The sequence below is a fragment of the Canis lupus genome, chromosome 1 (genome assembly GCF_003254725.2).
Source record: "Canis lupus dingo isolate Sandy chromosome 1, ASM325472v2, whole genome shotgun sequence".
NCBI lineage: Eukaryota > Metazoa > Chordata > Mammalia > Carnivora > Canidae > Canis > Canis lupus.
The window spans coordinates 54,910,260-54,982,120 of record NC_064243.1 but is presented as its reverse complement, the minus strand read 5'-3'; the positions used below and the strand labels follow the sequence as shown (position 1 = coordinate 54,982,120).

At 47.3% G+C, this 71,861-nt stretch overlaps 2 protein-coding genes across 4 annotated transcripts; one reads left to right on the top strand and one right to left on the bottom strand.

The window, feature by feature from the left end:
* Positions 1 to 5,238: 5,238 nt before the first annotated feature.
* On the top strand, positions 5,239 to 7,908 carry GPR31 (G protein-coupled receptor 31). The gene has a single exon (XM_025422745.3). It carries the CDS (start codon positions 5,487 to 5,489, stop codon positions 6,435 to 6,437), a length of 951 nt encoding a protein of 316 aa, XP_025278530.1. The 5' UTR covers positions 5,239 to 5,486; the 3' UTR covers positions 6,438 to 7,908.
* Positions 7,909 to 21,941: 14,033 nt separating this feature from the next.
* On the bottom strand, positions 21,942 to 50,134 carry CCR6 (C-C motif chemokine receptor 6). 3 transcript variants are annotated; one of them, XM_025422743.2, is made up of 4 exons: positions 49,897 to 50,134; positions 38,761 to 38,856; positions 24,643 to 24,743; positions 21,942 to 24,544 (listed from the first exon to the last, which is right to left on the bottom strand). In XM_025422743.2, the coding sequence occupies exons 3-4, from the start codon at positions 24,649 to 24,651 to the stop codon at positions 23,423 to 23,425; spliced, it is 1,131 nt and encodes a 376-aa protein (XP_025278528.1). In that variant the 5' UTR covers positions 24,652 to 24,743; positions 38,761 to 38,856; positions 49,897 to 50,134; the 3' UTR covers positions 21,942 to 23,422. The 3 variants fall into 3 exon arrangements, with proteins under 3 accessions (XP_025278528.1, XP_035563955.1, XP_025278529.1); XM_035708062.1 differs by lacking the exon at positions 49,897 to 50,134 and adding an exon at positions 40,789 to 41,300; XM_025422744.2 differs by lacking the exon at positions 49,897 to 50,134 and adding an exon at positions 41,008 to 41,300.
* Positions 50,135 to 71,861: the final 21,727 nt, after the last annotated feature.

The window sequence follows — 71,861 nt, the reverse complement described above, 5'->3', positions numbered from 1 at the left end:
GGTTGTGAGTTTGCATCGTGTTGGGAGAACCAATCCCAATAAGGGAACTAGTCCCGATGTCCACTATGCTCACCCAGACTTCAGAAGCTCTCCTGGGGAGGAGAGGGAGAGGATGTTTGTGTGATTAGAATCTTGCCACTGACTTCCTGAGAACGAGAATTTAAAGATCCATTCCAACAGGTCTTGCAGCTACGGAAATGGCATTGGCCCATTTGAATGTCAGGGGAGTTAGGAGACTCTCAACTCTAGGAAACAAAAAAGGGTTGCAGAAGGGGAGGTGGGTGGGGGATGGGGTAACTGGGTGACAGGCACTAAGGAAGGCATGTGATGTGATGAGCACTGTATATTATACTATTGAGTTTGTCAAATTGAATTTAAATTAAATAAGTTAAAATAAACAAATAATGAATAAATAAATAAAACTAACTTTTAAATCTAAAAAAAAAAAAAGAATGTCAAGGGAAAGAACAGAAAGTAGAGGAAGAACCAGCTGGGGAAGGGGGGTGGGGATGGCCACCAACCCTCCTGGGATCCCCACCCTGATCTGGGAAGTTCTCAGGGTGGGGATAGGGAACAAGCACAAATGATAGGTATGTTTGACACCATTTTTTTTAAGATTTATTTATTTGAGAGAGAGAGAGAGAGAGCATGTGAGCTGTGGCGGGGGGGCGGGCAGAGGGAGAGAGAAAGAATCTCAAGTAGACTCTGTGCTGAGCACTGAGCTCAATGCAGAGCTCAATCCCAGAACCCTGAGATCATTACCTGAGCCAAAACTAGGAGTTGGACGCTTAACTGAATGAGCCACCCAGATACCCCAACACCATTTATATTTAAAAATGCATGTGTGTCCCCACTGGGGATGTCACAGCTCGTGTCTTCCGTTTTCATTGTGCATTTCCATGTTTTCCATTTTTATGCATTGAGAATCTATCAGACATATAATCAAATAACATTCAAAATCATTCTGTAAAGATTCTTCAAGGGTCATAAATGGACTGGACCATGGTCTATGTGCCACAGATTTATTGAATGAACAAACAAATGAATAGCATACTTAAAATCATCAGGTTCACAAAAATCTATTTAAAAATTCCATTTCTTGATATGTTCAATCCATTTCTCCAGCACCAATGAAACAACACTTCTGAAAACCTGGTCCCATTCATCAAGGCTGCTGTCAGTTTTGCTTCCATCCACATCTTCCTCTTGGGCATCCACTTTGGAAGAGTTAGGGGTTTTCCATTATTCTGAACTTGAAACTCTGTTTAATTTTAACATGGGCCAAAGAAAAAGTGGCAGGGTTTTTTTGTTAGTTTGTTTGCTACAAAGCATCTTTCTACACTTGACCGGTGTTAGAGTTTGAGTATAATAAGTCAAAATTTTATTTTTGTAAGACTAACATTTTTCTATAACAGTAACTTGTGTTCGTAGCGATTTCTTATGCCTGAAGTACTGGTTACATTTGTCCTTCACTCCTTTGGTGGTATTCTCATTATAGAGATATTCTGCGATGCTAAAATTCTTTTACGGAAACCCTAAATTCAGATGCGTACTCCAGGATTATCACAGTCACATTCATGTGACTTCCGTGCTCTAAGATTGCACTTCCAGCTCCTTTTTCTAAAACAATACCATTTTTCTAGGAAATGACCATTGGTCCCTTCCCCTAATGAAGGCTCACCCTCCCCAGAGTGGGAGGTGAAAATAAGAGAAGTGAGGAGTCACCAAGTCTTAGACCAGGAGCCATACCCCACTGGGGTAAGGTAGGTATTCTTCAGGAGGAGGGGAAGCAGGGTTGCAGGGACTGGCAATTGGATATGGCAGCAAGAAAAGAAAGCAAGTTGTAGTGAACTTTTGAGAGTCTCTAAGACAGCCAGTGGCCAAGGTTAAGAAAACAACCCTAGCCATGGGCCCCGTGCCCCCCGCCACACTGTCCCTGCCCCAGGCCTCATCCCAGCATCCCTGACTATAATCTTTCTCCTCCTTCCCTGATCCCATTGTCCCCATCCCATTTCAGTTGTACCTACTACTTAATTTCATCATGCATTCCTTACAAATCTGTGTGTATTCCTTGGCCTTCCCTGCAGGATATAAGTCCTTAAAGTTAGGAAATATTATTAACATTATAAATATTTGTATCCCTAGCACAAAAGGAACAACACATGGCACATTCTAAATTTTTTTGAATAAAGAAATGTGTAGTAAAGTGTTTAACTTTGCCCAAAATAGCTGTGACCTTTGGCCTCAGTGGTGGGAGGTAGTCTCTGAGCCCTTGGAAGGTCATGCTGGCTAGAGATGTCTTTTCCTCAAGAGCTCTGGGCCAGCCACATAGTAGTACTGTGATGAGGGGCAGGGACTTTGGGCCACACACATCAGGTGGCCCCCCAGAGGGAAGAGCCTGACATGGGCCTCATGGAAAGTCAGGCACACTGATGTGTCGGACCTCAACAAGGCTGGGGGGTCCCCCAGTTGACAATGTTGGGTGTGTGTTGTCACATATTGATTCTGGGAAAGCCACCCTATCCTGACTCAATGAGGATGACAAAGGAACCTCTCTACACTTATTACTTCCCTGGACCCTGTCCCAAGCACCTGCTCCTTCCCTCGGTGGATCCCAACCTGTGTCCTTTCTCTGTAACAAAATGGACTTTGAGCAGAACAATGGGTCCTTCTAGAGAATTATAAAACCTGGGGGTGGTCTTGGAGGCCCTTGACTTACAGTTGGAGTCTGAGAGGAAGCAGTCTTGGGGGGACTTCCCTGTCACTCTGAACCCTACCACGGGCTAACCTCACAGCAAGTGATAGGAAAATCTAATTCAGAGTAATTATTCAGTCTATAAAGTCTTCCATCTGGTTATCTTCAGACATAAAAGAAAAACTGGAAAGGAAAAATAGAATTAAATATATGTGTTGGTTTGAAGCAGTGATTCAGTTTTCATTTAAATTCAAGAAAAGGCATGTAAATAAAGCATAAAAACTTCTCTGTAAGAACAGAGGAGCTTCCTTAATTGGCAGAGCATTGAAGAAATAGTAAGAGTGATTGAATATAGAGTTTTTCTGGGGATAATAAAATTGAACAAGACAATATCCCTTAGGGAGAAGCTCAAATATTAAAACTTTAAAAGACAAGAAGTAAAGAACAATTCAATCTTCTAGAAAGAAGAAAGATAAGTGCCTACTGAAGAAAAGAAGCAGAATTTTAAATTCTGTTATTTTTATTTCTTATGCTGAAAAAAGAAAATATGTAATTATTAATGTTTCTGTTACCTATTGAGTTAGAATATCTATAATTTAGAAGGTTTTTGGTATAAGCTGAAATCTTCACTTAAGGGGTAACTTTTAAAATCTGTCAAAGTCTTCAGTGTGTTGTGAGAAATATATTTGAGTAATTTGCATTCCTGAAGAGTTAGGTGCTTTTTTTTTTTTAAAGAGTTAGATTTTCTGGGTGTCATTCACAGAGATGGGGCACGTGGCATCTGGGCACCCTTCATCTGGAACTAGCTGTATTGCATTCACTCTTGCTCCCAATGAGCCATTCACAATGGGCATGCTAATGGCCAGTCCTCGTCCATAGAAGGCATCACTATGAAGGTGCCAGCTGGGACCTTCCCACAGTCTGAATGCTTGGAGGCCTCTCCAAATGTACCTTCTTGGGAAACAAAGACACAGGTGAACTTGCATGAAGCAGAGATGGGTGATATGTGGGCTGGTGTTCCAGCTGGAAGGGAAAACTCTGATAAAAAGCAAGGAGTCAAATCACCTGAAACATCAGGTAAATCAATGGCCTTGGTGGGCTTCTAGAAACATGGACTTTTTACAACACAGGAGTGAGCTGCAGCCGTTCGGGAGGCAGCAGAGCAGTGTGGTCAACACCTCGGGCTCTGGTTGTAATCCGGGCTGGGAGGATCCTGGTCCTGCCATTTATTGACCTTGTGACCTTGAAAAATTACCTAACATTTCTGGGCCTCCACTTCTTCATCCATAAAATAGAGCTTAGAATTATACCTACCACACTTCATTATTGCACAGTTCACTGTGATAACATGGTGAGTGCAAACCTTAGTAAATATTATTCCTGAGACATTTCTAGGTCTAAGGTCAGGTCTCAGAAGGGGAGGCATCAGAGCACCCTAGAACTGATGGTCAGCGCAAAGGTGAAGCACCACATTGGGAGCAAGAGGAGCTTTTTTGAAAGTCTAAGCATCACTTGAGGTTAACTATGACAACTGCAAGTGGATCCAGCATCCATGATGCCCTAGGTATGGCATGAAGGGACTCCACCTGTCATAGAACCTCAGACACTGGTCATGACCCTGCAAGGAGGTACTGTCACCTTCACTTCTCACTGTTAAGGATGGTACACAGACATTCTTCTGCTTCCCCCAAATCACACTGCTGCTAAGTGGAGAAACCAGAGTTAGAAGTAAAATATATTTGACTCCAGAGCTCAAACTACACTAAACAGAACTGAGATACATGAGGGTCAACAGTTGGTCAGGACCCAGATGAGTGAAGGTCAATATTGGAGCAGGACTCAGGGGAGTGAAGATCAACAGTGGGTCAGGACCCAAGTGAGTGACGGTCAACAGTGGGTCAGGACTCAGGTGAGTCAGGGTTGAGAATGAGTAAGGACCCAGATGAGTCAAGGACAAGATGGGCCAGAAATAAGGTCAAGCATAGTCCACAATGGGAAGGAATGATTGAATTCATTTACTATCTCATGACCTTTCTGGTGGACTCTATGCATCTTGACCAGCCATCAGTTTCACTCTACTCTCAGGGTCAACAGAGGCCCAAAGGTCTAGATCACATCCAGGTCATGTAGGAGAGAAGGGAAGGTCTCCTCCACAGAAGATAAAATTTGACAAAATAAGAAGACAATTGAAAATGGTCAACCATGAGTGAGATGACTGGGCCACCCGGAGCATCCTCTGTGATGTCAGGGAGCAGATCAGTGCACCCATGTGTGACATGGAGCCCGATGCAGAGGAGTCTCAGCAAGTGTCCTTCCCCTGGAAGAGGAGCACCTCCCACGGGGCATAGTCAAGCTAGAGAACCCTTTGGTTTTCATCGTTATCTTCACTGTATAAAGCCAGAAAGTCCTGGTGCGATGGAGCCTCTCAGGTTCCAGGGCGCCCGCCGCAGAGGCATAACTGTGCTCACCCAGACGGTCAGGACATCATCGTTCCAGCAAAACGCCAGATGATGGGAAGCGAAACGCAATTTCCCCTTTTCAGGGCAAAACAAAACAGAATGAACTGCAAGGGTTTTCCCCTCCCCCACTGATCCTCTTTCCCCAAACAAATTTTAGTTTGCTTTTGACTTGATGCTGATGCTGGTTCAGTACTTTTTCTTATTGAGAAAATGCAGAACTCGTACGTCCTGTGGCAGGAAAACATCTGTTTCTTTCATTTTGTGGGAAGGAGCCCAGCCAGAAGCCCGGGTTCTCTGTGCTTTGCTACGTTCACAACGACTCCGGCGGCAGAATGGGCGACGTGGTCCCCGCCAACTGCTCCGCACGCAGCAGGGCGGTGGAGGTGTCGGTGGCCACGCTGCTGGCGCTGGAGTGCGTCCTGGGCCTTCTGGGCAACGTCGTGGCGCTGTGGACCTTCTTCTTCCGCCTGAAGGTGTGGAAGCCCTACGCCGTCTACCTGCTGCACCTGGTCGTGGCCGACCTCCTGCTGACCTTCTGCTTGCCCTTCCACGCCGCCTTCTATCTGAGACGCAAGACGTGGAGCTTTGGGCACGTGTCTTGCCAGACCCTGCACTTCCTGCAGGTCCTCAGCCGCGGGGTGGGCATCGCCTTCCTCACGGCCGTGGCTTTAGACCGGTACTTCCGAGTGGTCCACCCTCGGCTGAAGGTCAACCTCCTGTCCTGCCGGGCCGCCTGGGGGGTGTCAGGCTTCATCTGGCTGCTGCTGCTCGGCCTCACCCACCAGAGCCTGTTCGTCTCGGAGGCCACCTGCCCCAACCCGGACCCCGGGGTGGACCTCTCCTTCAGCATCGTTTGGCAGGAAGCACTGTTCTTCCTGCAGTTTATCTTTCCCTTCGGGCTCCTCCTGTTCTGCAACGCCAGGATCATCAGGACCCTCCAGAAGCGCCTGCGAGACCCGGACAAACAGCCCAAGCTGCAGAGAGCCCGGGCGCTGGTGACTGTGGTCGTGGTCCTGTTCGCTGTGTGCTTTTTGCCCAGCTTCCTGGCACGGATCTTGATGGCCATCTTCCAGGGGGCCGGCGGCTGCAGGGCCCTGGGGCCGATGGTGCACGTGTCTGACGTGGCCAGCAGCCTCACCTACCTGCAGAGCGTCCTGAACCCGGTGCTATACTGCTTCTCCAACCCTGCGTTCAGACACTCCTACCGCAAGGTCTTCAACACGCTCAGAGGCCGGGGGAGGGACACCGAGGCCCCAGGGGACATCAGAGACTCCTACTCCTGAGGCCTTCGGGGCCCCGGAGCACAGGAAGGGCCGGGAGCTGAGCGCTAGCAAGCGCCCCCGAGGGTCGCGGGGGGAGGACACTCCAGGGCTGCGCCACCCGGATCAGGACCCACACCTGGGCACCCCTGCGGCAAAGATGGTCTGCAGATTTCCTTCAGCTGCTCTATGGGATCGGACAGCAGATGAGATTAGCAACAGAGCCCCCTCCTCACCCACGACCATGCAGGCTGAACGGCTGACCTAGAAGCAGGCAGCTACTGACCCCCCTCACCCCAGAAGGATGGTGACCTCATGGGCCCGTCAGTCCGGGAGGTGAAGGCTGAGAGGGGCACTGCACTGCTCTCGCTGTCTGGTCGTGGTGAGCCGTCTGCTTTCACTCTGCTTCAGCTGGCAAATGCGGAAAGTCTGCTTTCTCACCACCTGCTGCGCAGACTTGTGATCACCAACCTGGGAAAGCGGGCATGGGGGGCTGCAAGGCAGGTTCTGCGGGGGGTGCCTTATTGTGTGCCATGCTCTGCTCTGTCTGCGACACAGTGCTTTCCAGTTTATACAATCCTGCGTCATTTGCATAGATGGTACCTTCCGTCAAAGACAACAGAGTTCTCTAGTTTATTATAAGAAACACATTCCTTCTAAATTTCTCAAAATTGCCTCCAGAATTTCTTCCTCAGGTGTGAATGTCTAAATGCTTTTGAAACTCATTTTGCTTTCCTGCTCTGAGAAGTCACTGTAGTGAATGCCTCGTGGAGAAATGCACCGTGCAAGGCACCAAGCTGCGTGTGAGTCGGTGGTTTCCCCTGACACTGGAGCCTAACTGGGACAGAGGGGCCCCTGGGGACCTGCTCGGCCTGGTGGGCAGAGAGTGGGGGAGCACTCAGAGCCTGTGCGCACCCCGGAGCCCAGCCCCAGCTCCCCTGCATGGTCTTAAATTATGTCCCACATCTGGAGCTCATTATGGTGACAACAGAGTTTGGAAGACCCCTTCCTGATGCCCTTGTCTCATCCTCTGTTCAACGCTGGTGCTATGGTCTCCAAAAGGGACTCCCCAAAATGCTCAATGAGGCACAGGGTCTGCTTTGTGAGGAGGTGCACACCTGTCGCGTTACCCGTAGCTGCACCTGCTGTGCCCACACGGACAGACTACTGCTTTTCCCAGGGCTGCCCCATGCTCTCTGTAATATTTAGGGTTAAAAATGGTGACATTAGGCAACAGGAAATGGCAATACTACCTCCAGGATCTGTTTGCCTAGCAGGTAGGCTCCTTCTGAGAGCCAAATTTAAAATGTGTGTTCCTATTACGATGCTCTGCCTAACAAAGTCCTCTGAGGATCAAAAATGCTCTCAGTGATGGTGTGCTACTTTTTGCAGGGCTTATGTCCTCTCAAGCGAGTGGAATTGCAGGGGCCTGGAAGGGAGATGTGACCAGATGATAATGTGAGAGGTCTGAATAAAATTCTCTGCTGTGAACACATTCTACACCGTGCCTGTTTTCTTGCCCTGGGCTTACTGCATGTGCAATTGTACATGCTGCTTTATAAAAATCTAACGTTTTTCGTATCATGACGAATTCTCTGTAGGCATTCTCTACTTGATCACCCAATAATCTGTCCAGATGTTTCTTACCATTTCTCTCAGGCTAGATATTCCAGCTACCCTCTGCACAGGTAAATCACACTTTGAATTCACACAGCCAAAAAAATAAAATAATAAAATAAAATAAATAAAATAAAATAAAATAAACTCACACAGTCCCCCAACAGACCTGGCTGCGGCTCTGCCCTCAGAGGTGGGCCTACCTGGGCCACTTGAACAGGCTCCCAGCCCAGCACCAGGCTCTGCAAACCTTCCCAGCAGAGCTGTCTCCGGGCTCTTTGCTGGGCGAGCCAGCTTTCTGCAGGAGCTCAGCAGCTGGCTGCACCTTCTACCAATCCCTGCTCATGTGGTTAGCCTGGCGACTGGGGGTCTCATCACAGTGCTACACCGGGGTCCTGGGCAAAGCCCCGGCCCTCCTCTCTGCTCCAGCCTGCACAGCGTCGGGGGTGAGGGGGCAGGGACCAGGATCTTTCAGGAAACCCTGATGCCTTGGCCAACCCTGAAATTCTGACTCGGTCGGTCTGGGGAGTCCCAGGGCACTCTGCTAACGTGCAGCCTGAGCTGGCCGTCCCTGGGTGAGTGGCCACGGTCAGGGCCCTGGGGTCAGCATCCTGCTGTGTCACTTCCTAGCTCTGTGACCTAGGACAAACCACCCCGCTACTCTGAACTTCCCTTGTCTGTGAAATGGGGATGACACAATCCAACCTGTGGGATTATTATACAGTTTAAGGAAAATAACACAAGAACTGTTGAGCACGGAGCCTGACACATGATCCGCATCCCGCAGGTGTTACTCCGCTGTTTGCAAATGATCGGTTTACTCCATTAACTTTATTTACACCCTGAGCAGACTGCGCAGGCTTCGGGGACACAGCTTTTTACCTGTGCGCCCCCAACACGGGGCCTAGAGCAGGACAGGTGTTCAGTGGAGCGGAGGTCACAATATTCTGCTAACTCAAAGGTCTGCTTCGATTCTTTCTTCCCGGTGAATCCTTTCCAGATCTTCTATGAGCATTCTGTAGGCCTCAAGCTTCATTCTGCACACCTGTGCAAAAGGACGACTTTTCTGTACATTGGAAGGTTCTGGAGGGGTCAAGCACCCACCTCCGAAGATGTCTCTCTGGCATCGCGTCCTCTCAGTCCTACCACAGAAGCCCCGCAAATTCTGCACTCAGACGGTTGTCCTCTTTGAAGACGTACCAGAGAGCGAGGTGGTTCTTGTCCTTCTCCAAACTATTTTCTCTGAGTAAGGAAGTGAGTCAGAAGGAAAGTGTCAGTAGGCAGCAAGCGCTAGGCCTCAGAACCACAACAACTTTGCTGTCGGTAGCAAGTTTTACTTTCTTTTCTCTTTTGACTCACTTCTTATAATACAGCAGGTACACGGTCTCATCTGCGAGTCTTGCAAATCTCAGCGTCATCTGGAAGGACGGCCAAGAGCCTGAATTTCAATCTGAGTGATGAATTTCTTTCCCTTTTCAGGGGAGACTGCCAGTGTTTTTTAATACTGCTAATGTTGTCATTTCTTTTTCCAAAATCCAGCAGGCCACTGATGCCTCCTTGGCTAAACATAAGTCCTCTAGGTGCCGGGCATCCTGCACAGATCATTCGAGTCTCTGTCTTATGACTTCCTACCCACCCTTTCTGGTCGAGCCCCTGAGACCCACCCCTTTAATAAAGTCCCCTGACAACACCCCACCTGTACCCCAACACATTCTCCCTGCCGCAGGCCGCCCTCTGGTGCTCACATCTGCTTTCCCCTCTGCGTCCTCTCCCTAAAGCTTCAAAAATGGCCATCTCTGCGTTCCCAGCACTGAGCACAGGGCCTGGCACACACCAGACACGGGCTACGTTTGTGGAATCAATAATAAATACATGAGCAAACTAGCCTGGTTTAAAGTTAATAAATTAACTGTATTGATTACTTAATAGGTTTCTTAAAATCTACTTTGACATTCTGGATCCAGAGGCAAACTTAAAACATCCTAAAGATATTCTAGGAAGACATAAATACAAATGAAAACGCGATCATTTTTCATCTATATTAGAGTAAGCTTTTCCTCTATATTTTCAAGTCACTTCTGCTGCTAATCAAGCCAATGATTTTGATTGACTTAAGGGTCAGGATCTGCCCGCGGGCTGGACCAGGAGCTGTGAAGTGTGTCAGTGACTCTCCGAAGCTTCTGGAACACACCGCTACTGCTCAAGCAATGTCATCCTTGGAAGGTCTCCCTTCTTATTTTATTTTATTTTATTTTATTTTATGATTTTATTTATTTATTCATGAGAGACACAGAGAGAGAGAAAGAGAGAGAGGGGCAGAGACACAGGCAGAGGGAGAAGCAGGCTCCCTGCAGGGAGCCCGACACAGGACTCGATCCCGGGACTCCAGGATCAGGCCCTGGGCTGAAGGCAGTGCTAAACCACTGAGCCACCCTGGCTGCCCAGGTCTCCCTTTTTAAATTGTGGTAAAAGACACATCACATAAAATCTGCCCATTTAACCATTTTCCATATGCACAGTCCAGTGGCAGTAGGTATATTCACACTGTTACGCAGCCATCACTACCATCCATCTCCAGAACTTTCCATCTTCCCAAACTGAAGCTCTGTCCCATCAAACATTAATCCCCACCCTCCTACCCTAACCCTGGTGCCTGCTGATCTCCTTTATGTCTCTGGGGGGTTGGACTGCCTGAGGGACCTCACGCAGGTGGGACTGTCCAGTGTTTGTCTTTCTGTAGCTGGTTTATTCCCACACTCCCACCCCAGTGTCTTCCAGATGCTTCCAGGCTGCAACATGGCCAGAATTTCCTTCCTCCAAGGCCGAATAATACTTCCTACAGTGGATAGACCACGTGTTGTTTATCCATCTATTTGTGGGTAGACACCTGTGTTGCTTCCACATTTTGGCTGCTGCACATCGTGCTGCTGTGAACATGGGTGTGCAGACGCACCTTCAAGATCTTGTTCTCAATCCTTCTGAGTATGCGGGTTCCAGGACTGTTGGGTCGTCCAGAACTGTAGTTTGCATTCCGTGAGGGCTCACCACGCTCTTCTCCACATGCGGGTTCCCCACTGCACGTTCCCACCAGCAGTGCTCAAGGGCCCCAGTACCACTACCTCCTCCCCAACACCTGTGTCTCAGCCAGTTCTGCAGCAGCCACCCTCATGGGTGTGAGGCCAACAAATACCTGCCCCAAGTTTCCTGACACAAGGGCCAGGCCAGCGGGGCGTTTGCTGTGTGGTCCCAGATGTCACACAATTTCCTTTTCACCAGAAGCATCAGCCAGAGGACCAGTGTACCTTCAAATTCTGTCCGAGGAGCCTTTACGTGGCTGGCAAGCCCAGGCCCTTCCGCTCTCAATAGGGCTGCTGAGGGGCCCCGGGCCCACTGCCCCGGCGGACACAGGCCGGAGCCTGTGCCCCCTCCACATGGGGCGTCTGCACCCTGCCCTCCTGGACATTCCCAGGCCAGGCCTCAGGGGTGCCCCCTCCTGGAGGCTGCAGCTGCTCCTGCACAACCCCGGCTGTCCACCTCCCTTCCATCCTCCACGTGAGTAGTGTAAGGATATAGATAGTCTACACTCCACACAGGGCACGCCGTGCTTCCGTAGCATAACGGGTTCCAAAATAGTAAACACACCAATGGAGCCTCAATAATAAGTACTGTCTGTTTGCAAAACCTGTGGGGTAAGCGAAGAAAGTACTATTTCCCCATTTACAGGTGAGCCCACCTCTCTGCAGGCTTAGGAGTGTGGCTGGGACCTCAGGTCGCCAGCTGGCAAGACCACAACAGGAGCCTGGGCCTCTGGGGACCAGTCGGGGGTCTCCCCAGTACATTCTCAGCCTCGTGCCTTTCTCTGTGTGCTTTCACTGCTGACTTACATCTTTATTCTCCTCACGCCCGGGGCATCCCTGTAACTGGCCCTCTGTGACAGAGATGCGGCATCTGCTAAGCACCACGGGGTCCATGCCCACTGTGGCAGGCTCGCCGAGGCCAGCACATCCCGGGCTGAGTCACCAGCGTGGCCCTGCGGTACCCCCTGTGTCCCCTTGCGAGCAGGCACTCTCCCTGAGAACTGCAGTACCCTACGGCCCCCATGGGTCCCCCGCAGGCAGGATGGAGATGCCCTCGGGGCGCACAGAATTCCCCGCAGGTGCGCATAGAGGAAACAGAGGGAGCGCACATGGGGCTGAGCGTGGGAAGACACTGCGCTCCTGCACACCCACTGGTGGTCAGCAAAGCCTGTGTGCACCCTGTGGGAACTGGTAGGAACTGGTGGGAACGTCCTGCAATGGAAGCATTCACTAAAGGCTTCCAAAAGGCGGGCCAGATCCAGGCACCTGGGAGAAAGTTAGTGAGATGCTCTGAGGAATGAGCTTGGTAAGTCCAGAGGCCAAGAGGGATGAGCTTTGGTAAATCCAGAGGCCAAGAGAGATGATCTTGGTAAGTCCAGAGGCCAAGAGGGATGAGATTGGTGAATCCAGAGGCCAAGAGGAATGGGCTTGATAAATCCAGAGGTCAAGAGGGATGAGCTTTGGTAAATCCAGAGGTCAAGAGGGATGAGCTTGGTAAGTACAGAGGCCAAGAGGGATGAGCTTTGGTAAATCCAGAGGCCAAGAGAGATGATCTTGGTAAGTCCAGAGGCCAAGAGGGATGAGCTTTGGTAAATCCAGAGGCCAAGAGAGATGATCTTGGTAAGTCCAGAGGCCAAGAGGGATGAGCTTTGGTAAATCCAGAGGTCAAGAGGGATGAACTTGGTAAGTCCAGAGGCCAAGAGGGATGAGCTTTGGTAAGTCCAGAGGCCAAGAGGGATGAGCTTTGGCAAATCCAGAGGCCAAGAGGGATGATCTTGGTAAATACAGAGGCCAAGAGGGATGAGCTCTGGTAAATCCAGAGGCCAAGCCCCTGGATTTCTAAGAAGGCAAAGGGATGAGCTCTGGCACATGGTGCTCCTCCAGCGGCTGCTCACTGAGGACGTGTCCTGGGCCCCAGGCTGAGCAGCCCCTTCTTCCTGCGCATGCCCAAGGCTGCCAGGTCACAGCTGGTGGGCTCACCCCGCCTTCCTGAGAGGGGTGATGGAGACAGCAGCTGCCTCCGTGGGGGAATTAAGATGATTACAGTTAAATAGTAGAAGAATATTAAGTGAAAAGGAATCTTGCGAGTGCCAGAGATATTAACCAAAAACTGGTGCTGGGCTTCCCTTTTATGTATTTTTTTCAAAAAGGACCATAACAAGGAACAATTTATTTAATATTCTAGTCAAGGATAACAGCAGGAATACTGGGTCCGAACTATAATCTTACTTTCTAAGCTAAACGGACTGAATACCACACAATAGGAATTGGGCTCAGGGCATCACAAGCAGGACGGTTACCAGGTTCCTTCTTTCCGTCCATCTGCCCGTTCCCCTCCCCACACATGCACCCTGGGGGTTCTGGTCTCTCTCCCACCTGCTGGGGAGACCCAGGGGCCCCGCAGGCCCCCCTCTCCAGGAGCACTCCTGGCCGTGGGCTGTGGCAGTAGGGAAAACCCAGCAATCTTCCCTCCAGGCGTCTGTCTGTCTGTCCAGGGAAGGAGCCCAGAATGCTTTCTGCATTTTCATTGGCAAAGGACAGTCGGTCTAATGGGTCACTTTGAATCCAGGGAGCTGAGCCCTGTGACATTCCTGCTATCATTCCTACTGTGCATCTGCAGCAGCTGCTGAGAGGCAGTGTGTTGGGGAGACTGTGGTCCAGGGGATGGTCTGGGGTATGGCTCAGTGTGTCTCAGGGCCAGACAGGCCCAGGGTGGGGGTGGGGGACACAGCCAGCGTGTGCCGAGGTCGGGAGAGGGAGGGGGAGGGAGGGAGAGGATGGGAGAGGATGGGAGAGGTTGAGAGGGGGAGGGAGAGGGAGGGAGGAGGGGAAGAGGGAGGGAGAAGCAGAGGACCCAGACCTGGGGGCCCAGCACAGGCGTCACCGACAGATCCGGCAGCAGAGGGCCCGGAGGGTCTCGGGGTGTGCCTGCTGTGTAGGCTGGTGGAGCCCCACCCTATTAGTAACAGCCCTGCCCCCACAAGGTGCAGCCTCGCCCCTCCCACGTCCACCAATCAGTGTCCTATCCTGACCCCTGAGGGCCTTTACCTTGTAGCCTCCCTTCTATACACTTCCGAGTTTCAAGCACATTTTTCCAGCGCCCCTTCCTCAGTAAGTGCGATGGTTCCACTTCATGTGTCCACTATGGTGGCCAATGGGTCCTGAGATGCTAGTCCAGGTGTCGTGGGAAGGTGCTTTATGGTTGTGATTAACATCTACAGTCATCTACAGTTGTCTGTGAGTAGAGAAGATGGTCCTCGCTACCGTGGTGGGCCTCGTCCAATCAGGTGAGGGCCCTAAGGCCCAAACTCTGAGGGTGCCCCCAGACTGAGACTGGAAACCCTGCCTGGGCTTGCAGCCTGCCCTCTGAGCCTCAGACTTGCTCGCCCCACAGCCACCCGAGCCACGTCCTTTATGTCAATCCCTGTATCTGTGTGTGTAACGCCGTGGGCTCTGAGCAACAGGAGGAAGACGGACTGTATGGCCTGCTGCCCCACGCTCCCATGGAGAAGAGCCCGGACGTCAGCGACACCTGTCAGGGCAGATTTTCAGGTTGTCTCTGCTGTCACCTCCAGCTCCCCACTGACGTCCCCTTCCTGTTCTCCACACCTCCACCTGGGCTCGGTCCCCTCGGCATCCAGCAGCCCCCCGCCCCTGTCCTTGGAGCCTCTCCCTCCCAACACACACAGCACACTGACCCCTAACTCTGCTATTTGGGGGACAGTCCGAAATCCGCAAAGCTCATCACTTGGTTTCTGTTTGTCATCAAGCCAGTGTCCTCCTGTCACGGCCACACCACACGGGGCCGGCACTGCTCACCCAGCACTGCTAAACATGGGGATGCATCACCGGCGCCGGTTTGTCGTCAACCTCTGGACGACTGCTCACTCTGCTCTGTGATCATTACACTTGTGTGACACTTCGGCCAGAAGAAACAGCCCAGCCTCCCCACAACCCATCTGCATCTCACACCTGCCTGGAGTAGCATCACCGATTCTGAGCCAAGTGATTTAGTCAGTTAACACCCAACAAAGACATATTCAATCATCAAAACTATTTCTAAACTTAAAAGACTCAGGCAAAAAAAAAAAGAAAAACAAAACAAAACAAAACTCTAAACCTGAGCAGGAACTGGGGGGTGCAAATGCAGTGCACATTCACATTTTAGAGAAAATACACTTCTGAAAAGTGATTCCTCGACCGCCAAGAGCGCGGCTCAGGTGGAGGCCGTGTGACGTGGGGCTCTGGCTTCTAGCGTGCGTGTCGCTGTCAGGTGGAGGAAACTCCCCAACCCTGTCATGACTCACGGTTCTCATTTTTACTAGAACTTTGGTGTGATCACACTTCTAAGTTTGAAGGCTCCAATCAGTTGCATAACACCCAACCTGTTAGTATGATTAATACGCCTGAAACACTTCTGTGATTCTATTCTTTTACCCACAACACATTAAAAGCAACTAGAGCTTTTATTCTGGTCTAAAACATGGTGTTAAAAAAAATAATAAAACATGGTGTTGCTTTGATTTCAATCACCAGCATAAGACAATATAAGAGCAAGCTGCCTAGAAAAATGCACTGCTTATTTCTTCTGCTAATAGGAAGGTAAACACTCTGAAAATAAAGGAAGGAGACTTATAAAAACGGTGTGATGAAATTCACTGGAAGCCATGGTAACTCAGTAATCACATTACTTGAAAATTAAACTCCCATCCTGATGTCTAAGGGGTTTGGGGCGGGGGTGGGGGCGATGAAAACAAACAGGGTCTTTAGCAGAGAGGGAGCTAGAGTCTGGCATCCTCCATGGGGGAGACGCAGCCCATACAACCAGGGCCCCTCATTCCCATGAGGATGGGAACTTAGCATCTCCTGGTGGGAAGGGGCCTCCCAGGGGCTGATGGTCCTGCCCATGGGCAGATGCTCCCCTCCTGGTGCTGCCCACCTCCCTCCAGATCCCGCTGCCTGGCTGCCCTGGTAACCATGGTAACCGTGAACAGCCTGGAGAAGCCTCAGGTGCTGGCGCTGCCTGCTGAGTGGCTGCTTCTCCCTCAGTTGGCAGGTACTGACCGATTCCTTAACACGCAAGGGTGGGCGCACCGGGTGTGAGCATCCCGGGGAGGGGCAGGAAGCCAAAGCTGTGACTTCCCGGGAGGATCCACATCAAACCTGCAAAGAGGGTTCTGAGTTTGCTTCTCTGTGAAATGTGGCGTTCAAAACAGGTCGACTGTATCCTTTATATCCCACATCTGTGCTCAGCTTATTATTTTTAACCATGGCTTAAAAACCAGGGTGTCAAGACTGTGCTGGACCCACTAGGAGCCACGGCCAGGGGCAGCTATGGGATGCAGAGGAGAGAAGCACTCAGACCAAAATGAACCTACTGCAGACGCCTTTGCCACTTTGTGGAGGATGGTAGGGCTTCCCCTGAAGGCAACCCCCTCGGGTTAGTGCCTGCCAGAGTTGGTGGGGGGGGGGGGGAGGTGGAGGAGAGTGTGGGAGGAAGGTGGAGCCTGCAGGGTGAGATGCATCCTTCGCAGGAGGAGACCCGCCAGGCCCAGGTGATGCCCCGCGTAGACGGGCTCGGCCCTGCGATGGTAACGGTAGAAGGCAGGTGGGCTCAAACATAGCTAATTTCTTGTCCACACTGGAGCCCCGGGGGTGGGCCAGCCAGTGGGAGCTGGCTCCCAGGTCTCCCAGGATGGGGGACACACTGGTACCCAGTAGGTCTGGTTACAACAGAGTCACAGGCTGAAGGCAGTGAGGTGTGCGGTGTCTATGCCGCAGTGAGAGATCACCCGTAGCCAACCGAGGACTTGGATAGGAAGGGACCAACAGCTGAGGACATAGTTCTCAGGGCCACACACATTTCCATAGTTGGGACCCCAGAGCCCCGGCTCCCGGATCCGGTGGTGGTTACTGTGTGACTCGCTCCACGTGACTGAGGGACGCCTCCATTGAGAGGCTCTTCCCAAAGGTGAGGCTACAGTCTTGAGCTCCCCCCTCCGTGGCACTGGCAACCTTTGACAAGGGGTCTCCAGGGAGGACCCCTGTGCACCTCCCGTCACTCCGCACAGACCAGAAGCCGTAATGATTCTCCATGCATGCTGACCCACCCAAATGCCATGCTGCTCCCCTGCAGTCCTAATACTTAGGGGGAAACAAAGCAGATAGACCCAGAATGTAGAAAGCTAAGAAAATGAGTGTTTGATTTTAGAATTAATTTTTGATGAGTAGGAGATTATAACGTCTTCTTTTTAAAAAACATATTCTTGGGACAGCTGGGTGGCTCAGCGGTTGAGCATCTCTGCCTTTGGCTCAGGTCCTGATCCCCAGGTCCTGGGATCGAGCCCCGCATCAGGCTCCCTACAGGGAGCCTGCTTCTCCCTCTGCCTGGGTCTCTGCCTCTCTCTCTCTCTCTCTCTGTCTCTCATAAATAAATAAATAAATAAATAAATAAATAAATAAATAAATAAATAAATAAAATCTTCAAACAAATGTATTCTTATTACTTTAGAACACGCTAAAAACTGTCCTAAAATGTATAAAGTACATGTAGATAGATAGATACTGTATTTTCAAAATCATTTATAAAATATGTGCACATTTATAGACACATGTGTATACTATGACCAAAACAAACAAGCAAACTCCTGAAAACCAAAATAAAAGTAGTCATGTAGCAAAAAAATAAGTAAATAAGAGCCAGTCTACTATTATATGAAATTAAAGACAATTTAGAAAATTGTAGCAATGCTGCAATCTGATTTAAATTTAATAATTATCATGAGGGGTTTTAAGGAATTTATTCATTCATGAGAGACACAGAGGCAGAGACAGGCAGAGGGAGAAGCAACTCCATGCAGGGAGCCCGATGTGGGACTCGATCCCAGGACCCCGGGATCACGCCCTGGGCCAAAGGTAGGCGCTAAACCCCTGAGCCACCCAGATGCCCCACGTGAGAATTTTATACCAATTCTAGAAGTTACAGTAAAAGACTCATTTTGTATATTGTATATTTTGTATGTTGGGTTCTTCCTATAGAATAGATTTATTCACTACAAATAAAATTTCTCCATTAAAAATGCAAAATCTGAAGGCACTTATATTTTTTTATATCTCCAGTTAAAGGGTGAAATGAGACCATCTAGAATCTCCTTTTTTATTATATGCCTCTTTCCCATAAGAATGCTCATTTTAACTCCTAGATTCCTCATTGCCCAATTTGATACTTTTCCTTTCGTTTATTTCCTAAACCAGGAAGTCTATCCCCATGTTTTGCTAACATGCTATCCCATGTTTTCCATCCTTTGACATCCTAAAGCTGGTTTCTTACTTTGGGTGCAGGTTTGGGGGCGAGGGGTGCTTCCAACGTGCATGCGCCGCACAGTCAGGTTCTTTCGCTGGAGAACTTTCTTCGATTCCCACCTTGTTCCAACACCATCTCATCAAAGCGCAAAACAAAATGATCATTCAGCAAATGCTACTATACGTGTGCACCTATGTAACATGCATGAGTCGGACGTCATATACTATTTTGTTATCGTAATGACGTCGAACACAGGGTAGAAATACAAAGTACACCACGCTGAGGTCAGAGGCACCTCGGTGCCTACAGACTTTCAGGCACTTACTGTTTCCCACTTCGTCCGTTTGTGTTTGAGCGTGACCTTGAAGTGCCCCACGCAGGCTCGCTGCACCCCCCGGGAGATGCTGGGAGCAGTCGGAGCCTGCGCGCGCTGCTTGTGGCCACCAGGGGACGGCAGCGCCCCGCCGAGGAGCCGGCCGCAGTCCTGCAGGCCAGGCTCCGGAGAGGGATCCCCGCAGGGTCAGGTTGGACTCAGGAACCCAGTTGTCTCTCAAAAGGCAGCAGAGGAATGAAAATCCCTTATGCAATCTAGTAACCCTCTTTCCAAACACAGTGCCCTGAAAGTGTGGATGGACCAGCACCCACGGTGGGCTCCTGGGTGGGATGCAGGGAGGGAAGCTGCAGCCTGGCCTGCCTCCCTGGCCGGCCTCTGGCCTCAGCTGGGGCCTCAGCTGACATCCAGCCTCTCCCTGAGCCCTGCCTCCTGCCTCCTGGTAAGCATCCAAAGGTCCTCACTCCCCTGAAGTTCCTTTCCCGGCACCCCTGCTCCCTCCTTACCTAGTAACAGAGTTACTGTGCTTCACCGTTTCCACAGGGAGGTGACCCGGACAGCCAGGGAAGGGCTTTTCCCCAGCTTTCTTCCACCTGCTTGTAACCACATGGCTAAGTTAGGGCCAAATGGCTGGAAGAAGGGATTCCCACAACTTTCAGGTTGTCCCATTAACGGCAAGGCCCCCGCCACCTGCTTTCCCCTTCCCCTCTTTCTGTTGGCTGGGATAGAAATGCTATGGGGGGAGCTAGAGCAGCCCCCATGCACCAAGAGGACAGCCTGCAGTTGAGGACAATAGCCTCCTACTGATCATCTTGGATTGTCTACCTGGACTCAAAAAAGAAACCAACCAAGGATTAGGGAGGTACAGCTCTGGCCTCCAGCTACCTTATGGAGTTCCATAAATAAAACATCAGGAAAATTTTTATATTAGCAAATGCAACCAAAGGAAGAACGTAAGAATGCAAGCTGGCAATTTGCAGCAGTGTGACAGGTGTATGTACCGAATTGTGAAATGTGCAAAGTGCGGGTCATTCTGAGCGGGGCATCTGCAGCCTCCCCTGCTGTACAATCTCTGAGCACGAAGACAGGGTCCCTGTAGGGCAAGGAGCGGAGTGTAGACCATGTCACAGCGGTTGGACTTTGTGGGGCAAGACCCTCCAAATATCTAACAGTAAATGTGGAGCACGCTCACTTTTCCCAGCGTCGTGATGGAGGATGTGAGGTCGCCCAGAACTGGGTCACCACAGCAGAGGCCACCCTGAGCGCAGGAACCCTGTTTGTACACACGGGTGGGCAGAATGGGGTCTCACAGGCACCGCCACCGCCGCCTTTTGCTGCCACAACTGCCACCACCACACCAAATGCCCGGAGAAGAGGGAGCAGTGGGTTAGGGCAAACCCACCACACTGCTGCAGAGCCAGAGGCTGGGCTTCAGAAGGCTGGGACCGAGGGCCTCAGACTGGCCTCTAGAGTCGTGGCCTCCAGAATCATGGTGCTGAGACTTCCTCAGAGGCAGGGCTGCCCCTGGTGGGTGGGGGAGTGGGGGGGTGGGTACTGGGGCTCAGCCACTGTACAGGTTCAGCAGAGGGTGGGGTCTGACCCCAGACAGCTGCAGTCTTTTCCCAGCTTCACTCCATGGGGATGTGCATCCAAGAACCTGAGAAACTGGAATGGGAGTGGATATTTGGAATATATCTCCTTAGAAAAGAGGAAATTGCCTGGAAAATTTAACATGAAAACTTGCTCTACCTGCAGAAAACGTGGTTATGGGCTGGACTGTGTCCTCCAGATTCACATGTTGGCGTCCTGGCCTTCAGTTCCTTAGACTGAGATTGCATTTGGAGAGAAGGCCTTTACAGGGGAAAGGGAAATGAGGTCATGTGGGTGTCCTTATAAGACAAGGTGTCCTTGTAAGACTGGTGTCTTTATAAGACAAGGAGCTCAGGACACACACACACACACACACACACACACACACACACACTGAGACAGAGCACAGAGGGAAGACCCTGTGAGGACAGAGGGAGAGGTGGCTGTCTGCATGCCCAGGAGAGAGGCCACACCTGCCCACACCTGGACCTCAGACTTCCAGCCTCCGGGGCTGCAAGACTGGGACTATCTGTCGTACGAGCTGCTGCTCTGTGAGATCTTGTTACGGCACCTTCCCAAACTCATGCACTGGTACACTATTAGCGTAACTCCATAGTCAGTTAGACCAGATTCTCTGTACATACACCTACCTCCAGAGTCCCTGGAATCTGCACACATTGTCAGAAATCTTAAAAGGATTTGAAAATAGTGTACTTTTCTGGCCCCCTTTTAAAACTGGGGCAGCCTGGGTGGCTCAGCAGTTTAGCGCCACCTTCAGCCCAGGGCCTGATCCTGGAGATTCAGGATCGAGTCCCACGTCAGACTCCCTGCATGGAGCCTGCTTCTCCCTCTGCCTGTGTCTCTGCCTCTCTCTCTCTCTCTCTCTCTCTCTATGTCTCTCATGAATAAATAAATATTATTAAAAATTAAAAAATAATAAATAATAAAACTAGATTGTTCAGAAGCAAATAAGAACTCAGTCTGCAAGGCGATACTTAAGCACCTGTCATCTAGGTGTGTCATTTGCAAGGTGATGTTTCAATGCCTAAATTTTCACCTTTGTTGAGATTTGCATATAACAAAATCTCATTTATCCAGAAATAATTGAGCAAGAAAGACCACCTCAGCTGCTTTGTAACAGGAACCAAAAGAAATTGTCTTCTGGTCAGCATAAATAGTTGTGATCATATATAAACACACACAGGTACGTAGGTAATAAATGTAAGCACATGTATACAATTAATTTATTAATAACAGACAGGCAAGTCCTACGTGACTGCCCCTCGGGAGACAGCTGTGACCGGAGCAGATAGCTGATTCCCCACCCATAGTAGGATGGCATTTGCAGAGGTGCAGAGGACGGGTTAATGGCAGATACAGGCAAGGTCCAGCCAGAGCCTGATGGTGGGAAGGAATTTGGGGAAACCAATGAAAAGTAGATACCAAACTGTTAAAGAACAATCTAGAGCCCCTTAATAAAGGGACAAACCCCACGTAGCTCTGTGTCTCCTGAGGGTGTCAATGCATCGCTGCACCAGTCACAGGTGTGCCTGTTCTGATGCCCAAGGCAGCAAGAAACAACGATGATATTGAATGAAATAAAGTGCGTATCATATTTTAGAAACACTTTTATTCATTATGGCTGAAATTTTAAATGGGTTATTGCATAAAGAAGTAAGCTTCACTTATCTGAAAATTCAAATTGTACAGAAGAGCTTATTTCCAGCCACAATAAGCGACATATTTCCGTGCCAGCTTAGAAACACAAACTTCTCTCCATAGGTCCTCTCAGCGCATCAGCGACCCTGCAAGGAGCATCTGGGTAACGTCCTTGTGCTCTGGTTGCCGGAGTCCAATGCTCACAGGTGTGTTCGGGATGCGCCACCTCTGGACACCTCGATCTCCCGGGTCAGGGCACTGATTCTGGATGACAGTTCCTACTTCATACCCAAAATAGTTTCATTTTGCAAAGCCAAAACTATGTTTCAAACATACGACTTGGAATCCTAAGATATCACTTTGAATTTCATAGAGAGATGCAGTTAAAGCTTACAAGAACAATGGAAAGTTTCGAGAACGCATTCCTCAGGATTAGGCATGTCAGTATCTTTGTAACGCACATTAGTACCTTCCTAATACATGCTTGCATTTTTGTAATGTCTGGGTTTCTTTTTTTCCTTTTTTTCCTACTTATGTTCATATGTTTACAAAGCACCCTCAAAACTTGAGTCCTAGGAACTTTCTAGAAGCTGAAGAGAGTTGTTAAAATCTGATTCCGTGATTAACCTCAGACTTTGGGTAAAACCACTTTAAAATCAGCAGCAGAAGGGGATGGTCCTAGGTCCTTGCCGCCACCTGAAGCCCTTGGCACCGGGTCCGCTCTGTGCTGCCTCTGCTCTCCTCTGGAAGCGGAACAGAAGCGCTCGCTGCTCTTGCTGTATTGTCTCAGGGAAGCCTCTTTGCACTTTTTAAAGAAGGTAATTTGAAGAGCTTACATGCTAAACTGCACCATAACCCCCAATTTCACTTTATTTGTCTAACAGATGTTTATTAAGCCCCTGTGTGTGCTGCATGTTTGCTGTTTGTGTGCATCTTCGTGGAACTCTTGTCTGCCTGATTTTTGGAGAATTATTGCTTGCAGAGAACATTTTCTCAAGGAAATAAAGCAAACAGCAAATCCCGATGGCCTGGTGCTGTCCCATCTGCCTTATCCACGGGGACGGTCGACACCCGTGCTTAGCCAGCGTCCTCCTGTCTGTCCCCCCACCCCCACCCCCGTGTTGCTTTTCCAGCTTGGGTGAAATGTCTCACCTTCTGCCGAAAATGAGCTGAGTGGGGGCTCCTACGTGACTCCTTTTCTGTCCTGTTTTTCTAAACCCTGCGAGTTCTGCGGCGGGCAGGAGAAATCGTGCTCTCGGGCTGCTTCGTGAAGATTCCTGAAAATGTCCACGCGAGTCCGCAGTTGGCTGTGATCGGGGCGTTCCCCAGGGCCTGCTCTGGGGTCCAGGCAGAGAGCACCCCGGGGGCTCCGGCCTGTGGGAGGACAAGGCCCCTGAGTCCGATCGGGGGCCACGGGCTCCCTCCCGGCCGGTCACATGGTGAAGGACGACGCGTTGTCGTTGTCTGCGGTCTCACTGTTCTGCCTGGAGATGAAAGTTTCCGAGTGCAGCCTGGAGCACGAGAAGCCCGGCGCCTTCTGCCTCCGCCGCACACACCACAGGTCCTTCACGATCTTCAGAAAGTAGCTCCTGAACTTCTGTCCGATGAAGGCGTACAGCACGGGGTTGAGACAGCAGTGCAGGAAAGCCAGGACCTCGGTGACGTTGGTGGCGTAGGCCAGCAGCTTCTGGTTGTGGCAGAGGCGGTTCATCCTGCCCAGCTGGACGGCCGTTACGAGGAGCACCATGTTGTGGGGGATCTGGCAAGCCAGAAACACCAGCACCACCGCGATGATCACGCGGATGGCCTTGTGCCGCTTGGAGTTCTGAGCCTGCACTAGGGTCTTGACGATAAACATGTAGCAGAAGATCATGAACACCAGCGGGATGAAGAAGCCAAAGAGGAGCTGCAGCCCCAGCATCAGCAGCTTCCACTTGATGGGGTTCGAGCCCTCATGGTACCGCGGCTCACACACGTCACTGCCCTGCACGTGGTACTTCTGGTTGAACATGAACGTCCAGCCGGAGATGAGGACCGACACCACCCACACCACCAAGCAGATTATCCCACGGTGCGCCAGCGTTCTGGACCGCAGCCGGAAGGACTTGGTGGCCTGCACGATGGCGATGTAGCGGTCCATGCTGATGCAGGTCAGGAGCAGCATCCCACAGTTGAAGTTGATGGCGTAGATGCCCTTCATCAGCTTGCACGTGGCGTTGCTGAAAATCCACTCGCCAGTAGCGTGGCTAACGGCCCAGAATGGGAGAGTGAGGACAAACAGTATGTCTGCGATGGCCATATTCAAGAGATACACATCTGTCATGGACTTGGCTTTCTTATAAAAAGCAAAGGTGACCACCACCAAAATATTGCCCAGGAGGCCAAAGACACATATCAGGGAGTAAGCAATTGGCACAAACAGCTCAGAGAATTCTCTGACCTCTTGCAAGGAACACAGTAAGCTGTCATCATCAAGTAAATAATCCAAACTGCTATTACCCGACCCCAGATCATCATCGTTTATGCCGAAGACACTGACGGCATCCATTGCTTCCTGGAAAGCGAACAAAGGAAGAGTTAGTCGTAGCATAATCTGCAAGTAGCGCAATTGACCGAAATCACACTCCCAGCCAAAATAAAATAGATGCTCACCCCACTCATCGTGGTGCCTGTTCTCGGCAGAAAAGGCGGGCCTGGTGCAGAAGTGGGTGGTCGCTCAAGCCCTCTGGCAGAAGGGGAGGGGGAACGTGGGTCTAAGGAGGAAAGAAAGCAAGATACACTGTGGATAAGTATTCCCAGGGAGCTGGAGAATCACATTGCCAGCATTCCATTTCACTTAGACACAGAAAATGCACAGCGTGCTATTTTACATGAAAAAATTCATTTAGAACAAGGGTCAGCAGCCTCTTTCTGCAAAGGACCAGACAGCAAATATTTTAGGCTTTCCAGGCCATATAGTCTCTGTCCTGACTACTCAAATCTGCCGTGGTGGCTTGAAAGCAACCATAGACAACTTCACAAATGAGTGGGCTTGACCAGACTTGGTTGCCATGGCTATAATTTGTCAATCTCTGATCTATAGCATAGAGAAGGGTGATAGCAGCAAAACCACAGATTCAAATCTGCACAGAAATTTTGGTACAAAATTCAATTTAATTCCATTCAACAAGACCCCACTGAACAAAATCTACAGAACTGTAGGTGTGTCTAGAACACTTATCACTTATAGTCCTCACCTGTAAGTAGTTTATGATTCAGTGTTTTTCACCCAGCTGGGCATGTGAGAATCTCTTGTAGAATTTTTTAAAGTTGGAACATGCTTGGAACATGTTGGAACATTCTCAAGATACACTGAATAAGATTCTCTGGATCAAAAGGCAGTAGGAATATATATATATATATATATATATATATATATATATATATTAATATATACTATACAGTATATGATTCTGTATTATATATAGTACGTTATTATATAATTATTGTATATTATATTTCTTAAATGTTAATATATATAATAATTTAATATTTATTATTATATATTATTTTATGTATATTTGAATTTCTTAAAAATCACAGATATTGCCAGCGTGCACTCAAGTTAACAAGCACCAATCTGCTGGGGCAGACACATCATAATCGTCAGAAACCAGACTGCGGGAAGAAAGGGCAGGACTGGCATGGTTCAGGATGGCTTTGTGGGGACAGGCGCCCTGGGTCCCTGGAGAACAGGCATGTGGCACACAAAGGGATGGCAGAGAAGGTGATCAGGTGGAACGGAACAATGAGTACTGAGTGTTGGTGAAGCAGCAGTGTGGCCAACCCCTCTGGTTCAACTTGACTGTTTTCAGACAAGTCCCATGTAACAAGTGATGTGCTGGGAATGTCAAGAGGGGGTGACGCACGGGCCTCATGAAGTTCTCCAGGAGACAAGTAAGGATGGAGCTTGAGTCTCAGAGGAAAGGACTCTGAAAGCTTGCATTGGAAACAAACCCAAACAGTCAGGAATTCTCTTATTCTTGTATTCAGGCATTCTTTGTTATTTGGTGTTAGCTTCCTGCTTTATCATCTGTCCCTCCCACACACACACACACACAATAAAATCCCTGGCCTAGAATTCTGATCATCATGTTAAATGTGTATTTATTCTTTCTCCTCCCCCGTCCTACCTCCCAGCCCCACCACGGGGCTGGCAAGGTCAAGAAGAGGAAGGGACAGTAGAATTACAAGCCTCAGGGGCACAGGCAGAGACTATACCATGCTGCGTAAAGTCAGTCCTTACCCCACACAGTCAATTTTGATACCTGACATTTTGGGGAGGAAGTCAGTATAACACGAAGCTCACCCTGAGGATTTTTTGAACATACTTCTCAGATCACTTGATTCTCATTTGGTTGTTTATACAGTCATGAGTCAGGTGGCCCCAACCCCGTTCCGTCCCTGATGCCTGCAGCCATCACTTAGAGAGTGAGTCTTTGCTGCCTCTCAGACACTAGTCTAGACATGACACTGGGGACAGGGGAGTGGGGAATCACCTGTGCACTTGTGCAGTCACCTACAGGTATACCTCCTCACTGAGGACTTTAGGGTGTGCAGAAAACCCATAGCATACAAACCAAGTTTTTGTATTACAAAATCATACGAGAAGATAAACATATCAATTAGATTATCAGGGGGATCCCTGGGTGGCTCAGTGGTTTTTTGCCTGCCTTTGGCCCAGGGCATGATCCTGGAGTCCCAGGATCGAGTCCCACATTGGGCTCCCTGCATGGAGCCTGCTTCTCCCTCTGCCTGTGTCTCTGCCTCTGCCTGTGTCTCTGCCTCTGTGTGTGTGTGTGTGTGTGTGTGTGTGTGTGTGTTTCTCTCATGAATAGATAAGTAAAATCTTAAAAAAAAAAAGATTATCGGGATCCTTGGGTGGCGCAGCGGTTTGGCGCCTGCCTTTGACCCAGGGCGCGATCCTGGAGACCCGGGATCGAATCCCACATCAGGCTCCTGGTGCATGGAGCCTGCTTCTCCCTCTGCCTGTGTCTCTGCCTCTCTCTCTCTCTCTCTCTCTCTGTGACTATCATAAATAAATTAAAAAAAAAACAAAAAAAACAAAACAAACAAACAAAAAAAGATTATCAGATTATCAGATGAAACGTCAATCAAAATAGGACTACAAGATTTACCATTCCACCCATGACGGATTAACAGAAACCAAATGTACCCTGCTGCACTTAATAACCAGAAAAATTGCAGAATATATTAAATAACAGTTTTCAGATATTGGGCAACAGAGGTCACAAAATTATGGTCCCTGACAATAAGAGATGAGGTGATATGGGCTATCACGTGAGCTCTGGGAAGCCCACAGCTTACATGGAAGCAGTCTCCACAAGGACACAGGGCCAGGGAGGTCAGGGCAAGGTGAGATATGGTAGAAGAGGGGCTAGACACAGAGAAGGGAGCAGAGCAGCAGAGAGGTGTCCTTGAGTGGAGGCAATGCAGGAATAGTGTAAGAAAGCACAGACAGAAAGAGTTCCCTCCCACAAAAAGAGCAGCAGCATCTTCTAAGTCACAGGACATTGGACAGCATCCTTAGAACAATATCATTTTGTTAACAATAACAATAACCCTACACGAAATGCTACTCTGGGCCCACCATAACAAAGCTTGAAAGGAAGTTTCAGATGCTCCATTGGATTCCAATAACATAACTAATACTCGAGGACAAAGCCCAAAATCATTTATTTATTTATTTTTAAATATTTTATTTATTTATTCATGAGAGATGCAGAGAGAGAGGCAGAGACATAGGCAAAGGGAGAAGCAGGCTCCCTGCAGGGAGCCTGATACAGGACTCGATCCCAAGACCCCAGGATCATGCCCTGAGCCAAAGGCAAACGCTCAACCCCTGAGCCACCCAGGCATCCCAGCCCCAAATCATTCAAAGACATGCAACCAAATCCAGGCTTCAGCCATGTAAAATTCATGTCAGGCACCCAAACAAAAATTTCTAGACACTGGAGGCTGAATGTGTCTCCCTGAAATTCATATCCTAAAGCCTAATCCCCAAGGTGGGGATACCTCCCCTGGTGAATATTCTCATAAGAAGAGACATGGAGAGCTTGTTTCCTCTCTGCCTGCCCCATGCCCTCCTGAGGACAAGAAGACTGAACCGTGGGGGGTGGGGGGAGGGAGTCCTCACCAGACACTGGGTCTGCTGGCACCTAGATCTTGTACTTCCCAGCCTTCAGGACTGTGAGACATAAATGTGTCCTGTTCAAGCTCCCCTGTTTGATGTAATCTACTATGGTCACTCACACAGGCCATGATACAGATGTTTGAAGAAACAGGAAAATATAACCCATAATGTACACAAAGAAACAGAAGAATGGCAGATGACAGAAAATCTGCCCTGGTAGCTACCATCAGTATGCTCCAGATGCTCAAGAGGGTAGAGGAAAGCATAAATACAATGAAGAAAATGATGCACGATATAATAATAAAGACTTAAATAAATGTTCTGTAGATGAAATGTAGAATATACATAAGATGAAAAATACACTGATGAGGATTAAAATACACACATCAATTTTAATTCTACATTCTAGCAATATTTGGCACATTTGGCAATTGAAACTGGAAAAAAATTATTATAGCATCAAAAACAAAAGAAACAAACTACTTAGAACCACCTCTTAAAAATCAATACAAGAGGGCAGCCCAGGTGGCTCAGCAGTTTAGCGCCACCTTCCGCCCAAGGAGTGAGCCTGGAGACCCAGGATCGAGTCCCGCATCGGGCTCCTTGCATGGAGCCTGCTTCTCCCTCTGCCTGTGTCTCTGCCTCTCTTTCTCTCTCTCTCTCTCTGTCTCTCATGAATAAATAAATTTTAAAAATCTAAAAAAAAATTGATACAAGATTCCCATGAATCTTGAAAAGTATAAAACATTGCCGAGAGAAATTAAGATCTAAAAATATAGCAAAGGTATATCAGGTTCAGGGTAATTCAACATTAAGATGTTGGTTCTCTCCAAATTGATCTACAGATACAACACGATCCAAATCAAAATTGTGGCAGGATTTTTGGAAGAAACTGACAGACTGATCCTGAAATTGATATAGAAATCCAAGGCATGGGGATCCCTGGGTGGCTCAGCGGTTTAGCGCCTGCCTTTGGCCCAGGGCGTGATCCTGGAGACCTGGGATCGGGTCCCACGTCAGGCTCCCGGCATGGAGCCTGCTTCTCCCTCCTTCTGTGTCTCTGCCTTTCTCTCTCTCTCTGTGTCTATCATAAATAAATAAATAAATAAATAAATAAATAAATAAATAAATAAATCTTTAAAAAAAAAGAAATCCAAGACTTTTAGAAGAACCAAAACAATTTTAAAAAAGAAGACCAAATTATAAGATTCGTACCATCTGATTTTGAGACACACTATGAAGCTGCCAGAATCATGAGGGTGTGGTACTGGTAAAGGGATAAATACATAAATCAATGGAACAGAGTAGAGTCCAGAAATAGACCTACACATCAATGGCCAACTGATTCTTAACTCAGGTGCTAGGGTAATCCAATAGGGAAAAAACAGTCTGTTCAATAAATGATGCCAGAACAACTGGATGTTCACACATAAGAAGTTGATCTTTTTACTCATGTGACAAAAAAAAAAAAAAAAAAAAAAAACCTCGAAATGAATTCTAGATCTGAATGTGAGAGCCAAAACAGTCTAAGGAGAACAGAAGAGGAAATCATTGTGCCCTTGAATGATAGATATTTCTTATCTAAATTGCGAAAGGCAACATGTAAAAAAGTACAGTAAAAAATTGATAAATTGTAATTGATCAGAATAAACTTATGCTGTTTGAAAGACACTTAAGAAAATGGAAAACAGACCATAGAAGGGGGAAAATTTTTTGAAAACTTGAATCCGATCCTGATTGTATCTAGACTATACAAAGAACTTAAAATTCAACGTCAAGAAGACACGACTCGGTGAGAAACAGGCAAAAAATCTGAGGTCAGTTCATCAAAGGAAATCCACGAGTGGCAATTATGCAGAAAAAAACATGTTCAATGAGATTAGTCATTAGGGAAATGCAAATTAAAACTGCAGTGAGATGTTGTTTCTCACCCACTCGATGGCTGAAAGTCAGAGGCAGACAAGAGTCACTGATGAAGACTGGAACCATCGAAGCACTCGCGCTCCCACGGTGGGAATGCAAAGTCACGCAGCCACGTTGAGAAGACAACAGGGCGATGTCGTATTACGTCAAACATGCACTTAACCATGTGAACCAGCAACTGATTCTTACGTATTTAGCCAAGAGAAATGAGATTGAAAGACTGGTACTTGAATGTTCACAGCAGGTTTATACTTAATGGCCCCGGATTGGAAAGGACCGAAGCTTCTATCAGCCAGTGAATAGATAAGCGAATTGTACCATCTCCATGATAGAACACTGCCCGCCAACCAAAAGGAGCACAGTACTGATGTGCGCTCCAGTGTGGGTGATTCACAAAAGCATTTTGCTGGGTCAAGAATCCAGACATAGAAGACCATGTACTGCGTTATTCCATTTATGTGAAATTCTAGAAAAGGCAAAACAAGAGTGGTGGAAATCAAGTCAATGATCGTCATGGGTCAGGGATGACAAGAGTCTGGCTGAAGGGGACAGGAGGACGTTTCCGTGGTGATGGAGACGTTCCGTATCAGGATTGTGATATTGGTGAGCGTTGGTCAAGACCTATCGAATCGTACACTTCAAGGTGGTGACATCCATTGTATGTAAATCATACCCTGTTAGAACTAATGAAGTGACTGCACACAGTTCATACGAACGTGCCGGTTCAGAGAACAGGTGCCATAGGTCAGAGTCCTCACCAGGGACTGAGGGGTTGTGGCAGGTTCGTGAGGAGGGCAGGACCTGGCATAGCCCCTGAAGGAGGGAAGGCACAGACTGGGGTAAGAGGGGTGCAGGTGAAGGGCGGGGGTGGGAACAGAGTAGCCAGGGAAGACATGGCTCAGGGGCTATGGCTCCTGATGGACGGACCGCATGCCAAGCCTCGGGGGCCATACGGGCTTCTCAGTGAGAGACGGTTGGGTGGGTGGAACACGGCGACATTCGATCACACGGAGGCAGGTGGCTGATGAGGAAGCTGGCCCCAGCTGTGGAAAGGAGACGCCCCCGTGTGCTGTGTCCTCAGCCCCCAGCTGGAACCCCACTTCAGAAAGATGATTTCTTTAGACACCCTGTGACGTATGATGGCTTCTGAATTCAAATTTAATTCCGTTCAACAAGCATTTACGAACTGTCTGTTGAGGATGACACTGGGGGTACAAAGATGAGTCAAATGTAAGCTCCAGCATCAAGAAGCTCTCGGGTAGACCGATCGTCATAAAACCATACAACGCGAGCAGCAGTCCTGAGAGGTCCAGAAAAGCAAGTGACTGGCTCCTGGCGAAGAGAAGACCAGCGTCCAGATAGGCTTCATAGTAGGTGTTGGCCTGAGGAGCTGGGGGCAGCCCTGGGCGGGGGTGGGGGCGGGGCACACTGGCCAGGTTGGAAGGCACATGGTCTTTGCACCTGCTCACTATGAACAATCTACGAATCTGGATGGTGGTCAACTTAACGCTGTTGTGGTTAAGAGTCAGCGTTCTCAATATAAAATACTGTTGTCAAGTTTACGTGGATACCAGTTATTGGAAGTGATTCAACCTGCCCCAGACCACCACTGTTACCACAAAAATCATCCCAATTGTGTTAAGGAAATTATATCGGCATCTGGGCCACCACAACCTGTAGAGAAGCCCGTACATGTTTAGCTCAAATAAATTACCTCAGATCTTGAGTAGCAAATACCACTTTTTGGAGAAAAAACAAATTCTGGACTTTTTTTTTTGCTACAAAAACTGAGATGGCAAAGTCATGAAGACATTTTTGAAGACCTTCTTCATGGAACAGAGGTGAGATGTGCTATGTCTTATCTCCCAGAGTTGGCAGGAGCCTCAGGGGAACGTCAAGCCTGTCCGCTCCTGGCTAAGCCAACAAACCCACGGTCATGAAGCTTGCCCCACCTTGTTTTTAAAGCTCATCAATCTCTCTCTCTCTCTCTCTCTCTCTCTCTCTCTCTCTCTCTCATATCTTTGTTATCACCACCAATCTTACCAGGTCCTATTTTGCAGTCATTCGATCACATATAAAGGCACTGGGCTCAACTGATTCTTAAAATTGAACTTGCTTATCTTTGAAAGTCAAGTATTTCCCACAGACGGGAATACAAACACGTCTACAGAACCAGTTGATATGAAGAGAATCTGTGGGACGAACTGTCCTGAATTGTCCTGGGGAGGAAGTGTCGAAGCCTCTGAAGGGAAACCATGAGGACAGCTGAGAAATACTGCTCTATTCAACCTGGTTTTGCAGAGAAGAGCCTTCTTTCCGTCTACTCAGCTGCCTTGACTCAAGTGTTGACTGTTGCTGCCTCAGGGCCCCACGATCACTGCCTGCCTGAGCTTTAGACCCTCACAGACTTCTGGCCCCCTGGGGCCATGGGGTCTCACAGACGGCCCACCGTGCCGTTATGCCGTTATACCAAGTGAGACACAGGAGCCAGGAGGCCCAGATCTGGTGACTGATGTGCGTGGGGTCCCACCAGAGAACGGACTGTGTAAAAACTCTCAGAACTCGTTTGCAGAAAGAGAGAAGATTAAGGCCTCTGGTGGAGCCACACATCTGGCGTTGATGCCAGGCCGGATGCTGACGTGGGTTAGGAAGGGTGCTCGGAGAGCCCGAGATGGAAGTGCTGAGCACTCGGTCGGGGTGGCCCGCCAACACTCCAAGCCTGTTTGTCACGGTCACTAGCCTGCAGAGCAGGAAGGCATTGTAGACATTGCAAATCTATGATTAAATCTGAAATTTGTAAGTCATCAAGATGTGCAAGTATGATCGAGGGGAAAGGCAATTAGGTGGTTTACTGGTTGGGTGACAGCCCAGTAGAAGACACTTACTGGCACCATGCTGTGCTCTGTCCTCAGCCCTGTGCTACCTGTTATTTTTATTAATGTTAAGGACAAAAATAGAGGAGGCAGGCTCATTAGGTCTGAAGATGATAAGATGCCTACAACTATAATTATTATCCTGGACAGCAGAATCAATATGAGAAAATTCTGGACAGAAACAATGAGTCGAATGTAATGCGATAGAATTCAGTGGGGAAATCGGAGGTTCTACACCTGGATTTGAATGGTCAGTTACACAGATACAAAATGAAAGCTTAGCAGCAGGATAGATGTTAAGAGTTTTATTTGATAGTCATTTCACTGAAAGACGACTGAATCTCTACAGCAGGTGCAGCACCCGCTAACCAAGTGTCTAATGAAAGGTCCCCTTCATGTACATCATATCTCCCCACCTGGAGCGCGTATTGTTTGCGCACTTACTAACAGACACACTGTACTGATAGGGTCAGAGTGTGCAGTCTGCAGAATCAGGGCCCCAGGGATGTCCATGCCCTCGTCCCCAGAACCCGAGAAGACATGCCTTCACACACCAAAAGGGCCCCTGCAGATGGGACTGAGCATCTGAACCTTGAGATGGGGAGATAACCCTGGATTATCCGGGTGGGTCTAGTGTAGCTCTGAGTCCTTACAAGTCGGGGATCTTTCCCAGCCGAGATGGAGGAGGGAAGGGAAGAGATTCGAAGCGTGGAAGGACTCAGTCCATCATTGCTTTGAAGACCAAGCAGTGGGTGGCCTCTGTGAGCTGGGAATGGCCCCCACAGACAGCCAACATGAAAAGTGGGAATCTCAGCCTGACAGCCCCAGAGCTGAATTCTGGCCACAATTTGAGCAAGGAGACGGATCCTCCTTCAGAAACTCTAAAAGGAACGCAGCCCTGCCAAAGCCCCCATTCCAGCCTGGTCAAGACCTGCCTGGACTTCTGACCTACAGAGCTGTAGGGCACTCGGTCTGTGTCGTTGAAGCCGCTGACTTTGTTATAACAGCAATGCAAAACTCGAACAGCGCTCGGTAAATGCATCCTGTCAAAATTAACTTGCTTTCTTTTTAGGCCAAATCAGTAAAACCATAAGGTTTAGAATGAGATAGATGGTAGTTCCACTGACTCTGCTCTGGTCAGACGTACGCAGTAATGTTGATTGTGCTATGGGAAACATGAGCAACTGGAATCAGGTGAGGCCCAAGGGCCAGGTGGAGAAGCCACCACCTACTCACTTTGCATCCAACTACCAGTCATCTTGCCTAAAAAAGAATGAAAGTCAGGAAGGAATGAGGTCATCAACTAACCTGCAAGGTTTATCATGTGAAGAAGGGTCTAGCCTTACACTCCCATGAGCAGAATTTACATAGACAGATTGTGACCTAACAGCAGAAGAACAAGTGGACCGTTTAGCAAGAATGGCACCGGCTCCCCTCCCCTTGGGAGAGGCTTCTCGGTCAAGCACGGGTAGATGAGTCTTTACTGAAAATGTGGCTGTGAGGTGGATCAGACCCACTGAACCAGAATTTCTAGCAATAGAGCCCTTTGAAAAGGAAGGCTTACCAGGAGGCTGCACATCCCTCCTCCCAGCTGGGGCCCAAGGGACCCTCAACCCCGGACCAGCCCTCCTTGGAAAGATGCTAATGGCATTTGCCGTGGGACGGAAACCTGAAGGTCCCTATGTAAATGTCTAACCATACTTTTCAGCAGACTATACCTGTGCACCCACAATCAACTGCATATAAACTGGATTTTATGGAGTGGGAGCACTGGCCACTGTCGGATAGGAATTAGGCATCCAGGGATCTTCTACTTTTATGATGGGTGGGTATAAACTGGGGACCTTTGAGAACAACGTTCTCACATACACTCTCCACAACACTTCGTGTTAATTTGTAACTAAAACCCACTGGCAGTGAACCCTGTCTTGTGGTTTGGGGCTCCTCCAGGGGAGGTATGTTTTCCTGTGCCTGGTGCCCGCCTGCGTCTTCTGAATCCTCAGACAGGTCTGATGTCAAGTGAGATGTGTAGGTCCTGTGGGCATCTGCTCTGACCACTCAGCTCTTGGAGTCCACACACTGTCCACATTACTGTGGCCCACATTCATGTGTGGAAACTGCTGTCCTGAGCAAATCCCAGAGCATCAGTATAGACCAGCATTTAAAAGTGAGTTTCTAGGAAGGCTCTGGGTAGAAAGAAGGGAGGGATATTGCTCCGTGGTTACATACGTTTGAGAAATGCCATTACCGCATCCTCCTCTTGGATACTGACACAGCAGTTTCTTAACAGTGGCTCTTCAGAGCCCTGCTTGCTTGAGCAATCCCAACTTCCCAGATCCATTCACCCACAGAATAAGAGCCGGTGTTCTTTGGAAAACACTTCTAGAAAAGCTGACCCAGAGGAGATATCCATTAATTCATTCATCTCAAGAGAGGGCTAGGTGCCAGGTGCAGACACTGTTCCCTGTGATAGCTCAGTCCCGGTCAGGGCCAGCATGCAAGGGTGCCCCGAGGCGAGTGGGTAACCCATCTTAAGATGAAGTCACGTGGGCAGCCCTGGTGGCGCAGCGGTTTGGCGCAGCTTGCAGCCTGGGGTGTGATCCTGGAGACCCGGGATCGAGTCCTACATCGGGCTCCCTGCATGGAGCCTGCTTCTCCCTCTGTCTGTGTCTCTGCCTTTCTCTCTGTGTCTATGAATAAATAAATAAAATCTTTAAAAAAAAAAAAAAGATGAAGTCACGCATGCTGGTCTCCTCAGTGCCTAGCGTGGCATGTACCTAATCACTCAGAAATGACGGGAAACAGAAGGATGCAGGCCTGCAACTAACTCCTGAGTGATTCTCTTCTCATAGCAGGCATGCTTGGAAATGAAAGTCCAATCATGCCTTCGTGGGCTCCCTTCCTGTTTTAGAGGCACATTAATGATAAGTTAAATCTCTTGTGACTTTTGCATTTAAGGTTTGAAGCTGGGCACCTGGATGACTCAGTGATTGAACATCTGCCTTTGGCTCAGGTCATAATTCCGGGGTCCTGGGACCAAGTCTTGCATCAGGCTGAGGGGAACTGGCTTCTCCCCCTGCCTGTGTCTCTACCCCTCTCTCTGTGTCTGTCATGAATAAATAAATAAAATCTTAAAAAACAATAAATAAAGTTTGAAGCCATATGAACATATTAGGCTTCTAAAGGAAAAGCAAATGTGCCAAACCCCAAGATTACATGTGCACATGTGGTAAATGTGAACACCCTGCTTTTCGTTAACATTTCAAAGATGTTGTTGCCACACATAAATAAAAGCATTACTTTTAAGAAAAAAATGAATATTACTTAGAGTGACACTTTTAAAATAGTGTTTAAAATGTTCACTTATACTTTTATTGCAATGAAATAATGTGATTTCTTAATACAATTTTTCTTAGATACCACAGGCAAAAGAATCTCAGAAACTAACAGCTTATCAATTGAGTCATTCAAAAATGAAATGAACAGGAGCACCAGAGTGGCTCAGTTGGTTGGGTACCCAAATCTTGGTTTCAGCTCAGGTCATGATCTCGGGGTCATGGGATCAGGCTCAGTACTCAGTGCAAAGTCAGCCTGAAATCCTGTCTGTCTGTCTCTCTCTCTGTCTCTCTCATTCTGCCCCTCCCCTCCACACTCTCTCTGTCTCTCAAATAAATAAATAACTCCTTTAAAAAAATGAAATGAACATCTGGTAATACATGCCCTAAAAACCAGACCCAGCCTAGGAAGCCATGGAAAGGGTGCCAGCCCACCCTCTACAGTTTAGGAGAAGCCAGACAGTAGTCCATTCACGCCACATGCAAGCGGGCTCAGCACCTCTGTTTCTGAATTCTGAGGGCTTTGGGAATTCTTCAGTCTTGACCAGAGGCAGATGAGAAACATTTCAAGTTCTTAGGAGCAAGGGTCCTAGCCGGGAAGAGTTAATTGATCCAGGCTCAGGCCAGCTGTGCTCTGCCGGGACCTGGAGTTGGTGGCGTCAGCCAAAGGGGCAGCAAGAGGGAAGTAGGAGCCCCTAGAGAAGAGACGAGGTGCAGAGAAAGCAGAAGGGGCGGCCAACAGACCAACTTCAATCATTTGTCCTTTGGCCAATAACAGATTCTACCCAAGAAAACCAAGTATGCCAAAAACATCAAGAAGACTTACCAAAGTACTATCAGCAAGGAAAACAGTTAAAATTTTAAAGTTGATAACAAGTTTAGCAGTTTGTTAAAAATTAAATGAAAGCAGAAGATTTTAGATCTGTGCTTACTTTCATAAATAGTGACAACCCTATTCTGAACAAGAACAAATATGAGTGTGCGTGTCATGAGTGCGTATACACCTGTGTGCATACGTGTATGTGTGAATAGGTTATGTGTGTATCAATGCATGCATGTATTGCTATATGTGTGTGTTGTATGAATGTGTGTGGTGTGTGTGTATGTTGTGTGCAAATGTGCTTGTGTGTATATTGGTATATTGGTGTGTGCACATAGGCGTGTGTGCATGCACTCATGTGTGAGAGCATTGTGGGGGTGTGCTGTAAATTAAGCTGTCATTGCCTCCTGGACACCGAGGTCGCTGCTTGACATCTGTTATCTCTCTTAACAAAAACCTCTTACAGTAGACGTTCTACCCATTTCACAGATGGAAGACTAGAGGACTGTTCGCTCTTACCATCCTAATTCACTTTGTCGCCATGGGATCTTCCTGAAGCGGCTGTGAATTCCCAGAAGATCATAAATAACCTACACATATTAAAACCTTTTAATCGATATCAGAGTCTCTTATACTGCCATGGCAGGCATTCAATAAATGGATGTTTTCTCAGTTCATTTGAATTATGGGTGCACAGTGTTTTATCCTTTTTTAGCTATACATCAGCCAAGCTGAAACTCTAGGCTGGCTTCCTTCTGCTTTCGAATAAGAGCAGTTAAGAGAGAAGCCAGAAGGTTTTTTCCAGTGATTTGTATATAGGTTTGTAAATTTTTTTTCTTTTGGTTTTTATTGCTTCTTTGGAAGCTCACTTTTACATTTTCTATTTTTGTTTGCAGAAATCATATTTTTAATTCAGACTTTGCATTTATCTCTTGAAGATGCTAATCTCCACAACCTCTGTTTCTGCTTTAGGGGAAATCTACTGCAGACTCTCTTAAGATGATTACGTCTTCTTTTGTGGCCATGAGATCCTGATCATTATGGCATTTGCAACCATTATCAGAGCATTTTCTGTATTGCCCTGAGTCTCATAAAAATCTCCACCTCATCAATTTCTCTTAAATAACACCTTACAAGCTCCTTCCCATTCAACCCCCAGCTACTCAAGATGCGCACTCGCTATCTACCATTGCACAAGACCATTTTTTGCTTTGGTTTCAAAACATTTCTCAGCCTAGTTTTTAGCTTTTCAAATATTCTGTATACTTATTTAAATAAATGATTGCATTTCACTCAAGACCACTGCCCTGTGGGTATTTAACTGTATGAAGAGACAATGCCCAAAAACCATCCCCCAAGTTCTAGTGCAAGATGGTGAGGATAAAATCACTCACTGCACACTTGGAGGAAAAGCGAGATTCTTGAAAGCACAGTCCTGTTCCTGTTCCTAAAACCAGAAGGACAATATCTTTGCAAAAGCAAGACTGTTTTATCAAGTGCATTCATCAGGCCTGCATTCTGGAATTCCTAAGAGTCAAGCACCTCCACTTCTGACACCCCCTTGGACAAGGGTATCCCAGAAATGAAGATGCTTGTGAAAGAAGCGAGGGGCTGGGCCATGCTCACCTTAGAAACGCTGTACTCCGACGGGAGTTGTCCTGCTGTGCTCCTCCTGGAGATGCTTCACGTCACCACTGTGATTCTCTTTACAAGATGCAATTTCTGATAGTCATTAAGAAAAAAGCAGTGAGAGACTAGAATTGGCCAGACGCAAATTGCTGAACTACCACTTCCTACTTAAAAGTAACGCCTATTTGTCCAAATGCAGAAGGTTAACTATATATATCCTGTAGGGTATAAAATAATCATATGACTCCCTGGAAGCGGAGTCACACCCATGGGGGAGCTGAGTTAAAAGGACAGAATTCTGGGTGGCAGTGCTCCTCAGAGTGACTTTGAGCTGCTTTTCTACTCGTGGCAATGATTTGTGCTCAAAACTTCTCACTCCTTTGCCTAATCATTTCCCATGAATGAGGACACTTTGCAAACCGCGTAGACATGTTTGGGAGCAGGTACATGAGACTGTGGTTAGGACAGCCCCTGGAGCCCCTGTGCCTGGATTTCCCCCAAAATCTGTGCACCCACAGATAGGCTTCTGACCCTGTGGGGATGCCACAGTTCCTTCCTCTGTAAGATAACGGCCACGTGGTTCTTGCCTCAGCATATCCTGAGAAATACAGGGTCCATCACTGTGAAGCAGTGAGAACAGTGCTCAAGCAGAGAGAGCATGCTCTCAACAATTATTAACTATTATTATGTGATTGGAGGTAAAAAATACAAGTCCCTAAAAGCTGGGCAAGTGATCTTTATGAGATGGCAGGTGACAGATCTGAGTGACCTGATGTTAGATGTAACAACTGATGATTCACTTGGGGAACTCATTTTTAGGTGCAAGTGATTTAAAAAACAGCAAAAAAAAAAAAAAAAAAAAAAAAAGGAAAAAAGGAGAAAGAGTTCTGGAGCCATAAAGGTGTTAAAGATGTTGATCATCATACAGTGTGTTGCTGTGAATCGAGTCTTAGGAAATACCAAAGGCTTTATAGCAAAGGGACCCAAAGATCCATAGCACCCAGGCCCGGGGCAGCTGGCACAGCCAGGCCCGTGGAGCCTGCATCTCTGCTTCCTTCCTAAGCTCTCTGGGCACCCACAGCCACTCGGGCCTTACCCCGCACTGCCTGCACAGATGCTCGTCAGCCCTCATGCCTTCCTCTGGCCCCCAACCCTGACTGTCCCTGTGCCTGGGCGAGCATGAAACATGGAGCCTGTCCCCTTGGCGGCTTCCCTTGGGGACTGGCCGGCCGCAGCAGGTCTTTTCCTGGCAAAACTGCTCATTCCCTTCGTCCAGCTCCACCCCTCCTCCAACAATCTGCTTATTCTGTTTTTTTTTTTTTTCCCCTTAGCCTATAGAAGAAAAGTCTTTTTCTGTGTGATCCTGAGCCACTCACAGACCTTGTGGTCACAGAGATCCCCACGTCATGGTCCCTACCTGACAAGAGTCCTTTTGAATAAAAATCCCTCCTCTGTACTAATCCTGAGATATTGCTCTTTGACAGAGCTCACAGTGTCTATGGATGCAGGGTGCCCTGTCCCCTGTTCTGTTTGAGGGGAACACCTCCGTGTGACTTCCCCCATCGCCCCTGCCCTGTGGCAGGCGGAGGGTTGGGTGCAGAGAAAAGGGGAACACCTCCGTCCGCGTCTGCCCTCCCTCACTTCATCATCATCCCCCCTCTTCACCACCTCCTCGACCTCTGAGGTTCTGCTTCTTGCGGTGGGTGGAAGCTGCTGGAAGGGCTGCAGACTGGGGGGCCCCAAAACCCTCACAGGGGAAGATGCAGGCCCCCTGGGGACCTGAGGAATGCATGTATCCTGCCCTCGCCACCCTGCTAACATCTCCTTTGATGGTCTGGTTCAGCAGGCAAGAGGGAAAGTAAGCCCTTTGGTAGCAATTACAGCCCTGGACCTGGTCTGTCTTGAAAAAAAAAAAAAAAAAAGGAAAGGAAAAGAAAAGAAAGGGAAAAAAAACACAGATCTGACTGTGCTAAGAATGCCCCCTCCCTGCAAAGAGCCAGGAACCGGGAAAGCGGCCCTGTGCACCTGTGGCCAGCACATGGGCCCCTTTCAGAAGCAGAGCGCAGGGAGGCCAAGGTGGGAGAAGCCTCCGGGGCCTGGCCTCCTCCTCTGGCCTCCTCTTCTGCCCCCAAGGAGACACGGATCAGCAGAGCATTAGGTGCGACCGCTGAACAGCTCAGGGCCCGGCCTGCCACCTTCTCCTTCAACCACTCCAGCTCTTGGGCCGCCGCCCGGGGAACTCACTGGCCTGCACGGTGCGTGCTGTGCTCCTTGCCCAGTATTCCTTCCGTATGTCGGAGCAAATCCAAATGATACGGCGTCCTTAGGCAGCTCAGACCCATTTTGTGTTCATCTCTCTAGAAACTGGCCCTTATCAAAAATCCCGTGGAGTCTCACCCTCACGTGATCTTCTTTAAATTTAAAATTGTGTTGCTCATTTGCATAGACATTGTGAGCTACACAAAAGCAAGAAATATGCGGTTATGCAGGCCATAGAAACAATCTTGACAGTAACTGTGAAAGTTTATTGAGAACAAAGTCCGATTGCAGTTTGGCAAATGAATATCCTGTCCATAAGGAATTGTGTTTGATTGTGGGGCTCTGTCTGCCGTGGTATGAAGATGATGGGTGAGGTCCGAGCTGACCGGCAGGGACTATTTGTCCCAACTGCTGGATGTTTTGGCCGGAGGACCCCCCACCCCCGCCCAGAAATGAAATACGGAAGCAAGGCTTTGGCCAAGCAGACACAGCAGAGACTACAAACTGGCTCCCTTAGGAAGGAAAAAGTTAAAAGGACAAAAAGGTACTTGGGAAATGTGTCTAATTATGAATAAACAATGTCTTAAATTAGAAGAGCGATAAGATCATAAACATCTCAGCGATGGCAAGCAACAATTGGGTAAAGGAAGTTTTCTAGTCAAATTGAGTTCCTCATGGTGTTTCCTTAAAAAGATGACACAGGATTCAGTATGCTTTCAATTTCCAAAGATGATTGACACACAGACAGCATCTGCCGAAGAGCCTGGGGCTGTAAGAGTTGATGCCCCTTCAACAGTTGGGGAGGCTCTTGGCCCTTGTTGACTTAGCAATTCCCATTAAACAATTCCACTAGCCACTGTGCAGGTCCATGACACAGGCATCTGCAATGTTCCTGAGAAACACGCCTGAGTCTTGTTTCGGGTGGCCAGTGTGCTGGAATGGCTGAAATCTAGCCGATCCTGGTGTACATCCTGTGATGGTGCTAGACAGGAAGGAGGCCACTTTCTTTTTGTTTACGCCCGATATGGTATACCGCTCACATGTCAAAAGGTAAAATCTAATTTCCATCTTCTTGAAACTAGATTGGACTTGGTGGCTCGCTTGACCAATAGGATAGAAAGGAATTTATCTGGGATTTCTGAGGTGGGGTCACAGAAATGCACCTCCCCACTGGGCCTCCTGGGATGCATGCTTCCTTTGGGAACCCAGTGGAAACCACAAAAGAGGAGGCCAGATGTAGACAGCCTGGCAGAGAGTTCTGGCAGGGATCTCTGACACCAGCCAGCCCGGTGGAGCCTTTAGATGAATCGGGTAGCAGCTACCCTCTGACAGAAACTGCACCAGAACCACTCACCTGAGCCCAGTCAACCCCCAGGCCACAAAAGATGATGAGGATGACGATGATAGTAATAATAGTAATAAATCATTGTTTTGAGCCACAACTGCAAATGGCTTACCAGCAAGTAGATAACTGGAATGGTTCACTACTTTTCATCACCCTATACCTCTTCTGAAATCATAAAGTTGTATTAAAAATGGTTAAAAATCATAACAAAACATACAATTTGAAAGAAAGAAGAAAAAGAAGAAAGAAAGAAGAAAGAAAGAAAGAAAGAAAGAAAGAAAGAAAGAAAGAAAGAAAAAGAAAGAAAGAAAGAAAGAAAGAAAGAAAGAAAGAAAGAAAGAAAGAAAGAAAGAAAGAAAGAGAAACTACCATACCCAAGAAAGGCAGCAGTTAGAACAGGTGCTGGAAGTGGGGGGATGGGAAAGGGAGGGAGGGAGAGATCTAAAATGGTAATGTTGTTGGAAAGGTAGGAGTGGGAGACATTGAAAATAGGGCATCCAACGTGGCAGTGGTTTGATCCAAGCCACCTTGACGTACCTCTTTTCTTCCATACAAAAATAAGAAAATGTTACTCATCGAATCAGGTCAGCAAGTTCTCCGGTTAGAATAAAAGTGCATTTTATATGGGGAATTACCAGCTTTGCTGACATCTTAAATTTTAGAATTTACAAAGATTTCAAGCTGTACGTCCTTTGTGTTCACTGCCTGCTATAGCTTTGGGCCTGCAGAGTTTTGACACTCTATTACTCTCTATGCCCTGAAGTATCTGGCCTGGAAATCATACTCCTAAAGCCACCCCAACCTAATTTGCCTCTTATAAGTTCATATTTTCAGATAACTACCACATGCGGGATACTATGTACAGGTATAGGATGCAATTTATTTTCAGCTTTTAAGAAACTTACACAGGTGGAATGCAGAGACAAATCCCTGGTGACACCAGCACTAACGGGTGTGCCAAGGCTGAATGTGATTCATCACTGAGAAGATGGTATTGAGAGGTGGAGAGTTCAGAGGAGGGAGGGAGCACATGCTCTAGCTACTGCACCAGTCTGAGCAGTCTTTGTGAAAAAGGGAGGGCTGGTGCTCAAGCAGGAGGGATGAGGAATATGTAGCCAGGTAGCCCCAAGAGGCAAACAGCAAGAAAAGCACAGACATGGGTTGGAACATGAGAACAGATGGAGGGATGGGACAGCAGGGGAGCTTTGTGAGTTGTGGAGGAGCAAGTTCACGGAATTGACTGGAGAAGAAGCTATATGATGCCAGAGTCAGAGCAGAGGGAGGAATGGTAGTCTAAAGATGTGTACCTCGGTGCTTTGGCACATACCTTGACATTTCCCTTATTCTGTGACATTAATCCTCACAAAAGATAGGTGAGGTGTTGTCAAACTGAAACTCAGAGAAATAGAGCAACTTCCTCAAATCCATACGCTTGGAGAGTCAAGGCTCAAAGTCATATCATCTGATCCCAAAGTTCATGCATGTTAAGGAGATGTTTTGAAAAATTAGTAAGAAACAAGACAAAGAAGGAAGTAAAATGATGCCAAATTTTTCATCTCAATGGGACAGATAAGAACTGGACGGTTATTTCTAAGTTTCTAACGTACTCCCGTGGAGAAGTTACAGACACTGGCTGAGGGCGAGGAAAGGAGTTTCACTTAAGGTACACAGAATGTGAGGAAATGAAGGCCTGTGTAACTGGAGACTCTTGACATGACTTCAGATCCATCCCAGCCACATATTAGCTGTTTTTCAAGTTAATCTCTGGGGTCTGTCTCTTCAGTGATAAGATAAAGATCAGAGATTTATGAAGGACTATTGTGAGCTAAAGGCACAGAAAGTGCATATCACCTACAGTATTTGGCCCATAATAATAGCTGATGGTGGTAATGGTGGTGATGGTGATGGTGCTGGTGGTGATGGTGGTACTGGTGGTGATGGTGGTATTGGTGGCAGTGGTGATGGTGATGGTGGTGCTGGTGGCGATGGTGGTGCTGGTGGTGATGGTGGTGTTGGTGACGGTGGTGATGGTGATGGTGGTGATGGTGGTGATGGTGGTGATGGTGGTGATGATGTTGTTGAGTCCTAAATGAGGAGCTATAGCACAGATGCAAGGATAGTTCTGCACAGAGAGGTTATAATTGAACTCAGAGCAAGAGTTGGTTGAGCATCCAACTCTTGGTTTGGGCTCAGGTCATGATCTCAAGGTGGTGGGATAGAGCCCTGCATCGGGCTCCATGCTCAATAGAGAGTCTGCTTAAGATTCCCTCTCCCTCTCCCTCTGCCCTTCTCCCCATGTGCTTTCTCTCTCTCTCTCTCTCTCTCTCTCAAATAAATAAGTCTTTTTTAAAAGTTTTCATTATTCACCCTAGTGGTGAGCAGACAAGCACCTCCAACCCCCACATGGGACCCATGGGACCCAGTTCTGGGTTCCGCAGCGCTGGGTACAGATACAGGCCTCTGGCACAGCTCCCCTCTCCAGCACCCGAAGCTCTGACTCAAGTCACTGTCTGCTCAGCCGTCAGGCACAGCCCACAAGTGCAGAGGATCTCCAGGCCAGGGTGAACCAGCAGAGGACCCCTGAGCCCACAGGGACGGGGCTCAGCCTTTCACGCCAGCCTCGACCTCCTGGCTCTCCCTGTGGGGCTACCGGGATCGGGGCGGCCGGCCACCCTGGTTTCCCAGGGAGTGGAAATGTCAGTGCTGAGACCAGCACCGTCCTAGGCAAACCAGGAAGGGTGGTCACTGCAAGTGTGATTGAAGTCACGGCCCCAAGGACTCATGGCTGGCCTCGTCCTCAGAGTTACCAATGGAGAACTTGGGCCAAAAGATATGAAGATGGTTCTGTTGAGAAACAGGAGCAGTTCTGAGGTCATCAGGCTGCCCGGTCACAGAGCACGTCCCCAGACATCCCATGCAGTGGAGTCAGGAGATTGGGCAGAAAGAGTCTCCTGCATCCTGTGCCCAAGAAAAGGAGGGCTAAACTCACAAGATTAATGTGACCTAAAAAAATGGGGTTTAAAGCTCAGACTCCGACCACAACATCTAGAGTTCAGTGTGAAAAGTTATGAGTTTTCATAAGTAAAAGTGAGAAACTATGACAAAACTGTGATGGGAACACAGCCTGGGATGGAAGACACTGAAATGGGGATACTGGTTGCTGGAAGAGTTAGAAATAGAAGAAATGTCATTTTGTTTCAGACGCTTTGTGCTTTCCACACATTTAACAAAAATGAAACAATTTCTAAGAACAGGGAAATGCCTATTGTAGCAACTACTACAGATACCACTGCTAGAAAAATCACGCCTTCTAGCTATTTCCTGCCCATCCTCGCTGAGTGAGCGCTCCTGTCATTGCAGTTTCTTTGTCGGTGTCCAGGACGGAGAACAGGCTGCCTGGCTTCGAGTCGCAGGAAATGCCGGGATGGCTGGCCAACCCCCCCCCCCCCCCCGCCCGGCTCAGCACGGGGCAGCTAGAGAACATTGGATTTTTGATCCAATGAGACAATCAGCCAGCTATTCTTACAATAGCTGTAAGAAGCTCTAAAACTAACTTCCAACTCTTTAAGCACTGGTCTCTCTCGGGCTTGAAAATACCACAAAAGTCTTCCAGGAGGGCTCAGCTGGTTTCAGCAAAATACAGAGCGAGGATGACAGAGGGCCTCCTAGCACCTGCTCCAGCAGGCCCGGGCCTGGAAGGACGGCGAGGCCTGGGAGGCCGGGCTCCGATCCCCCGGCCACCCCGCGAGCCACCCCGTGAGCCCGGGGGAAGACACGCAGGGCCCAGAAGCACTGGGGGCCGAGGGTGGTGACTCATTTCAGCTGGGTTCACAGAATCTGAAAAAGCTCAAGCTGACAAAAAGACCGAAGAAGACTGACTGGTTTTACCATATTTGCACTTAATTATACGCACAAAATTGTGCACAGTGACTTCCCAAACATCTCTGCATCCCCAGAAAGAAACGTGGGAAAGCAAATTGGGACGTCCGCTCAAATGATCTTGGTGCTCGATAAGCCCCCCATCACCTCTCAAGGTGCCTTCCCTGACCCTGGGAAGACGTCACTGCCTCAGCTCCTCGTGGCGCTTACGGCGTGTGACAGGGGCCGGGTGCCCAGCACAGGTCCGGGGACCTCACGGAGTCATTGTGCTCCCCGGTGCCCCAGATTCACTGCCTGCGTTCTCGCTCTGAGGGCAGCACCAGGCTGACAGATAAAGGAGCTACAGAAATGACAAAGGATGACATCAGGACAGACGGTCACAGGCGGCTCCCTGCACCCCCCACACCCACACACGCCCTACACAGACACCCCCTACACACACACACACCCTGCACACACACCCCCATATACCCCCCACACAGACCCTGCACAGACACCCCCTACACACACACCCTATACAGACACTCCCCCATATACCCCACACACGCACCACATATACCCCACACACACACCCTGCACAGACACCCCCATATACTCCCCCACACACACCACATACATATATACACCCCCCCACACACACACACCCTGCACATACACCCACACACACACACACCCTGCAGACACCCCCTACACACACACCCTGCACAGACACACCCATATACCCCACACACACACCACATACATATATACACCCCCCACACACACACCCTGCACATACACCCACCCACGCACACACCCTGCAGACACCCCCTACACACACACCCAGCACAGACACACCCATATACCCCCCACACACACCACATACACATACACCCCCCACACACACACATCCTGCACAGACACCCCCCATTTACCACACTCACCACCTACACATACACCCCCACAGACACTGTACAGACACTTGCCCACATGCCCCCACACACCCCTGCACACATACTTCACATGAATACACCGCCCCCCACACACACACACTCACACCCCAGCCCCTCCGGGAGCACAGCAGACAGCTGCTTCAGTGGTTTGGGCCTGACAAGGGCCTTGCTCATCTCTGCCTTGTGTTCACGGTGTGGGCAGCAGCCGCAGCCACCCCGTGACACCTGCCACTCCCTGTGCACTGTCACCTGTGAAGCTCCAGGGGTGAAAATGCGGATCCTGACTGGCAGGCTGGCTGGGGCCTGGGATCCTGCATTCCCAGCACTGCACTTGAGCACGAAAGATGCTCAGAGTTCGAGGTTCATGAAACTCACCATCCGCTCACCGTCCGCTCCCCCCTGGAGTCTCAGATGGTGGGGCGCAGGGAGGAGGGGGGCGCGGTCGGGGCTGGCAGGAGCCTAGAGGGCTCACAATCCCAAAGCCTGTCGAAGGAGAGGGGTGCCGGGGGGGTGGGGGGACCCAGGGGCCACACCCACCTCTGTGCAGGACACCCCAGACCCCACATGGGCGAGCCCTGCTCTGTGACGGGGACCCTTTGCTGGACGAGGCCCTAGGGCACCCAGGGCAACCATCACCCAGCTCCCTGGCAGCTGCACCTCCCCAGCCACAGCCCCTGCTTGTCACCTCAGCATTTCTTCCCTGAATGTCCCCTCTCCTGCCCACCCTCTTTCACAGCCTCGCTCTCTCTTCGTGCGGTTCTCTCTGTCTCTTCATATTTCCATCTCCTCATTCTACTTCCCAAACAGAGAATGCTGGAGAGGTAAAAAGGATTGTATCCATTTCGGGAACCCTTGGTCCCCTCCGGTGTGGAGTCCCTTCCAGACTCGAAGCCTGTGTCCGGCGGTCAAGTGGCCTGAGCACGGGACGAGGTCCTGGAGGCTGAGCCTGCTTCACCCCGCAGTTCGGCAGCCCGGGGAAAGCTACTCTCCATCAATTTTCAGCTAAGAGCCAGGAGTGATCGGGTGCAGATTTATATTTTAAAGTTTGAGACCCAATCCATGAAATCCCCAAACAGGCCTTCTGGTGAAATCGCCATCGTCCAGCCCTGCCTCTGATGCCCTCTGTGGTCCCAGCTACAGATGCGAGCATTTCCCCTCTGCACCGGTGATGTCCCAGATGGGGCGTGGACATGGCTCACATACTTGGGGCCCCTTGCTCATCTGCATTAAGTGACCTCAGGTCCAGCATATTGAGTCCTCCTAACTCTATCCTTCCATCCCAACTTTTAATGGCAGCCTGTCCATCCACCTAGTGCACTCAGCGTCAGACAACAGCAGGTGAGGCTTTGGCTTCCAATAAGCTCTGGGCTAAGGAACCAAGCAGCCCCACTTATTAGAATCGCACCCAAAATCAGAGCCAGTACCTCTGAGTGTGCACCTGAGGGTCTCCCCTGGGAGCAAAACTCACAAGGCTCAGGGTATAGGCTTTGTGGTCTTTATTTTGGTCGCAGTCTCTTTTGGGGTTCATTTGCTTTCTCAGTGCATCTTAGAGAGTTTGTATTATTAGATAAGAAACCTCCATATGAGGGAAGGCTCATAAGGTATAAGATATTTAATAACAGCAAACATAACACATGACTAAAGCCAATATCTCCAGTACTGTCACAGCTGTGTCAATATTGTCACGTAAATGTGGTAACAGTATTTTTTAAATGGCTTCGATTCATTAACCCACAGCGCAGTGAAACTCATTGCCACCCATTTATCACTTTCACTTGGAAGATGATGTTATCACAAGAGCATCTTCCCATGAATTGCAGCACGGTGAGTTCTCTTGACCCAGACCCAGGAGTACGGCACTGTGGATACGTGCTCACACACAGCCTCACACGCTCAGCTCCCCGGAGCTGGCTCCAGGCTCGCCCACCATCACCTTGCTGGCCAGCACCCGACTCTCTTCTCCATCCACATGGGACTTGCTCCTGCCCTGCCCCTGACCCTTCCCTGCACTTCCACATCAGCCCCTCCCTCACTCAGCTCCCCCCCTCCTCTGTACCGCATCCATGTGTAGATGCACCAGCACACTGTCCTGTAGCACAGCTGATCCCATGGCACGTGCAGTAAGGTGGACAGATGGTGCTTGGCTTGGGTTTAGAGAATCCGGATCCCTCCATTACAGTTATAGATGACTGCTCTATACAGATGATTGCTCTTTCAAAGGTGGCTATTTTTACTATGCTTTACTAGGTTCCTTGCAAATGCTACAGGCCTTTCAACATACGAGCCACCATGCGTCAGGTCACAAGCCTGAAGGTCATATTTAGATGAAGGTCCTCTCATCTGTGTGAGACGGAAAGAGCACAAACTCTGGAATCAGACAAAACTGGAACTCACATCCCTCCCCTGCCATACACTGATGGCATGACTTTGTCTAACTCCTCAATCACACCCGCCTCCAAGGACTGCCATCAGAACCCCCTAAAATAACACACGAGAAGTCTCTAGAACTGCATGCAGCACCTGACTCAATAAAAGCATTCTTCTCTCTCCCCAAGGCATGATCAGAGCTGTCTAAATAAGTGTTCCATCACTTTGTTGATGGAACAAAGTGACTTGATAATATGAACTTGCAGTATTTCTTTTACCCTCAAGGCATGATACCGTTATTAAGATCACACAGGTACAATGCTTTCTAAATTCCAAAACAAAAAAACTTACCAATAAAGAAATAGCTTTTTGTTCCACAAATGAGCAGCCACTGAGTTTTTCCTTTAATTTTCAGATTTCCTAAATCTTTGGATTTCCCTTCAGCCGTGTAAATGCCCTGGCCTGCTCCTTGCTGTGTGAGAGCGTAGATAGATGCGGTGCCACTCCAAGGGCTCCGCACTTTGGATGTCCTTATGCTCATTGCTCAGCAACCTTCTCAAGTGAATGCTCTCTCATTCTTTGCCCACAGGCTGAGTGGTGTGGTGAACTGCCTCACCACAAGTTTTATTCCTCCAGCACATACTTCAGATTGTATAAGGGTAACAAATAAAGTGGAGGAAGGAAGACAAGTTTATGCAAGTAGGTCACTTGATAATTTCAATTTTAGATATAAATTCTTTTTGTTTCAGAATTATTAGTCTGTGGAATATTTTTTTTATTCTTCTCGGAAATTCCAAATCAATTAGAATGATTCTAAGCTTCTCTGAAAAGCTCCACACAATACTGAATGAACTTTATGACCAACTACCCACATTCCTATTCTTAAAAGAATAAAAAACCCAAAAAAATATGACTAATGCTTTTATGGTAAAAATATAACTAGAGAACCTGCATGTCACAAATACTGTGGGCCTGTGACCATCTCCGAAAGAAGGCATAACCCAGTTGTAAAGGAGAAATCCCACCCAATTTGTTTCACTAACCTTTTTTCTACAGCATGTGGCTATTATATCATAACCTGACCTATTTATTTAGGAGCAGCAGAAACCTGGGTTTTCATAGCCCTAGTGCAACTGTCAAAATTCAGTTTGGGAATAGCCCCTTGTTTGAAGGGTAATCTGAGTTACCTTCTCCACCTCTCTAAAATAAGCAATATCCAAGCTACAAATGCCCCAAGAAAGGTCTCAAACTGGCCCTTGATACAAAACACAAGACTGTTGGGAAAAGTGACAACATACATCTCTGGTTTGTCCATTTCCTTTCTTTTTCATGGGATCATAAATAGTACGGTTAATATCAATTAACATTTGTGTAATACACATCAGAAGGTATTTTCACATTTATCATTTTGTTTAATCCTGGGAAGTCATTTTGGTAAAGTATTTTATAAGTAGAAATATTTCACAGATGGAAAGAAACCAGCATATAGAAATGTTAAGTGATTTGCATGAGAGCATATAAGTAAGAAATAGTGGATTCAAAACGTAAGACCTGGCTCTTCTAAGTCCTCCTTACACCAGACCCCAATTTATTTGTTCCTTCAGCAAACCCTCACTGAGCACCTACTGTGTGCTTGGCACTTAGTTTATAGGCAAAAGAGTTGTAGCAGTGAATAAAACAGACAAAATCCTTGACCTCATGGGATTCACATTCCAATCATGAGAGCTGGACAATAAACAAAATCAATAAAAAGATATATAGTATGATAGAGGGTGATAAGTGCCTTGGAGACACATCCAGGAGGGAGGTCAGATAGAGATACAGCTGAGAAATTATAAGTAGAATAAACAGGGAAAGATTCACTGATGAGACAACACTTGAACGGAGCTCTGAGAGAAGGGTGCAAGTGAGCCATGTGTTTACCAGGGGAAGGAGGATTTCAGGATGAAAGAACAGCAAGGGTCGTGTCCCCTGAGGCAGACACCTACTTGACATGTTCAGAGCTCATGTAGCTTCAGTGAGCCAGGAGAGGGCACTGGGAACGGAGTCAAAGAGGCAAAGAGGTGATAGGACACAGGTCATGGAGCTGTGCGGTTCATGGTGACAATTTTACCTTCCTGTCAGGGTGAGATGGAAGGCTAGTGGAAGATTCTGAGTGAGAGGATCTCACTTATATTGTAAGGAGATTATTCTGGTGGCCATGTTAAAAATAAATGAGGGACAACCGGGGTAGGAGGGTGGGGGGCATAGGGATGAGGACAACTGTCCCAGTGAGATATGATGGGTCTATTTTGGAGATAAAGCCAACGGGATTTTCTGACAGACTGGACATAGTGTCTTGAGAGAAAGGAAATCATAAAGGATAACTCCAAGGTGCTTGATGGGAACGGTGGAGAGATGGCGTTCATCAGTACAGTGGGAAGTGTTGAAGAAAATGCAGGATAGGGGCAAGGGAGACTATCAGAAAGTTGGTTAGGGACTTGAGAAGTTAGGTAACAAGTAGACCATCCCAGGGGTGACATCTAGCACACAGGTGTTTATTTGAATCTGCAGTTCAGAGAGAGTACTGGGCTGGAGGTGTACTTTGGGGGGGGGGCAGTCATGAGCTTATGAGGTCACCCAAGGAGTGGGTGTAGATGGTCAAGAGAAGAGCCCCAGGGCCTGAGATCTGGAAGACAAGTGCAAATGTGTTTCAAGAAGGAGAGAAGAATCAACCATGTCAATGCTGGCAGATCAAGCAACGCAAAACTGAAAAAATTGACCACTAGACCATTTAGCAGCATGCAAATCATTGCAGCCCTGACACAGGTTTTGTTGAGTGGTGTAGAGAAAAAAAAAACTGACTATAAGAGAGTTAAAGACAGGAGAGAATACATTTATCTCAGGAAATTTGCATGAGGGAAAGAGCTAGGCAGTAGCTGGAGATGGTATCAGAGTCAAAAATATTTGTTAAGATCCAAGAAATACAGGATGGGTTTGCATATTGGTGGGAATAGCCCAGTAGAGAAGAAAATGTTGACTCTGCAAGAGAGAGGGAGGGAGAAGTGCTTGCTCTCCATCATCGAGTAGACCAAGGCAGCTGGGCAAGAGTGGAGGGAGGGGCTGGACTGGGGCGGGGAGGGGGCAGCTTTCCCACCTGGGAGTCACAGGCAACAAGGCAGGGGGCAGGTGGGGGTGGGGGTGCGGACGTGCTTGCGCAGGCTTCTTCCTGACTGTTCCTCTGTTCTCAGTGAATAGGAAACCACGTCATCCCCTGAGAACAAAGATGGAAAAAGAGATGTCAGGGCTTTGACAAGAGAGGAAAAGGGATGAGGCAGCCATTTAGGGGAAAGGATAGAAGATCCTCTGCTGCCAGGCACCACCAGCCTGCAGTCATACATTTGAAGTGACACCAGCCACCACCATTGTTTGCTACCTTTTTTCTACATATTCCGTTATGTGGGAGGAGAGTTTAATTCAAGTGGAGCTGTGGTTTAGCCAACTGAGTAAGACAGAGAATGTGCCAGTTGGTGGAGAGTGTGTGCGATAAAACTATTATACTGCCTTCTAACCACTGCACCCAGAACACCCTAGTGACGGCCCAAAGACAGACTAGTTGAAAAAGATGGTAATTCCAAACTCTTGGCTCCTTTTAAAAATCTATGATGGGGGCACTTGGGCGGTGCATTTGGTTGAGTGTTTGACTCTTGGTTTCGGCTCAGGTCACGACCTCAGGGTGTGAGATCGAGCCCCGACATCGGGCTCCTTGCTCAGCACGGAGTCTGCTTGAGATTCTCTCTCCCTCTCCCTCCTGCTCGTGCTCTCTCTTTCTCTCTCTAATAAATAAATAAATCTTTCAAAAAAAATCTATGATGGTCTCTAACACCAAAAACATTTCAATATTGTTTTACCTTTTATTAATTTTGGCCCTGCCAGTTCTCAGGGCCACTGATTATTGAATTTTGCTGTCATCTATAAAAGCAACACCTTTTTTCACCCTAACTTTCTTTTCTTATGCATCTAGTACATTCTAATACTCTGATATTTAGCAAACAAACCTGTGTGCAATATAGTGATATCCTTGATGATAATAATTACCCATCAGACTGTTTATACTGCATATATATTTCAGAAAGGGGAAAAAAGCTACTTTAGCAAAAGCTATCTGAAATTGCTTATTCATTCTTGGGCAGTAAATAGATTGCTTATACTAGCAATCTTGGGGTTGCCTGCCCTTATTGATATGGAAAGCTTGCTAATGGCCGTTTTTAGACCTCAAATATAGGCCCAGAGACTTACCTGGGCTGGGCTTTGGGAGACATTATTCTGATAAAATAACATGAATTTGGGAGCAGACACTTCCAGTATCTGATTTTAGGTTGCCCTGGCTTTTTCTGTGATGTAGCCAGCACTCCAGAATCCTCAAACCTTAGGGAAAACCTTGCTAGATACATTCGACATACATTAAAGGTGCTCAATGGAGATGAAGCAAAGAAATGGTCTCGAGAATTCAGCACTGAAACCAAAATTACTGTGGCTGGGGGCCAAAAGCAACATTAGAAACCCAGGGACATGACCACAGCAAGGCTCTGAGCATGCTCTGGACATGTCCTGCCACGGCCCGCATCACAGTGAGAACCCCCATGCGCTACAGATAGGCAAGAAGTTGGAAGGTGATTTTGAGTTCTTCTCCACTGGGATGGCTTACTTGACTTTTTACTGCCTGGAATAATAGGGTTATCTGAACATATGGAAATAAGCAGAACTAGTCTCACCCAAAACCCAAGGCCCACTTCTAGCAAACCCCAGACTAAGATTGTTACAAACTCGTAAACATTGTCCTGAGAAATGTATGCTTTTATTGCTTTAATATCTACTTGGTTTTTTCAATACATACAATAATATTTCCAGTTAAACATTTTGTTTTGCTTTGTTGAAATACATAACTATAAGGATGCCAAATAGGGACTCTGATAGAGTGAGCCACAGAGCCCCGTGGCAGTGAGCTTCCTTAGTGTTTAAGTCTCCTTAGAGGAGACCAGTGCTGGTCACAACATCCATTTATTCTGAAAGAATAAAATGGGCCCAATTTCTGCCTCCTACAGCCAAACCGAGCAATGTCGTAGGATGGCATTATTTTTATTTTTTTTTACATTTTTTTATTTAAATTCAATTTACCAACATATAGTATAACACCCAGCGCTCATCCTATCAAGTGCCCCCCTCAGTGTCCGTCACCCAGTTACCCGATTGTCCCACTCTTTTTCAACAACCCTATTAGTGATAAATAACACTTGTGTTGCAAGGAGAGGGGCGTGCTGCTGTGTGCGGGGATTTGGAGATTCAGCATGAGAGTGAAGAATGAAGGCTCTTCTGATCCTCAAGGTAACAGCTTCCCTTCATGTGCATTAAGGTCTCATTATTTAGAACTGTTGCCTCCCAGCACCCATCGTTGCATATTGAGTTGACATAATTATTACCTAAAAGAAAGTTCCAGTGATTAGAACAAAAAGACTCAACCTTTCATGTGCCCTTTTGCCCTCCCACATCTCCTAAGAGAAAAGGGCTGATGCAAAGTCTGAGTTAAACCCTGAACAAGCTGAGCATTGCCATCCTATTCGCCAGCATCACCTCCATACCTGCCAAGATTAAATCTCTAAACACGTGTCACATCTGGGCGTTCAGCTTTTCGGCGCTGTCTCTTGTTTGTCATAGTGCCTTGGAACCAACACAGGGTCCGATGGTACAGAAAGTTAAATCTCGGGAAGAAATGAAAACATTAATTGTGAAACAGAGCAGGTCCCCAAATGTCTGATGCTGCAAGGACAACTGTGATGAAAATGAAATGCTGCCTCCATGGTCTGCACCGTCCGACCACCGAACAGACTTCTCCCATGACTGGCTCTCCATGAAATAATTTCTCCCAAATGCACCTTCGTGTTTCTCTAGTTTGCTAAGATTCCATTTTTCTTACCAGCCTCATGTTTTATAGCTGTCAGTGGGCAGAAAATGTCAAAGAAACCATTTGTATGGCCTGTGTGCATTTGGAGATCTTAACAGAGAAGTAGGGTAGGGATGGGTTGATGACACAGAGAGGAGAACCGACACCTCCTCGATCAGCGCAGACCCAACCCTGTCCTGCTGTCAGATGCCTCCTGGCTTCTCTGGTTGTCCCACTAAAGCCATTCAGGGCAGAAAGGTCCAGGGTATGCTCACGTGGTATGCTCAGTTCTCAAGGGCTCTCTCGAAATCAGACTTTCCCTGGTCTCATGACCTTGACACCTGACACTGTAGATTACAGGACGTTCCTTAATTTGGGTTTGTACAGGGTTGCCTTCTGACTGATACGGGATAGGCCTTTCTGGTGGAAACATTGCAGAAATGATGCTGTGATGACGCATCTCACCGGGTCCCAGCAGGTGATACATGGGGGGTGGTTGGTGGGGGGTAGGGATTTTTCCCCGGGCTCCTGTCGGTAGGGATGGCAAGATGCAGGGGACATCTGGCAGATTCCAGCACTGTCAGGCCATTCTTTCTCACTTTGGAATGAGTACATATTTTAAGAGGAGAAGCCGTGAAGCTGTAAGTGTCCCTACCCTCATCCAACTGCCACCTGCCAGGTCCAGCACAGCTGGTGTTTCCTGCATCACTTACTACGAGCTTCCAGCGGTGATTCTCTGCTTCACCAGCCCTACCCCGCCAAGAGGCTGGCATGCTGCTGAAAGCTTCCTCTCTTCTCTACTCATTTTTGTCAAAACAGGCTGATGGGTTCCTATTTTTCTCAGTGGGTTATTGCAAACCTTGCTATTATTTTATCAGTATTATTATTTATTTTGGTGTAAAGTCACTGCAGATCCAACCAGTAGGAGCCCCTTCAAGCTGGCCACCGTGTCTTCTTAACAACAGGTCACCGTGTGAGCACTTTTTGCTGCAGCCCACCGTGCACTTCTGCAGTCCCAGCCCTGGAACCTGGAATCAGCCCGGGTCCCTTCTGTGGAGAACGATCTGCTGAAACTAGTCCCTGGGCTCTAGGGTGTTCTCTGCTACAGAGGTGTCTGCTCCCAGGCACTCTGGCTGGGAAAGCTGCACACACACACACACACACACACACACATGCACACGAGTGCACACACACACACATACACATTTACGTCTGTACTTGTATCTGCATCTACCCACATTTGTTGAAACAGCTCCAGTTTTAACTTAGCACCGTAGGATTTATTCCAGTCTTCTCCCTTTCCATATTTATAATTTCTTTCTTTGACCATGAGAAACATGGCTTCTATAACCCTCAAGATATTTACCTATTTGACCAACCTTCCCTCCGTCTAAATCACCGCTGCCATCCTGGGTAGCTACCCTCTGCCCTTGCTTTGGTTCTGATAACCCACCCTGGGCTGCCGTCCACACTCCCACACAAATAACCTCCTTAATCCACTTGTATTCTGGACCATGTGTCCATACCTGCCCCAAGCGTCCACGGCCACAGCCCCCACCCTGGGCACTTGAATGTTAACTTTTCATGTGAGTAACTGTAAGCTGGGCTGCCGCTCATAGTTGCATAGGATGTACACTGAACAACTCCAGAGAGCACCTTCTGAATCATAGTGTGTAGAGTTTTCGACACTAGTTTCCTTTCCAGGCTCTTCAACCTTCTGCAGATATTTACTAACATATCAGCATTTATGAAAATATGTCTTTGAGAGTAAACTCATGAACATCGTTTCCCTGCAAGCACTGTTGAAACCTGCAAACAAAACTTTTCTCAAGTATTTTTCTCTCACTTAGTCAGTACTTACCAAGTATCCGTTTTGTCCTAGAATATGAGCCTTTTGTTAACATTTATTAGGATTTCAGGATTAACTAGGATGTTCCCAAGTCCCAGTCTCTTCATTTATTCTCTAGAATCAGAATGTCTTCCAGGACCGTGGCCTTTGGCCTCTAGGACATTTCCTTGGACATACAGAAAAGACAGAAATGACTTTTGTCCATGATTAGTCCTAGCTGCTGCCACTAGAAGTCACCAGCCATGTACTCTCTAAGCAACCTGGATACAGCCTGTTTTTCTTGTTCACAAATGCTTTTGTCTCTTATATTTCTCCCTGAGTCCCTCATTCGCTTCTTGGGGGCCACGGTTTTAACCAAACAAACCCGGTGAATGTTGGTTGTCACTGGCAATGAGAGGCCCCTGCAGACACGCACACGCATGCACACACACACACAGGCGCGTGCGCGCACTATGTCCCACACCCCTCCCCCACCCCCGCCCTGGACAGCTTCCTCTTCTCTCACCGGACGGGGCAGGTGCTAAGCCCGGCACCCAGCTGTCCTGGGTCCTGCTCCTGCTGCCCCGTGCATAGGGCAGAGCCAGACCCGTCACAGCTCTGCTTCCCTCAGTGACACAAGACTCCAACCATTGACATACTCATTTTCTGAGTCTTGAACTGGCCCAAAGTGCAGCTTTTGTAGGAAAAATAGAGACAACATGCTTACATGGGGCTCTAGGAAGACAGTTAGCTGAGGGCATCACCTTTGAGCAAGCAAGACCCCCGGGAACAAGCAGCTGAAACTTCCTGATGGTTTGTTGTGTCTTCAGGTGGATGCGTGGCCCCATGGGTGAGTGACAGTGTGTGCGAGTGGTTCCTGCCCACGTTGAGACACGAATGTGTGCAGATCGGAGCCAAGTGCATCCCAGAGACCAACTCTCCCCAGGTTCTGATCCCTGCTTCTCCATAAAGGTGGAAGTTTTGCCTGGACACACGGCCCCGGAAGCAAAGCTCTATGTCTGCACGCCAGCCTCTGCGGCATCCCGCGTGGCACCCAGTGGCATCCCTTGTGGCAGAGTGACAGAGCTCTGGTTCTGGGGCAGTTGAAGGTTCCCTGGTGTGCACCTTTTGCCCTTCTTCTCCATCTGGCCAACCACCCCATGTGGTGAACAGAGGGCCTGGCCCCAGGGACAGGGGGTGGTGGGTCAGGGAGCCCTGGGCCACATGAGGACCACCGGTCTGGGGCCATACGTCTGCAGAACTTGAGAGGAGAGAACAGCCCAAGCCCAGCTGGCTTGAGACTCTGCTGCTTTCAGTTTTCTGCATGTGTGAGACCGCTCACTGCCCCCCGATACAAGGACAGAGGAGAACAGAACCCAACCACAGCCTTCCTGGGGTGCGATCAAGCATACAGGTACCCAGGGACAGAGTCCCGAGAAGCAGCCCAGGGCATGGGCTTCCAAGGAGGCGAGGTCAGCAGCCAGACTCCCGCACTTCCTCCAGAAGGACACGGGCAGCAAAGTGGGGAGGAGCCAGGACATGGTTGGGGGTGAAGGATGTGAGCAAAGGAACAGAGGGAGGACACCACAGGTGGCTGGGGAGGTGGGGCGGCCAGATTAGCACCATTTGTCCCAGACAGGAGACAGCAATAAAGAGGCTTCAACTCCGCCTTCTAAAGCCTGAATCTGATGTGTGGGACGTCGTGCTGGCCCACGTAAGGAAAGTCAGTCCAAGGTGTGAAGATTGTAAACCAGCAGCATCCTCACCTCTCCCACTCCCCTGAACCTCAGGGTCCCTGAGCAGCAGCAGGGAGGGCTGGAGCCTGGGAATGAAGAGCAGTGAGGACAGGAGACAGCCCCGCCGCTGACACTATCAGGCAAAGCTGGAAGGATGGGAAGGCAACGGGTTTTGTGCAACGTCACAATACCCTCGGGTTGTGGGGGTCGTAGGAGAATAATCCCCTACACAGGACAATAGTCACAGAGTCAGCCACGCCAAAGAGCCGGTCAACACCATGCAGGCCACACAAGCAAGATCAGGCCAGTCCCAGACAGTGAGAACCATCCACAGAGGACTCTGAACATTGAGCCAGAGGCCTTAGGAGCCCCTGAGGACCATGCACGGGTGCGCAGGTTGAGCACTGCTCTGTATTAACAGCCGCGTGCTGGAGGCGAGATGCCAATTGGGTCGAGAGGAACAGATGGTGGGCGGACGAGCTAAGCAAGCTGCTGCGATGGGCTGGATATGTGGGCGAGGCAAACGCCACACATCACCCCAAAATATGTCTCTTTGACCTGTGCATTGTTTTGAACAGAAGCCCCTGACAACCAACAGAGGCAGGAAGAAGTCCTAAAACATGGCACAAGTCCTCCTCCTGGAAGGAGCACTCCCCCCTCTCCCATCATGGGCGGAGGAGGACTTAGCAGTTCCATCCGTGAAGGAGGCACAGGCTGCATAACGAACCCAACTCACAGCCCTCGTCCCCACCCTTTCCTGGTCATCTCCCTACAATGTGACCCCCACCCCCCGCCCCAAAGCCTCCCCCCAACCCTCGTGTTTAGCCCCACAGTGTCCCTGCCACGTCCTAACCAGCCCGCGGTGACTCATGTCTGGGTGCTCCCGGGAAGCACAAAGCCGTCCCAATAAACTTTTAAGTGGAAACCTGAGCTTGCCTCCATGAACATAACTTTTGGGTCAGCGGTCAGTCCTGTTTACAGGGCGCCAGCTGGAGAACCCAGGCTGAATGAGCAGAAGGGACAACTGAACCCAAAACTTGACAGGCGAGCATGATGCACAGGTGGCAGGTGGCAGTCTGTGCCGGCACGCGGTGACAAGCGGGGGCCAGAAAGGCAGCCCTGCCCTGGGGGAGCAGGCTCCTGGGGAGCACCGAAGGGGGCTGCTGGGTGTGGGGCTGCAGGCTTCTCCAGGGGTTAACCTTAAGCGGAGCGTTGGAGGATGAGAGGGGATCGGCCACCTCCCCGGGAAGCGAGCCCGGGAGAACATTCCAGGGAACCTCGCAAACCAAGCCCAGAACATTCCAGGGAACCTCAGGAGCCAAGCCCAGAGGCCGGGGGTGGGGGGGGGGGTTCCCCAGCTACTCCTGTCTAGACTCCCACGGGGCCCTACTGCGTGTAGGAGGCTCGGGGGGCTCACAGGTGCAGGTGCGGGGGCGCCTGGTGAACATCTGTCACATGTCCTTCTACGAGTAGGAACATGGTTCATAGGAGGAGAGTCAAACAGAGAGTATTAGGGAAGGTATTGACCTTTACCAAACTTTCAAGGGAGATTATTTTCACTTTTTAAATGAAAACCTGAGCTTGCCTCCATGAACATAACTTTTTACATCTGGTCTAAGACCTGGCATGGCTCCGAGGAGCTCCTGTGATTGAGACATTTCAGCAGTGATTTCTGCTGAGCAAGCTTGGGTAGAGGCCGGCCACCCCTGACCCCAACCAGGGGGGCTAGGCCGGGGAGTGGTGCTGGGAACGCAGGCCCACAGAATCAGGATGACAAGTGTCCTGCTGCCTGAGGGTATCGGAGCCGGAGAAGGATGCTCACAGACCTGGGGACCGCAGACGTCCTGAGCTCCAAAACGAAAGGTTGGGAAACAAGCCCTGAAGACCAGTCACCCACCGCCCAGACATGCGTTAGGACGTGCTGCTGTGGGGCAGCCCGGGTGGCTCAGCGGTTTAGTGCCGCCTGCAGCCCAGGGTGTGATCCTGGGGTCCCTGGATCGAGTCCCAGGTCGGGCTCCCTGCGGGGAGCCTGCTTCTCCCTCTGCCTGTGTCTCTGCCTCTCTGTGTCTCATGAATAAATAGATAAAATCTTAAAAAGAGAGAGAGAGAGAGAGAACATGCTGCTGCATAAATACTCTTGGAGCACTTAAAAGAGCGTGGCAGACACTCAGAGTGCACCACCAAAAAGCCACTTCTTTTCTCTAGTTCTTGAAATTAAATGGCAGTGAAGCGGGAGAGCTGGGTTCTTGTCCCACGGAGTCGGAGAATGAATCTCGGGACCAAGGACACTGAGTAAAGTGATTGAGGTTTATTAAGCAAAGCCACAGAGACACTCTCAGAAGTGAGAGGGGTCCCGACGGGGCCCCCACGGACAGTCCTTTAGAAGTGACCAGGGAGCCTGTGGCCTTATCATCCTTGTGACGTCTTGGTGTGAGCGAGGACTGCTGATCACATCTTTAAGGGCTTCCTGGTTATTCTTTGTTGGTCACAGATGACTGTCATAAAAAAAAGACCCCCTCCCCACCCAAACCCAGGGCAGGGTGGTCTGGCTCGTTCCCTTCGCTCTGGATTCCTTCCACCTCAGCATTTTTTGGGGATTTCTGTAAGCCTGATCCCATAGCCCCCTACCTCTCTCTCCCTACCTGTCCCCCCTCCCCTGTCCCTCACTCGGCAAGATACTTAACACCTGCAATGTGACCATTCAATATATATACATGTGTCCACTGGGCCAGGAGGCCCCCCCCCCGAGTGAATGCATGCATCACCCCACATAACTAGCTTGGGGGCTTTTTTGGGGAGAATCTTTAAATTCTACTCTCAGCAAATTTCAATTATACGATACAGTGTTATCATCTGCAGTCGCCACGTTAGGCATTAGATCCCCAGATCTTATTCATCTCAAAACTGAAAAATCATACTCTGAAAAACTACCCCTCTCTATTCCACCCCCCCCAACCCTTTCCCCCAGGCAACCATTTTTCTGTTGTTGCTTTGAATGCAAAAAAAAAAGGTTTTTTGCCTTTCTCAGGTGTGGCTTGTTTCACTTAGCATAATGCCCTCCAGGTTCATCCATGTTGCCACAAACAGGATTTCTCTCTTTTTTAAGGATGAATAACATCCTATTTTATATATATGCCACATTTTCTTTATCCACTCTTCTGTCGATACTTAGGTTGTTTCTATATCGTAGCTATTGTGAATAATACTGCTACGAACATGTGAGTACAGGTACCTCTTCAAGAGAATCATTGCACTGCCTTTGTTTTTTTTAAGATTTTATTTATTTATTCATGAGAGATGGGGGGCGGGGGTGCAGAGACACAGGCAGAGGGAGAAGCAGGCCCCATGCAGGGAGCCCGATGTGGGACTCGATCCTGGGTCCCCAGGATCACCCCCTGGGCTGAAGGCAGCACTAAACCGCTGAGCCACCCGGGCTGCCCTGCCTTTTGGATATATACCCAGAACTGGGATTCTTGGATCATAGGCTATTCCGTTTTCAATTTCTTGAGGAACGTCTGTCCTGATTTCCAGAGTTGCTGCACCAGTTCACAATCCTGCCAGCAACACACAGGGCTTCCTGTTCCCCACATCCTCGCCACCATTTTGTTACCTCTTGCTGTTTTTGACAGTGGACACCCTAACAGGTGTGAGGTGACATCTCATTGAGGTTTTGATTTGCATTTCCCTGATGGTGAGTGATGTTGAACATTTCTTTATGTACCTGTTGGCCATCTGTATCTTCTTTGGAAAAATCTATTTTGACCTTTTGCCCGCTTTTCAATTGGGTTTATTTTGGGGGTTTTTTTCTTTCTTTCTTTCTTTCTTTCTTTCTTTCTTTCTTTCTTTCTTTCTTTCTTTCTTTCTTTCTTCTTTCTTTCTTTTTTTGGCTATTGAGTTGTCTAAGTTCCTTGCATATTTTAGATATTAACTCCTTATCAGATACACGGTTTGCAGTTATTTTCTACCACTTATTGATTGCCCCGTTGATGGTTTCCTTCACTGTGCAGAAGTTTTAGTCCAACTTCTTTATTTTTGCATCTGGTGTCAAATCCAAAAAAATCACCACCAAGACTGATGTCAAGTGATGTTTTCTTTTAAGAGTTTTATGGTTTCAGGTTCTATGTTTAAGTTTTTAATCCATTTTGAGTTGATTTTTACGTACGGAGTAAGATAGGGATCCAGTTTCATTAATCTGTATGTGGCTGTACAGCTTTCCCAGCATCATTTATTGAAAAAGCTGTTGATTCTTGGCTCCTTCGTGGAAAATTAGTTGACCACATCTGCGTGGGTTTATTTCTGGGCTCTCTATTCTGTTCCATTGATCTCTGTGTCTGTTTTTATGCTGATACCACACTGTTATGATTTATGTGGCTTCATAATATAGTTTGAAATCAGGAAGTGTGATGCCTTCAGTTTTGTTCTTTCTCAGGACTGCTTTGGCTCTTTGGGGTCTCTTGTGGTTCTACACAAATTTTACATCGCTTATTCTGTTTCTGTGAGAAATGTCATTGGATTTTGAAAGGCATTGAACCTATAGATGGCTTTGAGTACTATGGACATTTTAACAATGTTAACTCTTTCATCCCATGAGCAGAGACTATCTTTCCATTTATTTATGTCTTCTTCATTTCTGTCATCAATGTCTTATGCTTTTCAATTCATAGATCTGTCACTTCCTCAGTTACATTTATTTTAACAATTTTATTCTTTTTTATGCAATTGTAAATGGGATTGTGTTCTGAATTTCTTTTTCTGGTAATTCATTGCTGTATATAGAAATGCAACTAATGTTTGTATATTGATGTTGTATCCTGCAATTGTGCTGAAATTGTTATTAGTTCAAATAGTTTTTGGTGGAGTGTTACAGGTTCTCTCTATATAATTTTATGTCGTCTTCCTTCTTTTTTTTAAAGATTTTATTTATTTAGAGAGAGAGGCAAGCTCCATGCAGGGAGCCCAATATGGGACTCGATCCCAGGACCCCAGGATCATGCCCTGGGCTGAAGGCAGGCGTCCCTGTCATCTTCCTTCTTACTTGATTGCCTTTTAATTCTTTTCTTGATTAATGGCTCTGGCTAGGGTTTGCAGTACTATGTCAATAAAAATGGTTAGAGTAGACATTCTTATTTCTTACCTTTGGAATAAAGCTTTCAATGTTTCTACACTGAGAATATTGTTAGCTGTGGGTTCATTGCATATGGCCTTTATTATGTTGAGATATGTTCCCTCCATATCCACTTTGTTGAGAGTTCTTTTCATGACAGGATGTTGGATTTTGTCAAATGCTTTTTCTGCACCTATTGAGTTGATGATATGATTTTTATCCTTCATCTTGTAAATACGATGTATCACATTAATTCATTTGCAGATGTTGAGCCATCCTTGAATCCCTGGAATAAATCCCATTTGATAATGATGTATGACCTTTTTAATGTACTGTTGAGCTCATTTTGCTAATATTTTGTTGAAGATTTTTGCATCTACATTCATCAGGGATATTGGCCTGTAATTTTCTTTTCTTATGATGACTTTGTCTGGATTTGGTAGCAGAGTAATGCTGCCTCATGATATGAGCTTGGGAATGTTTCCATATCTTTTACTTTGGAAAAATTTGAAAGGATTGGTAGTAGTTCTTCTTTAAATGTTTGATAGAATTTCACCAATGAAGCCATCTGGTCCTGGACTTTAGTTTGTTGGGAGGTTTTTGATTATTGATTCAATCCCCTTACTAGTAATTGATCCGTTCAGATTTTCTGACTCTTCATGATTCAGTCTTGGGTAGGTCATATGTTTGTAGGAATCTATCCATTACTCCTAGGTCATCAAATTTTTGTGTATAATTATTCACTGCTGTCCTTATGTTCCTTCATATTTCTATGGTATCTATTGTAATGTGATGTAATGTAAATTTCTAATTTTACTTATTTGAATCCTCATTATTATTCTAAGTGAGTCTAGCTAAAGTTTTGTCTATTTTGTTTATTGTTTCAAAAAATCAACTCTTAGTTCCATTAATCTTTTTCATTGCCTTTTTAGTCTCTAATTTATGTCTGCTCTGATCTTTGTTATTTCCTTCCCTCTACTAACTTTGGCCTAGTTTGTTCTGCTTTTTCAAGTTCCTGAGGTGTAAAGTTCCTTGAAGTGTAAAATTTGGCTGTTTATTTGAGATCTTACTTTTTACTGACATATGTGTATATCACTATAAACTTCTCTCTTAGAACTGCTTTTGCTGCATCACGTAAGTTTTAATACGTTGTATGTCTGTTTTCACTTATCTCAATATGCTTTTTTATTTCTTCTGTGAACCATTGGCTGTTCAGGGGCATGCTGTTTAATTTCTACATATTTGTAAATTCTTCCATTTTCTTCTTATAATTGATTTCTAGTTTCATACCATTGTGATCAGAAAAGATGCTTGATAGGATTTCAATCTCTGAAATTCATTAAGACTTGTTCTAGGATTGCCTGGGTGGCTTAGTCAGTTAAGTGTCTGCCTTCAGCTCAGGTCATGGTCCCAGGGTCTTAGGATCAAGTCCCACATCAGGCTCCCTGCTCAGTAGGAAGCAGGGAACCTGCTTCTCCCTCTCCCTCTGCCTACTTGTGCTCTCTCTCACTCTCTCTCTAATAAATAAATAAAATCTTTATTTAAAAAAAGACTCATTTTAATAAACAACATATTTTGGCCTAACATCTGCTCTATCCTGAACAATGTTCCATGTGCACAAGAAGAATGTGTATGCTGCTGCTGTTGGGTGGAATGCTACATCTGTTAGGCCCATCTGGTCTAATAGTAGTGCAATCCAATGTTTCTTTATTGATCATTTGTCTGGATGTCTCTGTTATTGTATTGCTATTTATCCCTTCAGCTCTGTTAATATTTGCTTTATATATTTAGGTGCTCTGATGTTAGGTGCATAAGTATTTACACTTGTTATATCCTCTTGCTGAATTGACCCCTTTGTCATTATATACTAACCTTCATTGTATCTTGTTACAGTCTTTGGCTTAAAGTATATTTTGTCTAAGTATAGCTACCTCTGCTTTTTTTTTTTTTCCATTTGCATGGATTATGCAAACCTTTCACTTTTAGTCCACTTCTTTCTGTTGTAGGCAGCAAAGTTAGGTTTCACTTTATTTTTTTAATTCATTCGATCACTCTGTGTCTTTTGATTGAAAAATTTAGCACATTTACATTTAAACCAATTATTGAGAGATATAGATTTGTGCTGCCATTTTGTTCACTATTTTCTGGTTGTTTTGTATTCCTTTGTTCCTCCTTCACTTGCTCTCTTCCTCTGTGATTTGATGATTTTCTGGAGTGGTGTGCTCATATTCCTTTCTCTTTATGTTTTGTGTATCTTCTATAAGCTTTTGCTTTGTGGTTACCACAAGGCTTACATAAAATATCTTATATTCATCACAGTCTATTTTAGGCTGATAAGATCTAACTCTGAACACATACCACACATACCCCCACATGTTATTCTTTATGTCACAGTTTGCAACTTTTAATATTGTGTATACATTAACAAATTATTGTTATTATAGTTATTTTTAAGGAATTTATTTATTTATTTATTTATTTATTTATTTATGTGAGACAAGAGCATATGCACAAGTAGGAGGGAGAGACAGAGGGCAAGGGGAGAGAATTGCAAGCAGACTCCATGTGGAAAGCAGAGCCCAATGCAGGGCTCAATCTTACAACCCTAAAATCATGACCTGAGCCAGAATAAGAGTCCAATGTTTAACCAACTGAGCTACACAGGTGCCCCTGTCATTATACTTATTTTTAATACTTTGCCATTTAACCTTCATACGACAGTTATAAATGATTTACCAACCACCCTTGGAATGCTAGAGTATTCTGAATTTAACTACACATTTACCTTCCCAGTAAGTTTTATACTTTCATATGTTTTCATGTTACTAATTAGTGTTCTTTTCTTTCAGCTCGAAGAACTCCCTTTAACATTTCTGCCCTAGTGGTGATCAATTTCTTCAACTTCTGTTTGTCTGGAAAATGTTTTTTTTCTCTTTAATTCTGAGGGACACCTTTGCCAGGTAGAATCTTCTTGGTTGGCAGGTTGTTGTTTTCTTTCCATGCTTTAAATATATTATAAATAAATAAATAAATAAATAAATAAATAAATAAATAATCCCATTCCCTTCTGGCCTACAAAGCTTCTGTTGAAAAACTCTGCTAGTGGTATTACGGGGTTTTCCCTTGAACATAGCAAGTTGCTTTCCTCTTGCTGCTTTTAAGATTCTCTTCTTGTCTTTAATCCAGTGTAGGTCTCTTTAGATTCACTTTTGGGGGACCTGGGTGGCTCAGGGGTTAAGCACCTGCCTTTGGCTCAGGGCATGATCCTGGAGTTCCAGGATGGAGTCCCACATGAGGCTCCCTTCCGGGGGCCTGCTTCTCCCCCTGCCTATGTCTCTGTGTGTGTGTGTGTGTGTGTGTGTGTGTGTGTGTGTGTGTGTGTGTGTCTTCTGTGAATAAATAAATAAAATCTTTAAAAAAATAGAATCACTTTTGGAACTGTCTAAGCTCCCTGGATCTGGATGTCTGTTTCTTTCCCCAGGTTAGGAAAGTTTTCAGCCATTACTTATTTGAATGAACTTTCTGCCCCCTTCTCTCCTGGGACCTCTATGTGTGTATTGGTCCATTTGATGGTGTCTCATATGTTCCTTAAGCTATCCTCACTCTTTTTCATTCTTTTTTCTTTCTTTTGCCCTTTGAGTTCCAATGTCTTGTTTTCAAGTTTGCTGATCCTTTCTTTTACTTGATCTAGCCTGCTGATGAACACTTCTACTGAGTCTTTCAGTTCAGTTATTGTATCTCAGCTCTATGATTTCATTTGGTACTTTTTAATATTTTTCTATCTCTTTCTTGAAATTTTCACTTCATTCATACATTGCTCTCCTGACCCCTCTGAAGTCTTTAAAACCATTATTTTGAAATCTCTATCAAGTAAATCACTTACCTCTTTTATTTTTTATACTTATATTTTATTTTATTTTATTTTTAATAATAAATTTATTTTTTATTGGTGTTCAATTTGCCAACATACAGAATAAGGGCAGGGGTGGGGGTGAATGGGCGACGGGCACTTACCTCTTTTAAATTAAGATCTATTTCTGAATAGATCTTGTCCTTTTGTTTAGAACATATTTCTCTGTTCATTTTCCTATACCCTATATGTTGGTTTCTGCACCTTGGATAAAACAGCCACCACTCCTAGACTTGACAAGAGCAGTCTCATGTAGATGAACATCGTCATCAAGCCTGGTCCAAGCCCCTAGTTTGTTGTCTCTCAAGCTTTTGTGATTGTCCAAGCCTCCTTCTTTGTTTTTAGTGGCTTCCAGTAGTTGAAGGTGTGCCAAGAACTATCATCATCCCAAAGGGGAGGATCACAGTCAGTACCTAAAGGTAGGCTGACTAGAAACTATAACTTCAGGCAGAAGCTGGGAAGATGCATAGTTAAGTTCCTTCTAGGGAGAAGCTTGGAGATGGGCTTGTTGCTCTTTGCTGGGCCTGGGTGTACAGCCCCTGGCAGGAGGCAGAGGACAGATGAGAATATGTTGCTCCTATGACCATTAAGAAGTGTTTGTTTGGTATAGTCCTGGGAATCATAAGTGCACATGTCATTGGCTACTGGGGACAAGGGATCTGGGGTTCTGTCCCTTTGATGGCAGCCTCAAGAGATAGAAGCCACACTTGTGTATAAGCATATTCCAAGGAGACACTGGCAACTAGGTTTTATTATGGGAGCAGGCTGGAAGGAGAAGGGATGAAAGGTATCTACCAGCTTCTCAGTCTCTAGGGAATATTTCAGCTAGCACATTTATGCCTTCTAAGTTAGAAACATGGCCCTTGGATAGGAACTTTCAAAGTATGCAGAAAAACCCCTTTCAGGGAAAGACTGGGAGATAGTAATTTTGCCTGCTTTCTCTGTGCTGTTTGGGGGGGATAGCCAAGTGAGTACTTACTTGCCTGCTGATAATTTCTTCTCTGTATGCCATAGTCTTGTTAGTCTCATGAATACACATCCCATTGGCTTTCAGAGCTAGTTGTTTTGGGGTAGGATTCTAGATATGGGATCCAAACCATTTGCTCCTCAGGGGGAAGTTAGGAGTTGCAGTTCCCTCCTGATTGTATGATATTCAGCCAGGGGTAGAGTTTATGGCCAAAGTGTATCTCAGCCTTTCTTACACAATTAGATGTGGGTATTTGTTCATGTGTCTCATGTGTAGGAGTCACCTAGGCAGTTTCTGGATCTCTTTTAGAGAGAATTGCCCTGTGGGTAACCATAAATTTGGTGTGGCTGTGGGAGGAGGGGAGCTCAGGAGCCTCCTATGTCATCATCTTAGTTGACTCATGCTTTGTTTCCATTCTTGATGTGTCAGTTCATTGGTGCATCGGGGAACGCCTCTCATTCTGCAGATCTCAATTTTACCTCCCATTCTTTAAATCTGGATTTCCACATATGTATGATGATCTTAGCAAAGCCCTTCACAAAAATTCTTTTTAAATCCTTCTGGATAAAATGGTAAAATGTAGGCTGAATGACACTCTAGGGCAGATTCTTAACTGCCAATGATTGGATCATGGTACAACCAGGCATGGTAAATCATTTTCTCCATGTGAAATAAACTGATGAGTGAAATGTTATGGGGTTGTGGTATTGATCTTGTGCTCATCAGAATTACTTTAAATCAATGAGTCTGATGAAAATAAGGAATAGAAGCTTATCCAATTTGCTGAGATATAAAATTTGTGAGGGATAATGAAATAGTCAAGATAACGCTCAAGATTCCATATCATTTGATGTGGTTGGAACTGAAAGCAATAAGATACAGAAAAAAGAAAATTATAAACATATAGGCTAGGAAGATACTACCTTGAGTGATGCTGTGAGACATACCATGAGTCACATGTACATTTTTGAATTTTCTAGTAGTCACATTTTAGAAAGGTCAAAGGAAACTGAGGAAATTAATCTTCAAAGTATTTTTTGAAGATTTATTTGTTTATGTATTTATTTAAGGAAGGGAGAGAGAGATCACAAATGGGGGGACAGAGGCCGGGGGCTAGGGAGAATTTCAAGCACCCTGCGTTGAGCACAGAGACCTATGCAAGGTCAATCTCATGACCCTGAGATCACAACCTGAGCCAAAACCAAGAGTCAGATGCTTAATCAACTGCACCAACCAGACACCCCAATCCTCAAAATATTTTAACTCAATATCCACAAACTATAATCATTTGAACATGTGATTACACGTAAAATTTATCAATGAGATATTTTATCTTATTCTTGTATGAAGTCTTCAAAATCAGGTGCGCATTTGATGTTTATTCCAAATGCTCCGTTGTCCTGTGTGGCTACGAGCTACCATGTCGGGCAGCCCAGGTCACAATATTGGTATATGTAAAAATTCTGAGATGAAAGTAAACCAATCACTGCTTTGATATAGATCCCTATAATAAATAATCCAGTCTTGGATGGCTGGTAGTGTGGTGTATCAGTTATCTCTTGCCAAAATAACACTGCATAAAAACAACCCTAAAACCCTAGTGGCATGGGACACAGACCTTTAGTATGGTTCACAAGTCTACAGGCAAGCTGGGACCAGACAGTCAAGGTGACTGGAGTGACACAGCTGTCTTCAACCAGCAGGTGAGCCACTGCTGGTGGCTGGACTAATGTATGTAAGGTCTACAATGACATCCTATATTTTATTCATTATATTAACAATTTGTGTCTCCTTTTTTCTGGCTAGAGCTTAATGAATTGTATTGATACTTTCTTTTTTTTGTATTGATATTTTCAAGATAAACTTTTGGTTTCTTTGATTCTGTTTTCAATTTCATTGATTTTGACTTTCATCATCTTTTCATTTATTTTCTCTCCTTATAGCCTCTTAAGGTAGAAGTTTGGATTACTGATTTGAGACCTTTTTTATTTTTATTTAGTTACATTTTAAAGATTTTATTTATTTATTCATGAGAGACACAGAGAGAGGCAGAGACATAGGCCTCACCTGGGATAACCCATCTCTGCCCTGTGTGCCCTCCCATCTTTGCCAAGCAGCCCTGCCTGCCCTCAGGATGGGGGAATTCTCAGGGACTAGACTCAGAACTGGCACTAAGTCCCTTTGCCTCATCGCCTGACCAGATCGGTCTCAAGTGAAGGCAGATCCTCCAGCTGGGAAGACAAGTCAGTCTCCTCACAGGAGGCTTGTGAGACCACATTTCAAAGGAAAGGAGTGCTGGGCCACTCCCTGGGGCCACAGGGACCACCAATCTGCCTCTGGTGGTGTCCGTGCTGACCAGTGGGTCGTTTCTTCCAGGCCTGGGCACTGCATCCTACGTGTGATGGGAGCTGCACTGGGGAATGTGGAGGCTGAGCTCCTGGGACGAGGCCCCCTTGTAAGGAATCGTAGGAGTTGCATATGTGTAGCCCCTAAAGAACAACAGTGCAGGGAACAATGTGAAAACTCTCTTCAGATTGCGGTGAACTGTCCTGGGCAAGAAGCAGCCTTGTTCTCGGTTCCCCTAATATCTTCTGGGGGTTTGTTACACACCAGGAAGTGTGCTGCATGAGGAGGCTAGTAGCATAAGGGAAGTTCCAGCAGATACCAGTTCATTCAAAGGAGAACTTTCTAACAAATGAGAGGACTCATTACTATCAAATAATTTACTTGCCACAGTGAATTCTAAGAGTAGAAGTACTTAAGCAGAGGCAGTGCCATGGGGACTCCTTCCCCAGGGTGGGTCACGGACCTGCTTCTCATGGACCTTCCAGCGCTTACCTCTACACACTGG

Coding starts and splice junctions, on each gene's coding strand:
- GPR31 (XM_025422745.3), top strand. CDS start 5,487: ATGGGCGACGTGGTCCCCGCCAACTGCTCCGCACGCAGCAGGGCGGTG.